A 72,089-nucleotide genomic window follows, 5' to 3' on the forward strand; every position below is an offset into this window, starting at 1 on the left:
TCTTAAAATGTGGACTTTGGTCAGTGTTCTGTCCTTGGCTTTTTTCTGTTCCGAGTCTACACACTTTCCCTGAACAGTCGCCTAATCCACAGTTTCAGATGCCATTAGACTGGTTTTGTATCTTTGTTTTATCTCCAGCCTAGACGCCTCTTCTGAATATTTTACCTCCATAAAGCCTGCTAGACTCTTCTGTTTGGATGGTCCATACACACCCAAAGTGCAGCACGTCCCAAGAAAAACTCATCATATTTTCTCCTTTAACCCAAATCTGTTGCTTATGTTTTGTTTCTCATCGCATTGAAAGGTGGTTCTTTAAATCAAGTTTCCCAGTCAGAAACCGGAGTATCTTCCCTGAATTGTCCTTCTCTTATATTCTATATATTCCACTAAACACTGAACTCTGCTCATTCTAACATCAAAGTTTTTTGCATATGGTCCCTGTTCTCCAATCTCTCTCCCATTACCCTGGGTAAGACCACCATAAATTCTAACCTGGATTTCTGCCATGCCTTCTGACTCATCACCCTTCCTCCAGTCCTGGTTTCTGGTAACTCATTTTTCCACACTGACAGCTGAGTAAACTTGACAAATACAAATCATCCCCCAGTCAAACACTTCAATCACACTAGTGATTTGTAGGACAAAGTCCAACTTCCTTAAGATAGTTTACAAGACTGTGTGCATAACCTGGTTGTTGCTGATTTCTCTGGCCTCATCTGTGGTCACATCCACTTCAAACTCAACATTCCAGCTCTCCTAACATCTCTGAGTTCCCTCAACAGGCTGTGCTCTCTCACCTTGGGCCCTACTCACCTGCTTCTCCCAATGTCTAGATCACCCTTATACCCACCTCTCAACCCCTTTGCAAGGCTGGCTCCTTCTCACGTACCAAGTCTCTCAGTAGCCCCTCCCTGCAGAAAATTTCCACTAACTTACTGCACCTGGGTCTGGTGTTTGTCAGGTATTTGTCCTAGTACCTCTAGTGGCATCTTACACTTTGTAGGTCATACATAATTGTTCTTGCCTGTTGACCTACCTGCATGCTCATGAATTGGGACTGTGTCTATTCTGTGCACAGCCATAACCTAATGGTGCATACCATGGCTATGCAACACTTGGTACCTAGCAGTGATCAATGTGTATTGAAGAGATCATAGGTGCTCGAAAATGTATATAGTATGTGATGGCTTTTAAAAAGCCATCAAAACTACCACAATGGGGAGAAAAGGGCTGCTGGTCTTGGTTAGATAGTTTTGTTTTGGTTTTTTGCCATGTGACTAACTGTAAGATAATGGTTTCATCTAAGCAAGTCAATTACATGGTCATACACATAAGCCATATCATGAAATAGGAGGGCAATTCTAACAAATTATATTTTCATATGTCCATAGATGGACACAGATTGCCACATCATAACACTTGGGTCACCCTGGGGTAATCAACACTGAACTCTAAGAAGATCCAAATAAATGAATTGGCTAAGAGAAATTCTATACATTCATGATTTTAAACCCAATCTGTGTATGAATTTACACATTATAATATTTAAATTGAAGAAGTAATTTATCATAGATTATACTAAACTGCCAGAGAAATCACTTTTCTTTATGCTGGAAAAGTCTAGTCATTTACAAATGGAAATGAATTCTTCAGCTCAGTTTATGAGATTCACATAAAAGGTAACATTTTTAACTGTCCAAAATGGCTAGCTGCATGGAAGAAATAAGTAAACAGCAGTGTGATTAAATCCTAGAAAGTGTTCAGTACCTAACTGGCAATAGCTAGACAAGCAAGGATCACCTTTTTCAATTCCCGCATCACACAGATGAGAAAAATGAGTCCCGAGAGGTCAGGTTTAATTGTGCAGGTCACCCCGCCATATCCAGGCAAAACCCCCGTCTTGTTAGTAGGATCACAGAAGAACCCATGTGTCACACCTTCCTGCCCAGTGCTCTTTCCATTGCACTTCACTGTCCCTGACCACCCTCACCTCCTTTCATTTGCAGCTTGTGTGAACACCCTCAGCATGGCTTAGAAGTTCTAAGTCTTCCTGCAATATTGAGAAAGCATTTCAATGGCATGTTTTCTAGCTACTGTTGTAAAAAAATTTTTTTTAGTGAACTCTTATCTGGAATCACAATATTAAAAAAACAGGTAAAAATCAATGAATGAGATTTTCAGGAAATTTAAATCTTCATTGTTTGTGGAACCCCTGAAGCCCTTACAAATGTTCAAAATATCCAGGGAACAGAGTTGGAAAACTACTCCAAGCTGAGGGAAGTGGATATTTGGCAGCCAGAGTTTTGGATTCTGCCATTCTCCTTGGACTTGAAGAGAGCCAGTTGACATGGCAAAGCGTTACTTTAGCATTCTTACATGTTTTAATCATGTTGATTTTTTTTTCTTTTTTTTTTTAGCCACAATCAAGCACTGAATAATTACTACAATAAGATAACAATGTAACTTGGAACTCAGCCAAAATGGTAGAAAACTGGGGGCAGGGGAGGGGTTCTTGTGCTTTTTTTTCCCTTCTTTGTCACTTTACATCCATTCATTCAACAATTTAAAATTTGTTTATGTGTTTGTTTTTATACTATTTTCCCCTGAGGGGCTTTGGTCACCAGCAAATTGGCTAGTGCTCCTGCAACTTAAGAGACCTGACCTAGGGAAGGCAACAACATTTTTTTATTAACATACTTTATGTTGTAGACACTGGCCAGTCATTCAAGCATCCATGTATTCCATCTGCCATGTTTTGCTTTCCTCCCATTCATGACTCCAAGTCTACTCCATACTTCGTCTCCTTGTAAGTCTTCAGTGCCTATTTCACTCTGGCTCTCTCATGAATGAAGCCATGTCTAACTCACCTGAAGATGACTAAGATTGCTTCCTTCTTCCTTCCTTTAAACCCTTATGGCATTTGCTCAGACTTCTTTTATAATACTAGGATTCATCAGTGTTAGAGTTTTCATGGTACTTGTCTCCTCTCTGCCTCATCATCCACTCCTCTCCACACTCCGCAGGGCACACTTCTGTTTTGGAGACACTCACTTTCTTACTTACATACCGATCCATTGGAGCATCTAGCTCAATGCATTGGAAAAAAGAATGGGATTTGGGAAAGATGAATTGAAGACAAATCCTTGCCTTACAATTTTTCTAAACTAATATGTTGGTTATGTAACTTTTCTGTACCTCAGTTTCCCCATCTGGAAAATGGGGAGAATGCCTGTTCATAATCTTTTAGTTAAGACTGCAAATAATGCATATAAGGTCCTCAGCCCTGGGCTAGTAAGAGAGGTCTATCATTACTAAGTACATGATTTAATTCATATAGCCTGGAGCTTTGGTCTGCAGATTACTGTGGCTACAGCAACAGTCTTTCCACCAGATGCAGACACCTGCATGCATAGGTACGTAGGCCGGAACCTGGCCTGTAAACTGTCTTGTAAAGGCTGATTTTCTTTCTCCCCAATCTATTTTGTAGTCCTGAGCACACATAAGTCAGTGAGACATGACAGAAAGAACCATTTGGAGTAAGAAAATCTGGTCTTCAACCTAAGCCTAAATGTTTGCCTGATAGTGAGGAAGCCAGACCTTTAGACCCTCAGGTTTCCATGCATAAAACCAGAAGAATCCTATCATATTTACCTCACAGATTTTAAGTGAGGAGCAGAGAGAATTACAGAAAGAAGAGCCATTTGGAAACTGTAAAGGGAAATACAAATATAAATTAAATATTTAGTTGGTTTTTTAAAATTTTTCAGTAGGTATAATACAAACTTTGTACACAATCAAAAAAATACAAATGGGTATCCAGCGAAAGGCCAGTCTTTCCTTCACTCCTGTCCCCCAGCCACTCAGCTCCCCTCACTAGGGGCAACAGATGTTTATCTTGTTTATCCTTCCAAATATGTTTATATATTTATATGCAATATATTAATAACTTTTTAAAAACTCACCAACAGCCCCCCCACAGCTTCCCCTAGCCTCCCCCAGCCTAAGGTTTCACTTGTCACTTTTAAAGCCAGAAACACCCAAGGGTGACACCTTGCATGGTTGCAGTTGGCCATCTTGCACTGTTGACCATACTGACCATTAAGGGGCACTCAGTCACTGAGAAAGAGTGTCATAATTCTGAAAAGCCATCATTCTCAGCACACAGTCCCCCAGGGAGCATAGGACCCAGTGAAGCCCAAAGTTGCTGCATCTTCTGCTCAGAACCACAATAACTAAATGGTCCCTATTCTCACACATTCCAACTGAAGCCACAATCCACTGAAAATCAATTGTTCTACTTTTTTTCCTCTGCATGCCCCTTGCTCAACTTGGATGCATATGAAATGCTTTATTCTGATTTTCCCTATCTTTGCTTGAAATTTTGGTTTGTATCCCTGAAACAATGTTAATCTTTGGCTGATGTTTGTGTGATATTTACATCCTACCATATTCCCAAGAATATTGTGCAAATTAATTAAAAGTGTCATTTTTACCAAGCTCTTCCAAATCTTTAGGTAAAAAGTCTTAAGTATGTGGCTTTAATATTAGAGTCTCTCTAATATTAAACTACTTCAGATGAATGCTGTAAACCCTGAAACTTCTTAAAGACTGTATTCTTAAAAGTCTTCTGGTACTTCCTGAATTTTGAAGATGACTCTTAATATGATCAAGGTTAACGTTTTAATTGATCATCTGTGTTACCTTTCAGTCACTTATTCAGTCAGGGTCCAATCAGAAGGCACAAACCCAGTCTGTTCTTTAAATAGTGAGAATTGACTATAAGTGGGTATCAGAGAACTGAAAAGGGCACCCTGGGGGCAAAAAGGGAACACGGAGGTCTCCCAGAGGTAGCAACTGAGAAAGCAGAGGGCTCCCCGGGACACAAAGAAAAGAGGTGGAATCGTTAAAACCCGTGAGCCTGGAGTTAGAAGCGTGGAGGAACTTGGTGGAGCTAAAACTCGGATCTCTAAGGATGAGACAGAAACTCACGCTGCTGTGTCTGAGCTGCGACCCATGTCCTGGACCTCTGAGCTCCGGACGCTGGTGTCCCAGACGGGGTGTGATGAGGCTGACTCCACAGGCTGGGAAAACCGTGAGCTGGCATCCACTGCTGCTCCTGCGGAGTACCACCACGGCCAAGCGGAGAAGCCCTGCCGGGTAGCCCTGCGGGGTGAGGCACCGGGCACAGGAAGCCAAGGCGGCAGCAGCGGGAATACAACAGGAAGTGCTCCTTCTCCCTCCGCCCGCCTTGCGTTCACCCCCATCATCCACTGGCAGAGCCAGGCCTGCAGCAGCGGGCCAAGCAGAATTGTTTAGCCAGCTCCCAGCCTGCACACCACAGAGCAGGGAGGAAGAGGGAGATGGGGCGCGAAACAGAGTGAAAAGAGTTTAGCACCGGGCACAAAATGCTGTATACGTAGCACGTGTATTTCTCTTCCAAAGGGGAACCTCATATATGTTCAGACTTTGAAAAAAGAATCATTCCCAAAGCCTAGTGATGAGGTAAGAACTGAAAAGTCCCTCATGGTTTTAGGAAGATCTGTGAACTTTCCCCTGCTTCTCAAATATTGTTCAATAGAATGCATAAATTATTCTCTTCTATACTTTTGGGGTAACAAAAATACACTGGAAGTGTTTGCTGAAATACCATAATATGACTCACAGTTAAGAATCAGGTGGATTAGACATGCTTTCTCCATCCCCACTCTGAAGCAGAACTAGTCCTCCAACCTGAGTGAATATCTGTCCCTTGAGATTAGGTGTTTCACCCTTGAATTAGGTGTTTCACCCGCTGAGGGATGTCATATAAAAACAAGACATGTTGTGTTTCCTTTGGGTTAGAAGCAATTAAGTTGATCTTTAGTTTTGTTCTTCCCATTCATATTATAAAAATGACTTTCTAGAACAAAGATAGTGCCAGGAACCTACAACAGACCTGGAGGTGTGTGTGTTTCTGTGAGTGTGTGTACTTGTGTCAAACACGATGTACGAGAATCGGTATCCCAAAAGAAAAGTGAGAGTAGAGCTGATGCCATATTCCTCTTATCCCTGACCTAATTCCGTAAAATTTAGCCCCAAACATAGCACATCTTGGAAAGAACACTAAAATGACATTCCAAATTAATACCACATCTTTTGAATTATGTTGATTATGCTGTTGAGTTTTTGAGCCTGTGAGTCCATGAGTTGAGGTAGATTAAAAATGGCCACAAATTCCTTACAGATCCTTCCATCAAGAAGTGGAGTCTACTTCCTCACCTCTTGAATCTGGGCTGGCTTTGAGAGTTGCGTTGATCAATAAAATGAGGCAGAAGTGACATTGTGTGGCCTCTGTGGCAGACCTCATCTCTGCCCCCTTTCTTACAGGCCTTGGGGTTCATTGCCCACCGCTCTCCTGCATTTCCTGTCTCTTTAGGGTCTTCTGGGTGCTTGCCATCACTGTGGATCAGACAAAATTCCCTCCTGCCTTCCTCTAGCCTAGCGCTATCTCACCTCCCATGCATGCAAAGCTGCAATGGCCTGAGATATTTAGGTGGTTCCATAGCAAATATTTAATTTATTTTAATGTATATGAGATAAAAAACATAACCAGCATGTGAAACAGATATTACTGTTTAGGTTGTTAATTTCCTTTTTAAGTAAGCTATTTAGTAAAAAAAAAAATGTAGGTCTACAGTTTAAACAAATCAAGTAAGTGATAGTAAAGTGCAAGTAAATATGGAAAACTTTTGGAAAATTCTCCTTTAAGGCATATTGGCTCAACTCCCACTTTGTACAAGTACACAATCCAATTTATCTTCTCTCCTTTTACTAAGAGGACCTTTCTAACTTCAAGATCCTCCCTGATTCAACTTTCTGTCATCTTTCCTTTCACTCAAATTGCCCATGAAAATCAAACAACTCTTTGAAGCTTTTCTAACTGCTAGTGAGATGGAAATTCTTGAAACAGGCTACTCATCCACCTCCATCCTGTCCCCCTCCCCTAGTAAATGTCGTTGTACCTTTCTGTTTTCTCATTACGTAAATACTGACCAACGTTATCTCCAGATTTGGTGTTAAGTCCTATATCATCCCTTTTTTCTTGGGCTTCTCAGCTCCTCTGGTGCACTGGCTCCTCTGTATTCTCCTGCATCCTTCACTTCTCAGGTCCTCTGCCCCCAAGCCCTTTACTGACTCTCCTTAACCCTCATCATTTTACCGCCTGTCTTTATTTTCTTATCACTCTCGATTTTAAGTTCTTAAATACTACCTCCCTTCTCTTCGTTCTTTTCTTCCTCTTTATCCCTGCCTCCCACTGCCTTTATTCTTCCTCATCTTGTGTTTTTCCCCCTACATGTGTCTTGTTGGACTTGCCTTGAAATACAGAGGGAGAGCAAGTAGGAGACTGGTTAATGTGTTTGCTCATGTAAAGATGAAGAGAGTCAGGCATTTTAGCACTTTTGAAGTTCTTTCTGCACTTGGATCCTGCTTGATTTGTATCACCTATTCCCTTAAGAACATTCTCACTCAAAATAAATTACAAACATTTTGGTCTGGAATTGATGGGGTATAAGATTATCTTTAGTTCTTGAAAGAGACTTTGTGTTGAACACAAATTACATATTCCTCATAGGTCAGTGTGCCATTTCCCACGTAGATAAGTCTTTGAAAAGTTCTTTCAAAATCAGAATGATTTTCCTCTGTTTTGACAGATATACAAATGAGTTCTTTGGAGTTTAGTGTTTCAAATGACCTCTGAGTTTCTAACCTCTTTGAATTTTCATAATGTTATTCTCTTCTAATTGCAGAAAAATGTCTAACCCCTAAATTTTCAGTTTCTTCACAGTAGGAGTTCCCCTGGATTTTGACCGAGTAGTTTAAGGTTTGGGGATTGGAAGTGATACAATATCACTAGGATTATCACATTAATAAAAATGTATAAACTTAGAAATATAGACAGCTACTGATAAAATGCTAGGAAGTCAAAGGAGAAAAACTCAAGGCTCTTATTGGTAATATTTTATGGAGAGAACATGTCATATAAGGAATAATCTGAAGAAATGAAGTGGATTTAGACTATACAGTCTAAGTTTACATTTGTGGAAATCAAATTTTTCTTTCATAACACCAAGAGTTTTCAGACTTCACATCAGACTCTATCCGAATGAAAGCTGTTTCCCCCAAATAATTTCATTGGTTAATTTACAATTTATTAGCCAGAAAAAAAGAGGCTTTACTGCTTTTAAATGACTTGAAATAATGCAATTTTTTTCTTCAATAGAGCATATGAGAGTTGAGAAGTTGTGCTCATAAAATGAAAACCACCTCTGTTTCTCATTACCTTCCACATACAGATTTTGAATTTATAGGGTAGTGATTCATATTTGATCTAGTTTCATAAAAGAATCTGATTTGGCACGATGAAGTAAATATTAATACCTTTGTTTCCTAGATGTGATATTTAAGTATAGAAATGTGAAAAAATCCAGTGTTAACTGGTCTAATCCAATAAGGAATTTAATATATTTGAGTCTGTTAACACACACTGAGAAACCTTAACAGAATTTTCACATCATGCTATTCTAGTCAAGAAAAGTTTTATTTTCTCAAAGGGAAAATTTTTATATACCAGACTATCAAGAAACAGTTAAACCTGGATGTTGATATGACTGAAATTGACTTATTCTTGAATTCTGTAGTTCACTCCCCACATATGTGAGGGACTACCTTGAATTCATTCCAAAAGAAGAGGAGAGAGTTTCAGAGCAAAAAGCACTGCCTGGGTTCAAATTTCTTCTTGGCAAAAAAATGTCAAGTTCTGACAGCCTCTAAGTAGGCTCATCTCTAAAATGGGGATCATAATGATACCTACCGATGATGGCTCTTGTGGGAACCAGTGAGCAGTAACAGTAGCAGGCGTGCAGAAACCACCCAATTAAAAACTGGAATTAGACAGTCAAAAGGTTAATAAGGAGATGCCCCCCCCCTTTTTTTTTAAGTAATTGAGCTCCAGGGTTAACAAGTTCCCTGTAATGGAAACATGGAAACTGGTAGAATCAAAGGTATATACAGTCATATGTCTGCTTTTCATGAGCTGCATATGTTAAGATTATAAAAAATTTTGTTAGTCCTTCTGTCCGCAATATTTTTCATAGACAAGCCAGTTTGTCAAGTGCCATTAGGGAAGGACTCACACTGTGTCAACAGCATGGAGTTTAAACGATTTTTGAGTGAAAGACTCAGGCAGCTACATCACGTTGGACTATTCCGCCTCCTTCTGGCTTAATCTTCCAGACTTGTGACCTGAGAAGTTTGTGGCTAGAACTGATGAATTAGCACACTTTGTGAAAACAATATGTGTGGTTAAATTTGCTCTTATAGAGTGCCAAGGAGCCACCAACCCAAATTCTGTGGTCAAATCTTTTTTTTTTTTTAATTGCTTATTAACATTAGAGAACCAGAAAAATAAATAAATACATGAAAATAGTTGATAGAGAGGCTCCAAATAATACATCTGGACAACCTGGGGAGCTGGTTAAGAGTAGAGGCTTTGGGGTCAGACAGAATGAGGTTCAGGTCACTTGTGTCCCTAAACCTCAATTTCCTCAACTGTGAAATGCGGAAAATTACGCTTTTCACTCTTTGTTTTAAGAAATAAACTAGATAAAATTTGTAAAAGGGAGGTTATTAGGTATACCACATTTTATAAACATGAAATTGTTCATTCTTTTTTCTTTTACCCTCTTAACAGAAGCACTGGGGATTGAACCCAGGACCTTATGCACACCAAGCACATGCTCTACCACTGAGCTATACCCACCAGCCCTGAAATTGCTCATTTTGGTCATCTTAAAGAGCAAGTTCTGAATGATTCCATTCATTTTATTTTTTTCACTTGCAAATGTTTTTCTGATTAAGCAGGGGCAAGTGCTTTGTGTATTTTAAGGCAAGTTGAATCCAAGGAATTAGACATGTGCCTACTTATGTCTCAGGCATGTTACATATCAAAAAAGTTTAATTCTGTCAATAAAATTTCTATCAGGGAAATTGTATTCCCATTTTACAGATGAGAAAACTGAGCTTCAGAGAGATTAAATAACTTTCCAAGTTCACACAGTCTCAAAGTTATGGAGTGGCACTGTAGTAAACTCTGCACAAGACCTTGGATTCAGAAGCCTGTGTTCCTTCCACTCCATCTGAGGCCCTTCAGCTTCATAACATTGAAAAAATAACCAGCCTTTGTGTCTGAGTGGCCTTCAGGCAGTATGATATCACTGGCATGCAACTATCAGGCACTCGGGCCAAACTGCCTGCATGAAAGAGTTTTCTTTATGTCTGTGTCTAAACAAGTCGTGGGAGGTAGAAAATAAAGCAATTTTTAAAAGACCCCAAATTATAGGAACATATTAATCATATCATCCTGGACTCCCTGTTATATCTAAGAATACCTTCCTACCCCTGTTTCTTTCAGCCTTTTTTCTCCTCTAGACTGGCCCAGTGTTTTTCACATCCCTTTTTTGGTGTGTGCACACAGCTACAATACCCTCACCACACTGCTGCTAGCTTCGCTTGCATGGTCTGCCACTGCTACATGATCAACACGGGGCAGGCTACTGAAAACAGCAGTCCATGCTGACTTGGTCAACCAGCCTGGACCAACAATGGTGGTGGAATACTGCAGGCTGAGACTCAATGTCAGCAGTGGATTCCTTCTTCCAGGATGTAAGATGTACTCCAGAAATGCTTTTCTGAATTAACATTAAAAAATAGTTTTTCTATCACATTACTGATAAAGTATGATAGATCAATTAGTAAAATCCTTCACAGGAAATGCAATGAATGAGCAGATATATACAACTGACCCTTGAACAGGACAAGTTTTGTGTGTGTGTGTGTGTGTTTTATTGAAGTACAGTCAGTTTACAATGTTGTGTCAGTTTCTGGTGTACAACGTGTTTCAGTCGTATATATACATACTTATATTCCTTTTCATATTGTTTTTCATTACAACAAGATATTGAATATAGTTCCCTGTGCTATACAGAAGAAATTTGTTGTTTATCTATTTTATATATAGTATCTGCAAATCTCGAACTCCCAGTTTATCCCGTCCCACTCCCTTTCCCCCCTAGTAACCATAAGTTTGTTTTCTACATCTGTGAGTCTGTTTCTCTTTTGTAAGTAAGTTCATTTCTTCCTTCCTTCCTTCCTTCCTCTCTTTCTTTCTTTCTTTTTATATCTTTCTTCCTTCCTTCCTTTCTTTCTTCCTTTCTTTTCTTCCTTTCTTCCTTTCTTTCTTTTTTTTAGATTCCACGTGTCAGTGACATCATATGGTATTTTTCTTTCTCTTTCTGGCTTACTTCACTTAAAATGACATTCTGCAGGGTCATCCATGTTGATTCAAATGGCGTTATTTTACTAAATTGTATGGCTGAGTAGTATTCCATTGTATAAATATACCACAATTTCTTTATCCAGTCATCTGTCAATGGGCATTTAGGTTGCTTCCATGTCTTGGCTATTGTAAATAGTGCTGCTATGAACATTGGGGTGTATGTATCTTTTCAAATTAAAGTTGAGGGATATATGTCCAGGAGTGGGATTGCTGGATCAAATGGTAACTCTATTTTTAGTTTTTTAAGGAATCTCTACACTGTTTTCCATAATGACTGCACAAAACCACTTTCCTACCAACAGTGTAGGAGGGTTCCCTTTTCTCCACACACTCTCCAGCATTTATCGTTTGTGAACATTTTTGTGATGGCCATCTCGACTAGTGTGAGGTGACATCTCATTGTAGTTTTGATTTGCATTTCTCTGATAATTAGCAATATTGAGCATTTTTTCATGTGCCTATTGGTCATTTGTATGTCTTCATTGGAGAATTGCTTGTTTAAGTCTTCTGCTCATTTTTGGATTGGGTTGTTTGTTTTTCATTATTAAGTTGTGTGAGCTGTTCATATACTCTGGAAATTAATTGGCCCTTGCCAATTGCATCATTTGCAAATATTTTCTTCCATTCCGTAGGTTGTCTTTTTGTTTTCCTTATGGTTTCCTTTGCTGTGCAAATGCTTATAAGTTTAATTAGGTCCCATTTGTTAATTTTTGCTTATATTTCTATTTCCTGGGTAGACTTCCGTAGGAGGACATTGCTAAGATTTGTCAGAAAATGTTTTGCCTATGTTTTCTTCTAGGAGGTTTATAGTGTCTTGTCTTATGTTTAAGTCTTTAAGCCATTTTGAGTTTATTTTTTAACAACACTAGTTTGAACTATGGAGGTCCATTTATACATGGATTGTGGAGTTTTTTTCCAATAAATACTATAGTATTACATGGTCTTAGGTTGGTTGAATCAATGGATAAGGAACCTTGGATATAAAAGGCCTGAGCATCTGAGGATTTTAGTATCCATAGTGGGTCCTGGAACCAATCCCCCAAGAATACCAAGGGGATACTGTACTTTGAAATGCAACAAATAGTGGATTTTACATAAGAGGAACCCATTTACTATAATCAAAAGAATGCCAGGAGTGTCCCCCTTAAGTGTGGCAAACAATGCTTGCTTTAATGTTTTATTTGTTTAGGTTTTACTTCTTGCCAAGAGAAATGAAACGCAAACCTCTTCTTACAACACGGTCACTCCACTCTGCCCAACCTACATATCGAATTTCTTCTTCTGTATTAATTCCATTACCAAATCCATCCCAGCTAAACTCTTCTGTTTTCTGCCTCTTAATGTATCGTGGTATTTCTTTCCTCCAAACCTTTCCCAATAACATTTCTGTGGCTTTGATGCTCTCAGTCTCCTCTGCATGAACTTTCCCAATGGTGAAAAAGTTATATGCTGCAATTTTTCCTACTCCCTTGGCAATTATCATTTGGTGTCTGATGTTGTGACCAATATTTGAGAGCCAACTACCTTGTCACTATTGTGCTATATGCTCTCTGAGGGCAGGGGCAACATCTGTCTTTTAATAACATCCTCAGGATCTATCAGGTAATAGACACTCAATAAATATTTATTGACTTTTCCTGGGCAAACACTATGTTTTAGATTTTGGTTGGGGGATAGGTATCTCTTTAGCATTGAATTCAGTGCCTTGAATAAAAAAAATTTTTTTGATGTACTAAATTAATCTTTGGAAAGCCATGCAAAATTGTTTAAGTTTTCTAATAAAATTTTTCATCTTTTTTAATTCAGTGATTCTTTTGTAAGATGATGATTCTGATTTAAATGAAATGTATATAAATGTACTATAATGATTTACAAATTTCCCACTGTACTTCTCAAACAAGCTAAAACTCAAGAAAAATGTGTTAATCTTATCTACACCTTTAAAATTAAATAGTGGGTTTTTTTGGCTTTTTTTTATTTTTTGGTGTGTGTTGATACTGTCAGATAACATTTTATCTATTTATTTATTTTTCATGAATATACATATATTCATTTTCACATTTTTTCACCATAAGTTACTACAAGATATTGAATATAGTTCCTTGTGCTATACAGCATAAATAAGTGAAGTAAGCCAGAAAAAGAAAGAAAAATACCATATGATATCACTTATATGTGGAATCTAAAAAAAAAAAAAAAAAAAAGACAAATGAACTTATTTACAAAACAGAAACAGACTCACAGACAAAGAAAACAAACTTATGGTTACCAGGAGGGTAGTGGGGGTTTTTTGTTTGCTTGTTTTTTAGTAACATTTTCTGAATATGTCAGAGTCTTTGCTATTCCTTCTTCCTTCAAACCCTCATTGACTCCACACCCCCATCCTATAACCCAAGAGTGCTGACCCATCTTCTGGGTCCCTGTTTAGATGTTACTTCCTCCAAGAATCTGTCCCTAATGTCCCACTCCCATCCTTCTCACAGACTTGCTCAGTACCTCATGGCTCCCTACTATATCACATGGTGATTACTTAATTCTCCACTAGATTAGACTCCTGAAAGCAAGCACCTTGCTTATTCTTTTTTCCCAGCAGCTAGCAGAGTGCCTGGCATGTAGCAAGTGCTCTGCAAGTATTTAGTAAGTGAATAAATGCCCTCAAGAAGGATGAAAGGGGATTCAGGCCTAATGTTTCCACTGAACATTGATTCCGTGTGTAAAAGTCATCAAATTAGAGGTCATCATTAATTTTTGAAGGGAACTTAGAGAACTTAGAGAATTGTGTAACAGCCTCTGCCGTGGAGAGGGTAGGGTGGAGAAGGGATTGAAACTGAGCCAACAGACAAAAGAATGTTTGGTACTGATTCAGGGAAAATGCCCAGGCACGCTGTGATAGTGTTTTATCCAAGCTTCAAGATTTGTATGTTGGTTTCCACCAGTTCTTTTGTCCCAGACTCCTGGAGTAGAGGTGTCAACTCCAACACTCTGTAGAGTTAAGCACATGTATAGAAGGGTCTGTTTACATTGTGTAAAATAAGAAATACATTGGACAAATACATGTGACTTGGTGGCCAATCTATAAGCAGAATTCTATGATCAGCCTGTGAAGACCTTTCAATCTCTTTTCATGATTAGGCCTATTCTGTATGGCACTTAGAATCATTGAGAAGCCCAAGTAGCTTTTCTCTATGTGGGTTATTTCTATCAGTTTCCAATATACTAAGACTTAAAACAGACATTTAAAAATATTTATTAATTTCTTTTAAAGCAACTATAGTATATCTACTACATGTTGACATAAAGATCATTCTTTTCTGAAAATAACTATACTTTCCAAGGAAATTAATTTAGTGAGAAAAGTGGCATTGTTTTACATTTTTGCAAGTCTCTTTAATGTCTGGCTTAGGAGAAGACAGCTGGATCTGCATAGCACTTCTGTATTCAATCTGTTTCGATATGTTGTTTTGTTTGAAGTCAATGAGGAGTATCTGGTTTCACAGAGATAAGTAGTTGGACAATGAAGTAACATTTCAAGAACCTACTCACATAATTCTGGATATTCTTCTTTGATGCTATGCCAAAACTCAACAAGTGGTAGTTTCTTAAACCTTATAATTGCAATATGGAATATGAAACCACATCAGTTAACTTTTCATTCTCTGTTATATTAAAATTCATTGGTCTGTCTTGTACTTTGAGTGGGTTTTTAATTTTAGAACATCATGCATTATTGGTCATTTGGAAAATGCTGGCTCACTGCATTATGCAGATCTTCCAAATGTCAATGTAGTTTATTGTACAATATCAAAAAAAACCTCCACATTAATTAAAAGGATCATAGTTCTATTAGAAAAGGGTTTATGTATTGGGAAGCTGGCAAGCTCATGGTGACAGATACAGGTTTTCTAAATTCTATATTTTTCCCTTGTAAGCTCAAATTTTTCATTGACAATAAATACTGCTGGTTATTTACCTTGAAATGACAGGCTCACTTAATTTGTTTTAAAAAAAAATGTCTGTCGAATATCCAAGTGTGAATAACCATAGTTTGTCTGTCATTTGTTTTCTTGAGTAAAAATATGTTTCATGAAAAAAAGCAGCTAGTTTAGCTCACAATTCAATTACACAAGTGTTTCAATTCAGGACTAACAGTGTACTTTGGTATGCAGCAGAAGTTTTATGTGTGCCTCCCATTTTGTGATAGAGAATATTAAAAAGACAGAATCAAGGATAAAAATTTAATAATATTAATAATTTTTACTGTTTCATCAAAGACATTCTGAAGTGAAACTGACATTTTTGGCAGTGGGGGTGACAATAACTACTAGTAGGGTTTGCTGCCACTGCCCTGATTTGGGCTACGGTGCTGGCAGCTTCACCCGCCATTATTTTTGTACCATTAGTGCAAATGTCAACACCAGAACAAAAGGCAAACTGCCATCTTAGAATTAATATGATAATAACTGTGGCTTTACAAACCTCCCTGAAAGGGTCTCATGAACCCCCTAGGGGTCTTGGACCACGCTTTGAGGACTGCTGCCTTAACATAAGGGCTAGGACTTCTCTTTAATAGACTTAAATTACACTCTTAAGTTTATAATAGTTGTGGAATTTTAATTGTTTCCCAATTGATTGAATATTTATGAATTTCATAGTTTAAAAGTAAGTTGAGATATAAGTAATCAAATATCTGCCAAACACTTGAGTACTGTATAGTGTCTTATGCTCACAAAACATCTGTAAACTCAGCTAATTTGTTCTGCTTTTAAACTTGGAAAAACAGACACTGAAGCTTAGTGAGATTAACCTATTTGTCCCACAGCAAATAATTTTCAGGGTTTAGAATTAAACCCTGTCTGACTGACTACATAATGCATGTTCTAAGAAAAACAGTGCATCACCCAAGTCTCAAAATACACTGAGGATACTTGCATACATAAAGACACACAATACCGTTGGCTTTACCAATGGCATATTTTTTGAGAAGACAGGGATATCAATCTATACAAATCCTGATGTTCAAAACAGGGATATTTGGGAGAACTTTCATAAAAATGTCTTTCACAGAGCCCTTATAGAACTTCCCCAAAGACTCCATCTGTCATTGATTGGCTGAATTAATGACAAGTCCCTTTAACATCTTTTGGACTCAGTTTCTTCCCAACGACAATTTTAAAGCACTATCTCAACCCCTGGTTTATGTAAACTCCCACCAACCCTGTAAGATTCAAGGGGTAGATACTGTTGCCACCAGTGTACTGGGCAAGAACTGACCCCAGGAGAACTTCACAGACTTCTCAACCTTTCCCTCTCCACCTGCTTTCCCCTTAGCATCACTCAGTTAAGACCAGGTGTCTCATAGAAGAAAAACAAACAAAAGTGCAACTACAAAAATACTTTTCTCATCAGTTCTCTGCATCCCTTCAGAACCAAACTACCAGGTAAATGAGCTCCGTTCTCCGTCCCTGTCACCCCACCATCTCTACCTGCTGTTATCTGGACCCTGACACACACACAACATGAACTGCAATTGTTTCGGTCAAGATCACTGAGACATTCCTGAAAAGAGTAGCGGTCACTCTTTAGCCTGACTGTCTTGATCCCTCTGCCACCTTCTACCTTGGTCACCAGCACCCCCCACCCTTGGCTTCATCAACTGCTCCCTCCATTTCCTCTTCCCTCTTGGTCTCCATCTGTCTCTTTGAAGGCTCCTCTTCCCCCATCCAGCCCTAGAACGCTGGTGTTCCACCACGTTCCTGAGTCTTGTCTCCCTGGCTGCCTTCCCCCTCTCCATAGCTTCAAGAAATATCTGAATGCTGATAATTCCTGAAGGATCCCTCCAGCATGGGTCTTCTCCCCCAGGAACTCTGTTTCTGGCTGCCTACATGGTGCAGATGTCCCACGTGCACCCCCAACTCAACAAGTTTAAGGCAGAATTCCTTCCTTTCCTCTTAAAACTGCTTCTCACTGTACATTGTTTCTCTTGGCAAATGGACCATCACCTGCCTTCTTGCTGCAGCCAAAAACCTAAAAGTCAGTCCAGACTACTCCTCCTCACCATTACCTTCCATGCCCCATCAGTCATTAGTCCTGCTATTCTATTTCCTAAATATCTCTAGAGCTGCCCCAGTCTCCCAACTGGTGCTTTCACTGCCTTAGTTAGGACCTAATTTTTCCTCCAGAAATAATCTCTTCACTGTTATCTATTTGTCCACCACAGTGCTTCCAGAGGTAACTTTCCAAAACTCACATTTGATGACATTTAAAAGCCTTCAAATCTGTCCCTGTTTAATACCCTTAGTAGTAGCACCTTCCAAAAGTTCTGGCTCTTTGGGCCTGTAGCGCCTGGTGTGGCCTGGCCTTGCTCAGTCCAGCAGCAATCCAGCCACAGCTAGCTTCTCCCAGTTCCCAGGACACACTGTACACTTTGAAATTTTTCCTACCTTTCCACTTGCTTCTCTTTGTGGAAGTGCTTTCCTCCCCCTTTCTTGTTTGCCTGGCATTCTCTTCCTCATTAGAACTCTGCACTGAAATTTCTACCAAGAGTACCTTCTAAAGGGACGTTAGCTGTTTCCTTTTCCATGCCTCTGTGGGAACAAGCACAAACATACATTATAGCACTAATCATGTTTTCACTGATGCCTCTGTCTCCTCATCAGGCTGTGAACGCCCTAAAGGCCAGCACTATGTCTTACCTTGAAATCTCAGCACCAAGCCATATATAGTACACAGTAGGCACCTAAGAAATGTTTGTTGATGAAGTCTCCAACGACTCATTTGAGGCCATATCTCATAAGTGCAGAAGTCACTACTCCAGATCTTCTGAGCAGAGATCCAAAGGTCCTTTTTCTCCCACCTCATTCTCTCATCTACTAAAAATGTTTGCACAGTGATCTCAATGTCCCTTTTAGCATTTAAAAATTCTAAGGCTTTTACAAAATGATTTTGTGGAGTATGATTGGTTTCATAAATCCACCTACTGCAGTGTTCTCATCTAGTAATCACAAAACTTCAGGAGCTGTGTTGGACTGCCCTCTATGACCAGGTATTCAACAAAACTACGACCTTGACAGGGTGGATTTTCATCTTATCTTCATTTCTTTGTGGCTATGAGAAGCAGGCAAGTATTTTCTCATTTTCTCATGGACGCTGTATCTTAATAAATCAAAAAATAAATTCAAGAGCCTAAACAACAGGAAACTATGTTTGCTGGAAACTAGGTTCACAGTAGTGAGAATGTGAGATCACTAAATCACTCAGGTTTTTTTCTTCTTTCTCCTAGGTTTTCCTGTGCCCAGGCCAGGTTGCTAATCAGGTAACTTCTTATCATAATTACCTAGTCAGTCTTAATGGCTTCACACACTCTGCTCTGTCTCTCTCTGGTCCAGTAGGGCCGTTCTTCAATTGTTAAAACAGCTGCTGAGTTTCAAACCAGAGAAGAAGGCTCGGAGTGCGCCGTGGGGGAGCGCTCCCCGAGTGACGGCTGTGATAGGCAGGCGGCCGGGTGAAAAGTGGGACAAGAATGCACAGTTTGCACACTCTGCTTTCAGCCTCCAACCTTCTCAGTTTAGCTCGTCTCCCCACCTCACTCCCTAATCAACCTGCGTTCCCCCGTTATTGTGCAGCCGGGTCTCCCTGACAGCGCGATGGTCCCGAGTACGCCTCTCCCTGGGTTTTGTAGCTTGAGGGGGTCTCGGCGGGCCTCCCTCGCCTTCCCTGCGCCTGGCTGGGAGGTAAGGATGGGAGTATGCCCTCCGCGATGCCGCCCGCGAGGGTCCCTGTTTGAAGAGCGCTGGGTCGCAGTGTGTGTGTGTGTGTGTGTGTGTGTGTGTGTGTGTGTGTGTGTGTGTGTGTGTGTGTGTGTGTGTGTGTGTGTGTGTGTGTGTGTGTGTGTGTGTGTGTGTGTGTGTGTGTGTGTGTGTTCGCGCGCGCGCGCGCGGTGGCGCGCAGCGGGAGGGAAGGAGGAACTGAGCGGGAGGCAGTGGGCAGAGAAGGGAGGGGGAGGGCGGGCAGCGGTGGGGCGGGAGGGGGAGCGGCTCTGGGCTTCAGCTGTGACACTCGGGAGCGATCACACACTCCCCGCTCGGAGCCGAGAGAGAGCGGAGCGAACCAAGCCGCGCACACGCCGCTGCCGCCCAGTGCGCCCGGCTCTCCCTGAGCGGCGCTCCAGCCTGGAGCGGGTGCCCCGAGCGGCCACCCGCCCAGCCCGGGCCAGCTCAGCTCCGCGCTGCAGCATCCTCCAGCCGCCAGGTCCCCGCACGCTCCCCGCCTTTTAAAAGGACCTCCCGCCGCTTCCTGGCTCTGCCCCGGGATCCCCCAGTCCCGCGCTCCTCCTTGCTCCACTTCGCAGCAACTTCGGCGGCCGCGCGCCACCAGCTCTTGCCCGCCTTTGAAGTTTGCGACGTCGGCCGCAAAGTTGGGACACTTAGGCCGGTTTAATTTTTCTCTTTTAACTGCGTCCTCTACCCTACCACCCCCCACCCCAAGTCCCTTTGGTTCCTGAGTACTGGTGCTTAGCATCTTGGCCGGAGCCGGGGACTTGGACTGTTTCGCACGCCACACCTCGGGGAGGGATATTTCCTCTTCCCTCCCAGGAAAAACAAACATTTTTTTAAGGTAAGTAGCGAGAGGAAAGCAAACCCCGACGTCCCGACGCCTTAGCCCGCCACCCGAGACCTGACACAAGGAGCGTTCACACTCGAGGGCTCATCTGGGATGTGGGGGGTGGAGGCGCAGGTCCCCTAACTCGGCGGGGCCCCGCTAGGTTCTCGGTCACCGCTGGGCGAGACCGTTGGATCCCGAGGAGCCGAAAGCGTGCGGGTATTGGAACTGATCTCCCTCGGTTCTCCAGACTGGTTTGGTGGCTGAGCGGTCCCAGCGGTTTTAGGAGGAGGTGGAGAGACAGTGCACGGGCCGGGGCCACAGGGTCCGGTACCCAGGGTGCGGTGGAGTCCGGGGAGCCGCAGAGCCCTTATCCTCTACTTGGCCTGGACATTTTCTTTGCCCGTCTGCTAGAGGGCTGCTGCCTCCCTCTCCGGGTTCATGCCCTCTGCCCGCCGCTGGAGAAAGTCTGTGAGACTGGGGTCTTGCAGGGCGCGACTGCGTGTGAGGCGAAAAGCCGGGGGTCTGTACAGCGCGCGGGGTTCGCCCACGGGCAGGGAGCGCGAGGGTTCCTGGCGGGCGGTCCCAAGCCGCGCACTCCTGGGCGCTAGGCTCTCTCTCTGCGCTGCCAGGCCGACCCCCTACCGCTCTGGGTCCTCATTTGTCCCCTGTGTGGTGGGCGAGCATCTTTAAAGAAACTTCCTCGAGCTGAGCAGGGTGGCCTGGGACCGGATCCTACTTTTGCCGGGAAAGCAGAGCAGCTGCCGAGCGGACACTCCTTCCCGCCCCAAACGGAGCAACAGGGCGTCACGCCCTAACCTGGTCTGCGCGGGAGTTGGGGTTCTTTCTAGTGCGTGCTCCCTTTAGGACTGAAGTCAGGGCGGACCCGACATTCAGGATCCGAACCAGTAGTTCCAAGTCCCAGCTGTTCTCTTGGGGCACTTCACAAACCTCTGATTTTGGGGTGCGGTTTCGGTTCATTGCGCTCCCTGTTGCCCCCTCCCCACTGTGCATTCCCGCATCCCGCCCCCGGAGGTCTAGGCGGGAGAATTCCCGCAGCCCCCTGCACCCGCTGCGTGCGGGTCACCGAAATCCTTGGAGTTTTCTGCCGGCACCTTCGCGCTGCCGCTGAGCTGTCCTTCCGGCCCGGTCGAGGTTCCCCTCGCGGTCCCCTTCGGGGCGCTGTCCATCTGCTCTGGGTACAAGTAGCTCCCTGAAACCAAGACCTTGAGCGGGAAATGAACCTGAGAAAATGTTTCTGGGTTGGTTTGTGTATTTTTTAACAGAGTTCTTTTTTTATCAACTTAGTTGGGTTGCAAATTTGTTTACTTCTCATCTCGGTCCCGCTAAATCACACACACTATATGTATTTTTTTCATTTCTTTGCTGATCTCTCCGAACACACTACCCTCTCTTCCCCCCTCCACCCCTCCTCCTCCTGCCTCGCTTCCTGAACCCTTTTTCTTCTCTGAAGGAGGGAATCTCCGCACCTCCTCCTCTCCTCCTCCCACCCGGTCCCTGAGCGGCTGTGAGAAACAGGGGAGTCGTCAATGGAAATAAATAGGACCCCGCTCCATTCTCCGCCCCCTTCAAACAAGTAAAATCCTCCTGGGCTCGCAGAAGTAGAGATAAAACATCCCTCCCGAGGGAGCGGTTGTGAGGATTTGATGGGGTTGAATTGTTTTATTATCCTGAAAGACGTGATGGATGGATGCGAGAGCAAATATGCCTACAGAGCAGAGTGTATTGAGGGCGATCGGTATTTATTATTACTCATTATTGTTTATTAAGAGCGATAATAAGGCCGTAACCTTAGCTGAACACTGTGTTTATATTTGGTTTTGATTTTATGTCGGTCTCTTATTACAGTGGTTTCAGAAAGTGAAAACACCAAAAGGGTATTAATTCCTCACACTCACTCTGCATATGGAATTAATCAAATGTCAAAAAGATACTGTCATTTTACCAAGTTTTAACCCATGAACTTTTATAAGGTTGCAGTCTTTTAAATGTCCTCATTTGCCTCAGTCTGTCTCCTTAAAGTTCAAAAAACTTGGCAACATAATTAATTATGGTCCCAATTCCCATTTTCAATCTAAACCTATATTCAGGATTATATTAAAATATCCCATCACTTATCCTTTAAAAGTGATGGAACTCTGATGAGTTTAAATTCTTGGGAGGGGGGCTGGGAATGAGGGGCCCAGAAGTTAGATTTCTCTCAAAAATCCTTCCCTTCTTCCTTTAAAGAAAGAAATTACAAATGTTTTCTTTGCACAGTTCTCAACTTTAGTGAATGTACTTAATCTTTACCACACACTCGAAACATAACAGCTAGCAGCTTTGTCTGTATTGTTTTCATTTTTATGTCAGGATGTTTTATTCATTAAACCTGCATGTTGAAGTCGCAGGCTCAGCGTGTCAATTAACACTCTATTTTAATTAGTAACTATCATAAAAAAAGAAGCTAGAACTCTGTAATGGGCCTAAATTGCTATGAATTATGTGTGGTTTAAATTATGCATTTATTTCAGCAGAAATGAAACCATGAATAGAAAATATCTTTTAATCACTTGCAGATACGGCTTTTATCTCTTAAGATGTAACAAAATATATAATTGAGAAATATTCTTCTAAGAATGAGGGAAGCCCCCACCCTCCGTTTATTTGTCCTGGGTCTATTGAACATTCATGTGGTTAAGTATGAATGTTAAAGAGTAAAGAATAATAGCGAGCTGAGGGAATGCTGCATTACAAGTAGCCACCGTGGGTCAGTCTTCAGATAACTTAATGTAGCAACTTTCTCAAGTGGCTTCACGAACCTGAGGATTCAGACTGTAGTTATCTCACTTGGATTTATTGACCAGACTCTGCGTGGTATCTGGGGAAATGTGTGGGAAATCTCCAACAAAAGATTTGAAATGAAGAGGGGAAAGGTAGGAATAAAATGTATCTGTCTGTTGTTATCTTCCTATGTTCATTTCTATAGTAGTTCTAGGCAGTCTATCTAGAGGTCAGGATTTTTTATTTTAAAACCCAGTGTATTTTTGTTGTCACTGTTGTTAGGACAGAACGTATTTTTCATCGTGCTGAGATGGATGAGTAGATATTGCACATGGAACAGTTATGCCTGAATTAACAGATAGCAGAGGGGTAGTGTGAATTCCACATAATTTGCATTGATTGAAATTATTTTGATCTCTCTTCCTTGGTTTTCACAATGATTAGGTGGTTGATTCTAGTAACCAAGCAGGACTCTCTGACACTGTTTTTCCTCGCTGTCTTCTTATCAGGTGTTGCTTGGGGGTCAGTGCGTCCATAGTAGCAACCTGGTAATGAATGAAACTTACCAGGGTCAGTTGCCATCAGCCAGTCACCAGGAAGAAAGCATATTCTATAGTCATCTGTATTGGGTGAAAAAGGCAAGCATAACTTGCAAGAATCATTCCAATTATTCATTTGACCTTGAACCGATAACCAGTACCTCTAAATATTTATTTTGGGACGATTATTCTGAAGAATGTAATTTATTCTTTCCCATTGGTTTACAATCATTTAGTAGAAGCAACAGCTTAAAAAGTTATAGTTGAGTAGTCAATTACACCATGACTTTGCTTTGAAAACTGACTTTCAAATTAAAGTCCTCCAATACTTAAATATCCCATTTTAAAAATGCTTCGCAATTTAAATCCTGAAGTGACGCTAAATTCTGCTTTATTTTTCCAGGATATTACCATACAAATTGATACTTAGGATACTCGATGCTTCCACATGTTAATTTCCACCTTGGAAGGAAAATAAATACTATTATTGTAGTTATTGTGGTTTAAAAAAAAATCACATAGTATGACATGAAAAAACAGAACTGCTAATATTTTATTGACTCACATAGTGGTATGTTGACCATAAATTCAGTTACATTGCGGAGAAAACCAGCACCATTTTAGTGTGGGTCTTTGTTTGTTTGGATGTGTACAAATTCGTGTACTTCTTGCTACTTCTTAGATGACACTTGGCATTTGCTGTACCACCAGTCCCCAAACCAGTATCAGAAGCAGGGTGTTCTTGGCTGCTTACTTCCTGAACACACTTCTTAAACCCAAAGATGTTATATCCACATCTTCCCCCTTCCTTTTGGTATTTACCAAAAACTGCAGACCAATAAATCCACACATTTTAGTCTTTTGAAATATTTGGAACATATGAAATATACACTTTTAATTCACCTGAAGCTTTTAAAATAAGATATTTCTTGCTTTGCATCTTAAAAAGTAAGAGTAAGCTATTTGATCAGTATAGAATAAAAGCAAATTAGTAATATGTTTCTGCAGACCTTTCCCTTCGGGATAAAGAAACAAATTTGACCACAGAACAGCTGGATACTGGGTCCTGTTACAATACCAATTTTTTAAAGGACTCACTGAGCTAGATTTGATTTAAACTTCACTTTAATGTCCGCAGACCTCAAGTTTATAAGTATAGAAACTTCCAAGATTACATGTTATTATTCCTTCAATAAGTTCCGGATCCTTTGGAAACTGATTTATTTTAGTAAGTCGGTGAATAGTTTTTGGTTTTCATTCGTCAATTTTTTCTTGTAGCAAATTTGGACATGACATATATTTAATGTTTCATATATTTCTCAAGTATTTATTTTTAGTTTCACTTGTGAAAACACTGAAATGAATCTTCACTTTGAAAAAGAAAAATATGGCAGCATATGTATAGTTAACTTATCAAATGTCTCTTTTAATTATCCTTTTGAAAGATTTTTCTGCCTTTTATATAGTCTTAAGAAAAGAAAAAAACATTTTTAGAAATAATGGGGTTACATAAAGTTTGGAAAAAACTCAACAAAAACATGATTGCACATGATTGGAAATCAACTCATTTGAGTGGAACTCTTAGACACTTCCTCTGCAGTGTGGAAAATTTAAATTTAATGATCAAATGACAAAAATCAAGTTAGCAACGTGCGCTCCTGTCTGTTTTCTAGTTGAAACGCTCAGCCAATATCATGAATAGTGGAGACGGATAGAAGTAAGTTTCTATTAGTGTTTCTTCTCCCGAACATGAAATTGAGATAAACGCCCTCTTCTTCCAGCTGTGTGCTCAGAGAGCATATATTCCACAATCTAAAGACATAGCCAAAAAATATGGGCTATATTCAAATGGGTGTTTCATCAACAACAAAAAGGTATCATGATTATATCTTGTTGTTTGAGGCAACATCCCTATATACACACATCTAGATAAAATATGAGACTGAAATTCATCATTTTCTAAAATAAGTAGTAATGGCATAATTAGAAAGATTTATGAGGTATGATACTTTCTTTGGAAATCACCATGACTATTTTTAAAGTTACGGAAACTATGAAAAATTGTTTATATGCAAAGATAGACAATACCATCTCTAGCCAGTTGACAAACAAAATGAGGGGCAACATTGTGGTACTTACTTGGAGATATTATGTTTGAAAGGGAAAAATCTAATGTAAAAGGGCTTGACTTATTTAGGATTAATTTTTCCAATGTAGGTGCCTCTTGGTGTATAGATGGTTACAGTTTATAGCGCATCATTGTGAGAAGTAAACCCTAGCTATGCATTTGAACCTAGGCGGTGGCTTTGCCTACTCTCTTCTGTTCAGGTTATATGTGCTCTAAGCCCATAGGCATTGCCAGGTGTAACATTATGTATTTTGTTGCAGCAATAAAATGTGTTTCTGATTAAATTATCAGAGGCATACCAAAATACACACACACAAACATAATGTACTTGATCATTTTTAGTTATCTTGTTTAAAATACACTTAAAGGTAAATAATAAACACTAGTATATATATCACAATTTAAATCTAAATAATGTTCATATGTTGATAGCACTCAATGAATGTTGTAATATCGTATTAAATTACAGCCATCACTAAAATTCACTGATCTTATCAAAAGCTTCAAATCGGGATTGATTCAGAAGTAACTAGATCCTGTAATTGAAGAGAGATTTCTTGCCAGCAGTGGTGACAGAGATCAGAAACAGCAGTGCTGGCTAAAACACCTAGCAAACTGAGGGAAAAAAGCCCTCACTTTTCTTTTGGCCTCTCCTAAATCTCAGATATCTGAGTTCTAGGGCTGATCCTTCAAAGTTTGCTACAATTGCCATGAAAATATATTACCTTTGAAGGAAAATAGAACTGCCTCTTAAAAATAGGAGATACAAATTTAACCCTCTAGCAATCGCAGTACCAGGATTAACGCTACTAGCAGATGAGCTAACAAGACAGGTCCCATGAGAGATGGCCCGAGAGTTACAGGGACCCTGCCCCAAATATCACCACGGTCTTTCATGGTACTAAAATGCCACCTGAAAAAAGATGATTTTTAAAAAAAATTTTTTAAAGTGATTTAGTTTTTCAATGTCCCCTGTATATATGAAGTTACCCCGGGATGAGAAACATGGTAAGCTGCAGTTGGCTAATATCTTCCAAAGATGTTAATAGCTAGTTAAAGCCAAAAACTAGTTGAAGACAGAATTTTAGGGCAGGGTGATATGTATCTTGGGCTCTCTTAGCCTCTCCTTCTTTAGAGTGTCTACCTTTAGTATATACCTGGTCTCTGTTCTCTTCCTCTGGTAGTTGATTCTCGGTTTCTTATATTCTAGTACAAGTTATACCCAGGGCCAGCTTCATGGGATGCACTTAGGAGAGGCCTCTGTGCTCCGTTGAATACTCTGCTATTGCCATCTTGAAATTCTTAAATTTTGAACAAGAGATCTTGCACTGGGTCCCACAAATTATGTGACTCACCGCCATTCTACTTTGGTATGAGTTTAAGAGAGAATTTTGATGTCCGGGAATTGGAAAGGACATTTGAGATTATCTTTGCAAGGTTAGGTCCAGTGAGTATTTGATTTAAAAATACGTCTTTTAACTAAAATGAAAGATACAGGATACTCTTTTAAACAACTGAGGTAGAGGTTTCCCATTGCCTCTAAAATTATACTTAATAGTTATCCAGCTTCTAATAGTGTCAGTCTTGTAAAGCAGAAGTCCCTAAGATAGAGTGTCCTCTTTGCCTCATTACAATGCACACGATGTCTCATTATGATGAAAGAAGAAAATATCATAGAAAATGTTCTATTTATATTTACTTTTATGTATAAATAAGGGAAATAAGTTTTGTTAATATTATTTACTAAATCTGTTGACAAAGGTACTCTTACTCAGCATAGCAGATGGTCACTGAACAATAAAAAAAATGGCAGAGGTGATGGCTTCTATGAAGTACAAATATTACAAGTGAAAATGATGACATTCTCATCAGCTCTTATAGGAATCAGCCCTGCCCACAAATGAACCAGAAAAAGATTCAAAGTATACAGATTTCATCTGTTATAATTAACTATGATATTCATCTCAGTATAGAATGCCTTAAATTGTTTAATATAAATGAAATATATATGTATTTTATATATATATATATATATATATATATATATTTTTTTTTTTTTTTTTTAAGCACAATTCTAAGAGATTTGGAGACAACACATTACAGAGCCAGGGGTCTTAAAAGGAGGTAAACAGGAAGCTGACAGAGCCCTCAATTAAATTTGCTACCGCTATCTTCAAGAGTATTCTTAGTTATTTGTATAAACATTTCATAATCCCTCTGTTGTCAATAATTAGATATTGTATGCCATTATGTTCAGAAAATTCCATTATTCTAACAGTTAAAAAAAACTTACCATCCAATAACTTAACCTTCTTAACAGTCTCATACAAATGTATATTGTGCATTTTGTGTTACATTTTGAAATTTTTATTTGAAATTTTGTTGGTTTTCAGTGAAGTTGTCAGTTATTAATTTGTGTTACAGTTGTTTCTGTGCTTTGGATTTCACAATGTGAATGGAAAAGTTTCTATTTATTAGTATTATTACAACCCTGGATTATTTACAAGGTATTTCCACATCCATCATTTTCCTTAATCTTTACAGGAATCCAGTGAGGAAGTTATTATATCCTGCTACTCCTGAGAAATCTGAGACTCAGTTTTGCATAAAAGACTTACCTAAACTCACAGACTTTTAAAATCAAGTGCTAACTCTTTGGTTTCAGAAGCAAAATTGATGGAAATGTCTAAAATTTTTAAATTGAGATTAATTGCCAAATTAATTTGCAAGGACACAACTTGCTTAGAATTTTTTTTTTACAATTTAATGATTCAAAAATATCATTAATTTAGTCTAAATCCACAAGATCTTAATCATAGGATGCTACGTGTTACCTGTTTTTTGTTTTGATAATAATTAACTTATTAGGGAATTTTTTATGGGAAATAATTACATTTTCCACTTTAAATCACTATTTAAGGTCATGATTAAACAACTTGTCTTGTCTTAAACATTCTAGTTTAAAATAACACGAAGGTGGAGCAAGGATAAATAGATAAATAACGCCCCACACCTGTCCTTCTAGGAAGTTAAAGGCTTTTATCTTAATAGGAATTTTTGGAAGTGAGATGGGATATCAATTTCTGACTATCTTTAATTGCTGGTGTAAGTCTCCCTTGCTGCCTCACATCCCCAACCACTGTTTGCACAGATCCTACCCCAGTCACAAAAGGCAAAGTAGTCCGTCACTGTGCTTTAGTAAGTCTACATACAGCTGTGGAATCGATTCTTGAAGGCAAACCTCTTTTCCCTTCTTCAGCTCTCGTCTTAATTAGTCCCCTTGACCAGCCATTCAAACCTGGGTGTTAAAATGCCCTAAAGTACACTATGTGCTGAGTCTGATGTGTATGTGCATGAGCCTGTGTGTGTGTGTGTGTGTGTGTGTGTGTGTGTGTGTGTGTAACATACAAAAGCTTTAACATACTTTAGAGACAAGTTGTCTGGAAAAGGAAATAATAAAACATATTCTTCTCCAAAAGTAGAATCAAATAAAAAAATCTGGGATTAGAAAATGAGTTAAAAGTTTATTAGAGAAACCTATTCCAATTATATGTGGTAGGTACAATATTAAAAAATCAGTAGGCTTTGGAACCCCTTTTTAAATTAGTAGTAACTAATAGTAATTCAGGTCTGCAGTTATTTTATTATTCCATTAACAATATGACATTTTTGAGAGGTAAGATTGGAAGTTAGATCAGTTCTAAGATCTTTTAAATACATTATTTTTTAAAAAGTTGGATGAGAGTATATATTTCAATGGAATAATGAGAGCTGTTATAGACACCTATAATAGGATATTCCAAAAATTCTAAAAGTTTATAGTCCTTTAAAATACAATGAGGAATAAGCAAGTTCACACAATGAAAGGATTTATACAGAGACACGCATATTAACACTTCAGCCACCAAATTCAGTCTATAATTGAAAACTCTACATTTAAAATGTATTCACACCTTCCAGAGCAGCAACCACAAAGAGGCAGTTTGGAAGCATCTTTTCCTCTTGGCAGGTTCTGTCTTGTAATGAGCGTTGAACATCGTTGACCCCCCAACACTCACCAGCTGCAGCCTTTCCTTAATGCTTCCCTTAAAAAGTTTTTAAAAGGAATAAAAACCACACCTAACTATATATCTTACTTTTGGAGGGGAATGGAATGAAATAATTGTGGATCTGAATTCCCATACTGGGTCAGTTATTTTGTGGTTTGCCATGTCTCTAATTGTTGTCGGCTTATGTTTGTATTATTTCATCATAATTTGCTATAATCTCTTCATGAAAAGTGACTCTGGGGTCTGTCCGCATTGTCTGCCTTTTGAGTGTCCTGTTCTTTAATCATCTCTTAATCCAGAAATAATAATGCAGAACATCCCAGGAACTGAGCCTAATCCTCCACTCTCTAATCTCAACACGTGCATCTTAAATCCTTCGCTAGATCTAGTGCCTAAGAAGCCTGAGCACACTCACCTTTGTATCAGTTTTAATCCAGCTTTGTTCATCAGGCAATATTGATGTCCTCAGATAAGGCGTATCAAGGCTAAAATAGAGAATATTAGAGTTTCCTACTGTTTACATGATTGTTTTAAAAAACCCAACCTCTTGGCCTTTCCTCTGTGTTTCTAGTCAGTCTTTAATTAAAGAGGAACTTAACCTTTTACCTGATAGATTTGGTGAATAAAGTGAGAATAATCTGATGCTGAAACTCCTTCTCATATCTCTGTTTTAAGAGCAAGTCAAAACGTATCTCTTTTGCTGTTGAATAAAATTTTGCAACTAGCTTGAGAAGCTGGTTTATAGTTTTGTAAAGAAATAGAAACTTTTTTTACTTTTAAAAGAGTATTCACATCTACAATTTTTAATCTCAAAACAACTCTGGGAATAATTGGCTCCATTTTGTAGATGAGGAAACTGAGACTCAAAGAGATTAAGAGACTTGCTCAAAGTATAAAAGCCAAAATTGTTCAGTCAGAACTTCTTCAGTTCAGATCTCCTTACTCTATGGCCAGTGATTGTTTCCTATTTTAGATAGAAATTTTGGCAGCCTCCCCAAACTTGACTGAATAAATGAATACATACATAAAAATTAAACGACAGGGGAGAATGGAAAAGAGTAAAGAACGAACCAAAAAATTAAATTCCAGATTGGTAAGAAAATCAATCCTGAATTGACAGGAACCCAAGATGTGGGGAGAGCTCATCTGAACAATGAGACAGGAGACAGAAGAGTGAGACAAAGAAAGACAGGAGATGTTCTCTAAACTACAAGATTGTCAGGAACCAGTGTCCTTCGAGGATATTATCTCATCTCTCCAAAGACACAGCTCGAAGTGTACAGTTTGTTTTTGGCCTTGGATTTTAAGACCAAACAGTTAGAAAACTTTAACTTAGTTCTTTTTACAAGAACAACATACGCATGTGCCCCTCTTTTTTCTTTTTTTCTGGATATAAGAATAATTTAGGGTTTAACCATTTTAGCTCTTTAAGGTCCCTGGTCCACCCATCTCCCTCATCTATCTTTGGACTATATTATCGTGAGTCTATTTATTTGTAAATTCCTCTTCTGATTTTTGTCCTGGGCTTTGTCTCTGGAGGCCACCTCAAATCCTCTTTGATAGCAGACAGGCTTGAATGCTGTCCTGTGAAAACAACTGCTGGGGAAGAAGGAGTAAAGCTTCCAGACCATCAGATATTTGGGAAAATATGGGATTGGATTCGTGGAATCAAATGCCACTTCCTCGTCTAGGGTATTTACTTTTCTATGGTCATATAGTAGATAATTTCTTCTTGATAGTATCTGATTTACTAGTCCTGTATTTGCCAACTCCAGTAAGTATATGAATAAATTAGAAAATTTGGTATAACTTTGAAAAAAACTCACAATTTCCCAAATGGTAAGTGGTCCACTAGTCCATTATTGGGCTTTAAGATAAACCTAGACATATTCCCCAGAGGGAATAATCCTGCCTGTCATTTTTTTTTAATGCAAAGAAGGTAGAGAGAAAAGAAAGCTGTGAAATCGTGAGGATATGATACTAATTCTCAAAGTAAAAGGATGAAAGGATGTAGACAATCTCTATTTCACCAAAGCTTCTCCCTAAATAGATGTTTAAATATTAAACTTTGGAAATGAATGAAAATTAGAAATCAGAGAATTCAAACAGTGAAAATCCTGGAGATGAAAATCGTAGTGCTGCTCGTACCAGATAACAGGATTGGGAGACACAGAGCTACCCCAAGTGCAGTCCTTGAATTACCAGCATCCCCATCTCCGGGGAGCTTGTTAGAAAGGATGAGACTCAGCGCCCACCCCAGATCTTTTGAATCAGAATCTGCATTTTACCAGAGAGTCTGGGTGATCGGTGTGCATGTTAAGGTTTGAGAAGCACTGGTCTATATCATTCCTATTCTCTGATCAGAACGTATCCCATCCAAACATATTTTTATGTGTTTACAGAGGAAAGAGGCCCTCCTGAGTAATGAACCATGTTATTCTACCAGAACATTCTTGTGTTCTGAAGGACAGAAGAAATGCATCCTTATGCTCAGCCCCTGCACCGCCCGGCACACACCATCTGTCTATGGCAGCTGTGCCCACAGGTGTCCATGATGTCCACCTCAAAAGCTTAAAGATACTCTTCCCAACATTTTAGGTGTCACACAATAACCTGTTATAAGTTTAGTGCTCATAAAATGGTCAAAAGCTTACAACATATTTCCTATTTAGCTTATATTATCTCTTGTGAAACAAATTCCATAAATCAGCAACACCAGCCAGTGTTGTTTTCATTTCCATTTGTTCATTACATACCCGGGAAGTGTTACGAGCACATGCTTGGTGTTGGGTTCTGTGATCAGCATCATCTCTGTTGTAGAGAGAGCACACATCCTTTCCACCCTGGGAGTGTCAAGGATACATACAAACAGAATTCAAAATGGTTTGCAAGAGAAATAGGAGCATAGAAAGTGCACAACTAAATTTCTCTGTGGTTGTAGATGGTGGAATCTTGAAGGAGTGGGAGTTTGCCCCCAGAGACACCCCCATGGTGTCCCTGCAAAGGAGGCAGAAGCAGGTGCTGGGAATGTGAGCAGAGCGTGGGGGAGTTGTAGGAAGAGAGTTTGTAGAGCGAGTAGTGACGTCAAGGACCCCGCATGCGTGGTTTTCATTCTCTACTTCATGGGAAGCATCTAAGCGTTTGTGTTTTTTTTAAAAGAGTGAAACAGGTTTTGTTTATAAAGGGAACAATGCAGTATGTGTAGAACGATTGAGGAGAGATGTGGGAAGTGGGTATGAGAGCACTTAGGGGAGATGCAGCAAATGGACAATTGGAGGCGTTAGCTGTTTGGACAGAGAAGAGGGAACAACTTTGAGAGAGTCTGCAGCAGGTACATTGGCAATTTATGATGGATATCAGGACATGGGGCTGGGAAAATCACAGGATATTGAGGTTCCTCGTTTAGCAGCTGACAGGATTGCGCTGCTGAGGTGATCCTACCGTGCACTGACTTCAAGGTAGCCCTTCAGTTGGGGGAGGGTGTAGCTCAATGGTAGAGTGCATACCTGGCATGCACAAGGTCCTGGGTTCAATCTCCAGCACCACTATTAAAAATAAATACATTAATAAGCCTAATTACAAACCCCCTACCAAAAACAAACAAACAAAATGTAGTAAAGATAGCCCTTCATCAACCTAACCAGGAGCTACTGTTCCACTTCAGGTAACAAACATGGAAACCAAGACTTGGAGTGATTCCGCTAACTTAGTCACAATGATACTGAGGTTTTCTGACAGAGGAAGGAACAGGGCCCAGGTTCAGATTCCAGCCTGGCTCCTGAGTCTGGCTTGGTGAGGCTGCTCCACACCACTGAGGGTTAGATGTCTGGGAAAGGAAGGAAAATGGGTTTGCAGCTAGCAGTCAGCCTGGGGGCTTTAGCCAACAGCCACCTCCAACTTCCTTGCGTAGTCCAGAATGTTGAGGGATTTTTTTTCTGAAGGGCAACATTTCAGATTACTTTACTCTCTGCCATAAGCTTCTTTTTTGTTTGTTTGTTTTTTGTTTATATATATATATATTTACTACAGTATAGTCAGTTTACAATGTTGTGTTAATTTCTGGTGGACAGCATAGTGATTCAGTTTTATATATATATATATATATATATATATATATATATATATATATATATATATATATATATAAATAAACTTTTTTATATATATATATATAAACTTTTTGTATATATGTAAAATATATATATATTCCTTTTCATATTCTTTTCCATTATAGGCTATTGCAAGGTATTGAATATAGTTCCCTGTGCTATATGGTAGGACTCTGCTGTTCATCTATTTTATATATAGCAGTTAGTATCTGCAAATCTCAAATTCCCAATTTATCCCTCCACCCTACCTTTCCCTTCTGTAACCATTTGTTTTCTATGTCTGTGAGTCTGTTTCTGCGTTGTAAATAAGTTCACTTTTCTCATTTTTTTTAGATTCCACATATAAATGGTTTAATTTCTCCCTCTGGCTTACTTCACTTAGTATGACAATCTCCAGGTCCATCCATGTTGCTGCAATTGGCATTATTTTATTCGTTTTTATGGCTGAGTAGTATCCCATTGTATAAATATACCACAGCTTCTTTATCCAGTCATCTGTCAGTAGACAGTTAAGCTGTTTCCATGTCTTGGCTATTGTAAATAGTGCTGCTGTGAACATTGGGGTGCATGCCTCTTTTCAGATTAGAGTTCCCTCTGGATATATGCCCAGGAGTGGGATTGCTGGATCATATGGTAAGTCTATTTTTAGTTTTTAAAGGAATTTCCACACTGTTTTCCATAATGGCTGCACCAAACTACATTCCACCAACAGTAATGGTATAATTAAGCAAATTTTTATTTAGTGCCTACTTTGTACAAGGACTTTAAAAAGTCTATGGAGAGGGTGAGTAAAAAGTAATTTTTGTCTAAGGGGCACTTATTTGAGTAAACTCATGTTATGCAAGCCTCTTGAAGAGCTTTTTTGGGGACAAGAAAAAATATAAAAATAGCTATAATTCAAGTGAGATAAGAGTGTACAGAAGAATCAGTCTCTGGTTTCACCAGAGGACGATGATTCTGCCTCATTCGCCTCTGAGGTCCCCAGGGAACTTGCAATAGGCACTTAATAAACACTAGCTCCCTTCCTGACAGTGCACAGAGAGCTCAGATAACAGACCGTCTAAGTAAACACCACACTGCTGCAATCCTATTAAGACTCTCCCTGGGGAAAGTCAGGCAGCATCCTTACTCTGTCAGAACACCTCCTGCTTTTTAAACTGCTCTGTTCAGTTTAAGGGCTTATCAGATAAGTCTAATTTTACTGAGTCCCAGGATCTTTTTCTCCGTAATGCTGTGCCAGCCCCTGGGACTAGCTGGGCTAGCCAGAGCACTTCTAATCCCTCTTTCATCTGATAATGGACCTTAAAACATCTGCTGTTACCACCCTTTCTAGCTTCCCCTGGGTTTAACATTGGCCAGTCCTTCCTCACCTGATGAGACTGTCACTGGCTTTAGTGAGTCAGTGTTTTCTGGCCCCCAAGGCTTTCCAGAGTGTTCGTCTTGGTGGCTGAGGGCTGCAGCTAATGCACCGGTGAGGCAGGTTCCCAGATGTGAAGCCCAGGAGGTGAACTAGGTCCTCCCTGTCTGTCTCCCTCAGTCTCCTCATCTGTCAAAGGCCTCCTCTAGTTCTGTGACTCCCCCCCCCCCACCATGGCTTACCTTCTGCTCTTAAGTCCCTGCTAAAACGTCACTTCCTCAGAGAGGTCCTCCCTGACCACTCAGCATAGAAGGGCTCCGTCCCCCTAGATACCTCCTCTCTGGGGCTCCCCTCCAGATGCTTTGCCTGTTTCATTTTCATCATAGTGCTGCTGCTCTCTGCAGTCCTTACACCTACTCCTTGACTTGTTCGTCTCTTGTACCCGCTGAAGAGTAGGCTCTGCAAGCGTGAGAACTTCCCGCGCACATCTTGTTCACGACCGTATTTCCAGACCTCATGCAGTGCCCAGCACAGAGTAAGGCCCAATAAATGAATCAGCAATCAACTCTGCAATTCCATCCTGCTTGCTCTCTTAAAGTAAGTTTCTGTTGTCGCTGCCTTGTGGGTGAGTATTGCTTTTTATGACATCACTAGAAGCACAGTTAAAATCTCGGTTAGTATCTCTAGAATCTTTTAGGATTTCTTTGATCAAAACTTATGGAAGACACAGCCCCTGTGTTCAGCAGACATAGCAGGCAGAATCGTCCAAAGCAAGTTTTAAAACCAGGTTTGTCATGAGAACAGGAATATCTTTTGAACTTGAATAATTGGAGTACCTGGCTTTCCTAGTGTGATGAGTAGAACCCAAAAAGCCTCTCAGATGTTAAAGTTCCTTTGAGAAGGTAGCATGTCTGCCCTGAGATAGAGGGTAAGTACATAAAAAGTCAGAGTTGCTGCTGATGGATGAGTGAACAGACTGATCATCTTTTAGAGCCTTTTGTTCCTGCTACAGTATTTTGCTTTCATCTTTTCCTTGCATCCTTGCTATCATGAATGTACCAAACCAGTAATGAGCCGACATGTGTTCTACAAAATATCTGAAAAGATAGCTAATTTTTCTCCTTTACACTATTATACCTCAGAGCTTGGTCTCTGTCCTAATGACCCTGCCGGGGTCACATCTTTGTTGATTGCGTTTTCCTGCCTGTCAGGGAGCTCAGTGCCTGCCTCTCCCTTGCCCACGTCTGTGTAGTCCACCTCGTTCTCAGATTATCCCACTGTTTTAGGATTCCTCTGTTGGGGGTGCTGCTGGCCAGAAAAGGGCCTGGTAGCATCCGTTACATGACATCTGGCAGATGTGGGTTCATCAGAAGGTTCGTAAGTTTTATTTAAAGCCTGTCCATTTGGACACAGCTTATGAAGAAGTCTGGTCACAGATGCCAGTTGGCAATGTTTTCTTGTCAAATTTTCTTCATAACTTCTGTATCTATCGCTCTTAGTTTCTTGCTGATGTACCATACACAACCCCTTACAGAACTTTTGACAAATGAGGTGGCCTCAAATATTTTGCATCCTCTCTTTTGAAACAGAAGTTCAAAGAAGCAACTACTGTGTGTGTGTGTGTGAGTGTATGTACGCTACCCTTCCCCAGTATGACACCTCGCCCGCATTCCCTCCGTCCAGCAGAGCCCATCTCCCACCGTGGCAACTGAAGTCAGTATTTTTGTATTTTCACCCCACACATCTTGCTGCGTCCCACTTTGGCCTGTGCTCCTTTCTTTGTCTCCTAACATGAAGAGAGCACCTTCCTCTTTTCTCCTCTTCTCGACTACTTTATCCAGTATCAGAATTCACTTTTAAAAACTGCACCTCAGATGACTAGCAATTCAAAACTTATTTGATGTCACCTGGGAATTCTGCTGGACTAATCTCCTTTCTCTCTGATTTCTTCCATCTCTTCATTCCTTATGTTTTGTCATTTTATTGTACCTGTGTTCCTAGAATCAAGGAGTTATCTTTGATTCCTCTCTTTCCCTCACTTTCTACTTACAACTCACCTGCGTTTTCTGGTGACCCCACCTGTAAAACGTACCCCGAATCCCTCCATTACTGTCCACCTCCTCCACGAAGTTGAACCATCAGCACGTCTACCATGGACAACTGCAACAGCCTTGCCTTCGTCTCATCTTTTTACTTTTATAGAGATGAGATTGGTTTGTGCTTTTACAATGATCTTTGCCCTAAAATCCATTTGCTACACAATAGGCAGAGTTTATTCCTAAAAAAAAAAACATGGACGGGATCCCGCTCCTGGCCTGCTTAAAGGGCCTGCCACCACACTCAGGACAGAATCCTACCTCCTTAGGACGGTTTGCAGAGCTGTATGTGATCTGCCCTTTGCCTTCCACCCTCCCCCTCACCCACTCTGTTCCGCACTGATTTCTTTTCCGCTCGGCAGTGCCCCAGGCCTAGTGTCACCTTAGGGCCTTTGCACCTGCTGTCTCTGTGCCCGAAATGCTCTTTTCCCTGACATTTGTTTCACTGGCTTCCTTTCCTTCATATCTCAGAGTCAATGTCATTTCCTCCAAGTTTCCTTCTCTAAACATGCCCTCTAAAGTGGCCGTCACCACATCGTCTTTCACACAGGTACACAGGTCTATTTTAATTCTCTGCATAGCAATGAATACCAGCCAACAGAGCGTTCTTATTTATGTATCTGTGAATGCACTGTCACCCCAACTAAAACATAGATTCAAGAGATCTTCCCTGTCCCCGGCAGAGTGCCTGGCACGTAGCAAGGACTCATTACACAAATGTTAAGTAAAAAAGTGAAAGAGTGACACAGACATTATAGGACTCTGGGGTCTGGGTGTGTCACTTTTGTCTTTCTAAGTAGATTATAAATTCCTAGGATGTTTCTTTTGAGCCCTCATATCACCCAGTTCAGTGTGGAATATGGAGTCAGTGCTTGGAAAATTCTTACTCTCTGAATTTCTAGCTCTTTTGACCATATTTAGTTTTTGGTATCCTAAGAAATCCATGGAGCAGCTTATAGAAAAGTTTCCCCCCTGGCTAACACAACTGTAAAAATATCAAATCTATATTGATATACTATAGTCCCGGCCTCCAGCAAGTCTACAACCACTCACCTCTAGTGCTTCCAAGGGAAGTAGAACTGGGTTCACATTAATATTCTTCTGTGCTGTTTCCAAGATTGTGGAAGCCCCCTGTGAAGGCTAACCCACAACAGTAGCCATTCAACATATAGAATGGATGGACATGTTTTCATAAAGGCAGATGGGTTTTTCTCCACTTCTGTCCTTAGCCTGTTCTTTCTTGTCTTAGAATTAGACACGGAGGAGCCCAAGTTGCATGTGTTCTTAGGGAACTTAGTTTCTGCCTTATGCTGTAAGAGATAGGATGAATGAAACGTAGACTCACGTTCACAACTCCCAGGTACCTTAGAGAACACCTGGGCCAACAAGCCACCAACATGGGTAGTTCTTCTGCCAATAGCAGAAGTGTCTTGACTCTCAGCCTGTGATTTTTTCCACGGAGCCATGCTTCCTGACCTTGGGGATAACGGGAGGGAAATTTTATGTGGAAAAGAGAATAGTGATCTTTGAGAAAGTAGCCTGTCTTGAAGAAATACTTGTCCTTGCCTCTGCAGTCTTTCCCTGTGAACCTGGGCAAGTGATGTGCAATTTTAAGAACCATCTTCAGAACCCTTCCCAGGAATTTCAGTAGAGACACAGATTGTAAACCATTAGACAATTATTTTTTTGCTAAGTTTTCCTGTCTTTTATAAAGGTAGATTTTGCATTTTTGGAACCTTCACAGTTAGTTCTCTGCTGCTCTCTCTTTGCCTCTGTACAAGAACATCTTCCTCCTCACTTCTTACTAGACCACTAATTCCTCCAGAAGAGAGGATGTGATGTATTACTGGCCCATCCTTCAGTGTCCAGCACATAGACGGTGCTCAACTGACATTTGTTTAACTCTTACTGAGGCAGCTCTACTTGAGTGCCTCCCCTCCATCTCCCTTCCCCAAATCTAGTTCTTTCTTGTCCCCTCAACCTACTTCCTCTCTGAATCCACCAGCTCTTGGTGATTCTTCACCCCGATGCTGTTAAGCATTTGCTATCTGACCCACCCTTTTCCTCTTAGTATGTAGTATCTTACATTGGAAGATACTTTTATGCATGATTAACGTCGGCTTAACTCGATGGTGACCGGCAGGACAGTATGGTTGCGTGTTCAGTTCAGTATCGTACTTTCAGTCTATTTGTAGCACGTTGTGCACAGCAGGGACTCAGTGTTTGCTGACCTAGGCAGTTCACGCCTCACGTTTGAGGCTGATGTGCGGCGCTGCTAGACGCTGCTGCCCTGCTCCATCTTAGCATGTTAACTGCGTTGGGGAACGTTGCACAGGAAGTCATCTCCATTTTGTTCCAGATCAACAGGAAATAAGGCTTAGTCTCCAAACTAAAGTAAGAAAAGCAACCAAGCATATTATTCCTCCCTTGGGGGCTTTCGTTATTCCAGGAAACATTAGCTTCTCCTAGGATAGTGGAAATTATTAAATTATTATAAGCTATCTCTGTTCCACCTACGGAGAAAATTCTGATGGGAGGAAGATATTCAGTATTTCATTCCAGGTTTACTTTGCGTTATCTTCTAGATTGCTTTTGAGTTTATCATATCTGAAAATCACTTATCATATGCATTTTAGGGGACCTACTCCTTCCTGTAGTAAAATGAGTCTGGCTTCCTGAATCAAAGACTACTCCTATCCATAGGACATTTAGTTTGGCCATTTCTGTTGTTCATGATTCTTTTTATTGACACTAATGATGGTAGGAATACAGGGTTACTTACTTTAAAACCTGATCCTCTTGCAAGCTGTTGGTATTATGTAGGCTTGGCCAACTTTTAAAATTAGAGTGCCCTGGCCTTGGCCTTGCTATGAACTGTACTCCATGAGGCTCAGAGGGGAGAGGATGACAGAATGGAAACTTCATTCAGATCTTTGGCATGTTTTAATTTTGCATTGCTTCTTCATACTAATTTAATTTCCTTCCAGAATGAGAGTTGGCAATCACTGAGAGAAGTAGCAGAGGAGGTTGGAGTCATTGCAGTTAAAATGCCTATGAAGCTCCCTAATCCATAGATTATTGACATAATGAACTCTAAAACCTTTAATAATCTTTCCACTCTGCAATGCCAGCCTGCATGGAGAGGGCATTAGCCTGTGGATTCTGTGCCCAATGCTGGCTCTGCTCTGCCGTGCTGTAGGAGTTGGAAATACTGCAGCCTCATTCTACGTTCTCAGGGAACAGAGCTCACCTAGCGTGGTCGGAAGACATCTCCTCAGCGCAGACCAAGAGCCCTCGACTTCCACCTGCTTCATTTCACCCTTTTCAAATAGGGAAACATACCAAACCACAATACGCTCTATTTCCCTCAAATTTCCAACCAGAGCAGAGGCTATTTCTGTTATTTATAAGAACGACCGACTAATTTCAGTTAACATTTTCATTGTTTGCAAAAGACAGCAGAACAAAATAGCTTCTGGGAATTCAGCTTTTTTCGTATTTTTCAGCCCTAAGGGAATCTGGAAGTCCAGGCTGGGTGTTCTACTGTCAAAGTGCACAGATGGACCCCTCCACCACCACCCCCGCTTCCTTGCTCGGAGAGCAGGTCCTGGCAGACAAGCAGGCCATTCCCCCCACCAAGGCTACATTTTTTTTTTCCTTACCACTAGATCAGATGCTTCAGATTTATTATCAGATGTGGCATGGATGATTCAAACCAAAACAAATACCCTTGTGTTTAAAAATAGAAGTTAAAAGACTAAATATTTGCACTTTAAAAGGAAGAGAAAATAACAGAAATCTCTGCGGCAGGCCATTCCTTGAAATTACCCTCACTAAATTATAATCAGGCACTTTCCACCCTCTGTAATTAAACGTTAGATTTTATTTATTCCAGATGCATTTGCCACAAGTAAATTCAGAAGGCCAATTGTGTTTTGTTTTGTTTTGGGTTTTTTTTTTGGTCATTGTAAATTTATTTCATGTTTATGGCCTCCTCAAGATTGGGCCCCTTGGATAGTTTTTACATGAATCTTAATGACACTATGAGTTTGCTTTCTAATTGCATTTATATGGATGAATTTGATCTTATTATGTTTTTTATACCATGTAATGTCTATAAGAGCTTAATGACATTTTTTACAAACGTGCTCGCATGTTTGCAAGGGAAGTGCAGGACCTTGGTGGTTGATGGTTAAAGGATGGAGGAATTTGCTTTGATCGGATTACTCACAGGTAGGAAGAGCAGCTGGCTGCTGTTTTGAGGAATCTACAGCACTGAGAAAGGTCACATGCTTTATATTATATGACATCTTCTATTGAGAGAGCCTTGGACAGTTTCGTGAACCCTGAAGGAACTTTTTATTTAGCAGCTTTGCAAATTTCTTAAATGAGCGAGATGATATAACTGAACAGCAGGCTCTAAATATTAAAGGCAAGCTTTTTCGTGATTTGAAATATTTCCCTACTCTTATAAGGCAAGTTTCTCAATTCAGATTTGTGGTTAAATTCATTAACACATATTTCAAAGAAGTAGGAAAAGTCACCATATTTATTGGCTTATTATCACTGATGACATAATTTCAAATTATAAATTTTTGTTTTCACTAAGTGAACAAACAGTGGATAAACCCAGATGGTAAGTTGACTATGTAACTGAAGATAAATTTTGCAAAAATGACAGCAGTGGAGCTACTGCTGACTCTCTGGGGAAAGTTTTATCTGCTTTTAGGCCTATTGCGTATTTGGGTGATGGAGGTCATCGTGGGTATTTAGTTGATACACTGGTAAATTACTCAAGCTCCTTTTAATTTTTTTCCGTGCTTACCATTTGACTATTTTACAATTCTTAAGCATTTCCATGGGTTTGTGGGAAAAGGATATGCCAGGTCAGTTTCACTATTTATTTTGATTATACTAAATAAAGGACCCAGAGAGTAAGAAGTTCAAGTTTATGCTGAAAATAAAGTCTTAGAATTACTTGTATATTTTCAGTTATCCATCACTTGCTCTACTCCCTCCCCCTTGTGCTACAATACAAAGGCTTCTTATCTCTTTGGCGGCATTTTCTTTAAAACTGGCCCCCAGTTCATCCCCTGCCATCCACACGCCTCCACTTTCCCTGTGTTGGGTAGGGCAGCAGATAGCCCAGCAGGGAAGGTGAAGGAGGCCAGGGGGAGAGGCAGCCCCCGTCATCACAGGCCTGAAAGATTCAAAACCTAGAGCAATAATGTTCACCCACTCGTCAGAGAGGGGGCAGCAAATAGAAAAATAAAATTGTTTATGTAAAAGGTTCTTCTCTTAAAACCACTGCTCATTTACCTTTACTCTAACACCAATTAATTGGAGTCATATAATGTTTCTAAATAGTTTGACCTTAAATCTGTGTGTATGTATCATATAAACTAATAATATTTAAAGTCATTGACTTTTCAGTGCCCAAACCTCTTTCTACCTTTCTAAGTATAGAATCTATCACTAATCTCTTTGGGCAATTATATTGCAAAGACAGTTTCTCTTTTTAATCTAGGACAGGTTGGCATTCCAAAGGAAAAAAACTATGGCACATCTCCAATAATCGAGATGACTAATAATCTAGATTAAAGAATGAGGCATATCAAATCAGTAGGTCATTTTCCTTTTCTCATTTCAGTCTTCATAGGATATGGAAAATGCCAATAGGAAGAAGGCCCCTGACAATATGAACAATCTCAGAGTTTTAGATTAGCTTCTATGTATACGGTTCATGGGAACTTTTCCATTGAAACAGTCGAAGTCAATTTCCTCAGTAATAGGATAAGATTGCCTAGTTTTTCTGGGCTGTGAATCATTATGCAACTAAGTTGATTGATCTGCCTAGCAAAATAAAAATATTTGGAATCATCCTAGCAACTTGCTAGTCCTGTTGGAACTAGACCCTCAACTGTAGAAAGATAGCAAGATTTCTTTCTGTGCAGGCTCATTTCCTAGACTATCCACGAGGCGCCCACAACAGAAGTAATAATGCTGAAAGAAAAATTCTGAGAAATGTTATTTAATTTAAACTTTAAATCTAGATAAGCTCTAAATACCTAGAAGTAACAGAAAGAAATGAGAGGAAAAGTTAAGCCATTAGAGGGCACTTTTGTAATCTTAGAAGAAAAATCTGTTCTTACATACTGGCTTACCTAAGGATTATTCTTAAGAAGAATATATTTCCAGTTGTTTATTTAAAGTGAGTAATTCATAAGTTGAATGTCTGAAAGAGAACATTTTTTGGTAGGGAAAAAAATCTATTGAAGTTCATCCTTTAAATAATATCTAAGTAAAGCTGTAAATTTGAATCAGTGACTAGAAATAGTAAAATTATGCACAATGTATCTGCATAATAGTTTTTTGATTAGCTATATTCAGTGCTTCTTTTAAATACATTTTGTTAAAAACAATTCTGCCTGTAACCTGATCAGATTGAACAAATTATTAACTTTCCTTAACAACTGAGCATATTTTTCCCCAGTGATAGATGAATGTTATTAGATAACATTTTGAGGACTATAATCCTACAGAATACAAAGTCCTGTGTCTGGGGATCATATTAGTTTTTTTCCAGTTTTATTGAAAAATAATTGACCTATGTCTCTGTATAAGTGTAAGGTATACAGCATTATGGTTTAATTTACATATAGTGTGAAATGATTACCACAGTAGGTTCAGTTAACATCCACCTTCTCATACAGAAGCAAGAAACAGAAAAGAAGAAAAGAAAAAAGGGATCATACTAATTTTAAACACTTCTGTGAAAAGTATCTGTTTTGCTCGTAACTGATGTGGCATTTCAAATGGTTAAAAATTTTCAGAAACAGAAAGTATGACTGATGGAATTTTGGTTGTGGAAATATGATTTTTTTTTTTTTAATAAAGAAAGAAAAGATAAAATTGAGTCTGCCCCCTCCTGGTGATAACCTAAACAAATGTGTCAACCTGTGCCAGTAAAGTAGATAAGCCAGGAAAATGACTTAAGAAGTAAAAGCTTAGTGTCACGGACTGTGAAGAGCTGGAGATTCTCCGCTCCCTGCAAGTGAGCAAGTTAGCAATTTAGCCTGCCACAGTTTCACGGTGCTGGATGGCCGGAGACTCCTAGGTCAGCAACAGAGGACTGTATGACTCAGAGCAATAGCAGAGGCCACAGATCCACAGCAGCAGCATTTTCTCCCACCGGCTGCCTGACCCCCAGTTCTCACAGGATGATGCAAAGAGGGCCCGATGGCACCAACCTTTATAGTGGGGTTTAGTACAAGACAGCAGCCCTGCGCTTGGGGAACCCAGATTTTGTAATGAGTAATAATCACGCCTGCTCTTTGCTCCAGAAGCTGTATCTTTCAAGGCTGCTCACTACACCAACATCCTTGAAAAGATAATTTGGAACAAAGGGAATCAGTTCTTCTGCCACCCAAATATGCGAAAGCAAGCAGAGACCCATGGAAAATTGTCTTTTCACACTTATTCTGCATAATCTTATCACCTGAGGTTGTTGGCTTTACTAAATATTACATTGCTAAGTAGCTGACATGGGGGAATATATAATAATTGTATGTACGATATTTTTAAAGTCACTCCTGACAGTTGATGTTTCTCACATCATATTACATTCGCTATGTGATATTACCTGTGCAAGCCTCAGTTTGATCATTTTTGAGACGACATAAATAACAGTGTTGCTTTAATGAAAAAGAATATGAAAATGAATATATGCATATATATATACATATATGCATGACTGGGACATTATGCTGTACACCAGAAATTGACACATTGTAATTGACTATACTTCGATAAAAAACAAAAAATAACAGTGCCCACATCATAGGGTTGTTGCTAGCATTACATGAGATAACATATATGAAGCACTTAGAAGGGTGCCTGGCATGCAGCCCGTAGACAAAAAAAAATTTATTAATATTGTTGTTGTTAACTCCAAATTCATCTCTTATAATGAGCTGATTTAATAAAGAGAAAGTTCCTCCCACAGGCAGCTGAGGATGTTGGGAAAATTCCCACCAATCATAACTAGTGAGCTCTCTAGCTCTGGGGCTGACCTAAATATCCCAGACATCCTGGGGCATCGGGCAGCTTGTCCTGCTCAGTTGCACAGTGGTACTGTGCAATCGACAGCTTTCAGGGCAAACAGGGGCCCTAATGAGGGAAGACTGCCCTGGAGTGATTCTAGGGCAACTACGCCCAGTATCTCACTCAAGTGCGGCCGTGGCATGTTTGCTCTGAGTTCCTAATAAATGTGGAAAGCCAAATTCTAACCATTTCTTAAGAGACATATTTTACTGTCTGGCCTCCTCTGCTCTCAGAAGGCAGCTTCAGAGATGCTACTACACAATACATGGAACGTTTTATAATGCTGAAATAATGACTATTTCTTTAACAGGAACAGCATATCAAATTCTGTTCAGAGTTTCTATTTCTGTTATCTACAGGACGAAGGGCATCAGAGGCGAGGGATTAAGGGTCGTGAGTGGAGGTCCCATTTAGTCTGCTCCACCATCTCTCTCTTTGTTTCAGAAAGGTTCATTGGATTTTGAGACATCCAGCCATCTTTTGTAGATATAACCTTTTTCGGCTGTTGGAAACTCTCATTTACATCCCCAACTTCCCTCGGATTTCACCTTGACAATCGTCTGGATATCTGAGGGACAGAGCATTTAATGAAACTTAAAGAGGCCTGGTCTTATTCCTAAACTGCTAGGTATTTGGGAAAAGGAGTTCAGCATTCAGTCTCAGAATCATCACTGGATTTCAGAGTTTAGAGATCAACCATTCAAGCCTTTCTAAAAATTGAGGTGCAGCATCAGCTGCTAAGATGACACTTCTAGTTGGACCCTGAAACCAAAAAGTCAAACTTCTTAGCTTTCAAACAAGTTTTTATTGAATTGCAGTACAACTGGGAAATAAGGATGGGAAATAAGAGACTCTTGTAAGAAACATTATGGCTTTTTTGAAAGATATTTTAGAGGATAAATTTGTGGGCTCCACGGTCAGATTCACCTGGGTTTATATCTTTTCTCTGCTTATGTTAAAGGAGGTTCATTCTCGTATAAGAATAGTACCTACTTTACAAGGTTTTTGTGAAGACTAAATGCAATAATGCAGTTAGCAAACTTAGCACTGTGTTTTGCACATAGTAACTCTTAATTACTGCAGATATTTTTCATGAAAAACTGCAGAATGCATGGCAGGAAAAGAAAATTGTTTTGAGAAAGTAAATTAAACAAACTTTCTAAACAAGCTCACTGTGAAAAATTATGTCTCAAATCCTCATACAAAAGAAAAGCTTATTCCCCTCAAGAAATATTTTCATTTGTATGAATCTATCTTGGGTAGTACTCAAAGATAAAATTAAAGTCCAGTAATGGTTTAAGTGGAGGTGACCTCATAGCTATAGCAATGACTATTTAGAAATAAAACTGGCATTCACTTCATTTCAAACGATTGCAAATATTTGCACTTGACTATTTAAAGTACTTCAGTGTAAGAACACTGTATTTCCTCCTAATGCTTGAATTCTCTGATGTATGTTGTCAAAGAGATAAAGGAAAACAATGCCTTCCACAGGTGCTTCTGTGAGGAAAACAAGTACCAGTTTCTCCAAGGAAGCAAAGTCTTTCACTAGTATTTGATGTGAAAAGAACTCGCCTACCTGAGGCTTCCCCTTGGGGTAGGGAGGCAGGTGGGAGATGGCGTTGGCGACAACATCACTACACAGTGTGCTGTAGAGAATGATAGACTGGTCCATCATGACTTACAGAGTTTTTGATGAAAGTCAGTTACAAATGCCAAAATGTAACTCAAGGAAGACACTCTGCTGGACTGGTGAATATAGAACTCCTGGAGGTTAGACAAATGACCTAATGCCAGAACTTCCCAATGGTCTTCTTTGATTTGAAGTGGGGGTCCAAGCCCGCTTTTTAATATAGGAAAGATTTACATAAAATGTTGTGTTGAAGAGTCTGGTTAATCTGTAACACTGGCAAATAACTCACCTTATGATTTTGGACAAATCCTATGAGAAAGTTAAACTTTACAGTCTCTTAAAATCTCTGATTTATGAAAATCTGATTTGGGGAATAAGGATGATTCTATACATATACGATCTTTGGTCAAATTTAAAGGAAGAATAAAAATAACTGTTCAGTGGTCATATTCTGGCCTTCAGTGGGTCTCTGTGACTTAGGTGATGGGCCAGGCTTTGACACATTTGTCTATAGATATCTACAATGACCATACCAGTTTCTGCCATAATGAAGTGGGGATTTTCCCTCCGAATACCCAGGGAAGTTAATGCACCAAGAGTCCTTTCGTTTCAGAATGTTTTTAATGTCTGAAACTCTGGTGAATTCATTATCAACTTGATGAAATACTTAAAACACACACACACACACACACACACACACACACACACACACACACACACAGGAAGTTTACCCTCCAGATCATGAGGGTGTTGTATCTAAAATATGTAATACAGCTTTTCTGAAACCAAAATAGTGTTAATCTTTAAGGAAGTTTGCAACTTGCCCAAGTGTTTTGCCTGTAAAATTAATGTAGGCAATTCTTTTGTTGCCCCAGGATGGTGCCTCTCCACTGGTGTCTGCTGTGGCTGCTGTTACCACTCGGCTCAAGGACCCAGAAGTTACCCACTCGAGATGAGGAACTTTTTCAGATGCAAATCCGGGACAAGGCATTTTTTCATGATTCATCAGTAATTCCAGATGGAGCTGAGATTAGCAGTTATCTCTTTAGAGACACACCTAAAAGGTACTCTCCCTGCAACACTTTCTTCCATAAGCTCATAAAGGATGTCTCTAAAAATGAAAGTAACCTTTTAGACTTAGCTTAGATAATTTGCAATCAACCTCTGAATAGCATTGCCTATTTTTCTCTAAGTAAGAAAAAAAATGGCAGTGTGACTTTGGTCATTAAATAGAGGCTCTTTGATTCCTGCCAATTGTGATCTCCTTTTGGGGTGGACAGAGCAATCTTTGCATGGCTTACATTTTGGAATGATTATTTTATTTTCTTTAGGACAATAGGAAATTTCTCAGGACGACTCTGGAACATTAATGAAATTAATTGAATACATATGATTCTTCAAGTATTTGCATTGTCTTGTAAGGATAATATTTCTTTGACCAAAATAATCAGATTCTGAAAGAATCAAACCAAACAGTGATAAAAACTGACTGCTCATTTACCTTCATCCCAACATCAAGACATTGAGCTGACATAATGCTTCTAAATATTTTGACCTTTTAAAATTACATATGTATCACACAAGTAAATAAATGTGTATATATGTGTATCACATAAGCTAATTATATTTAAAGTTACTTAAGTTGCAGCGCCCAAACCCCTCTCTATCATATTTCAAAAATGGTATCTCCTTTTAACCCAGGACACCATGGCATTCCAAAGGAAAAACTATGTCACATCATCAATAATCCATTTTCCAAAGGTTGAGGTATATAAAATCACTAGGGCATCTTTCTCGTCACTTCAGTTTTGATTGACAGTAATAACGGAAAATGGTACTCCCCTTCCACTGAGTGGCACAATCCTTTTACCATCTGCTCAGTCTGAATGATAGTAAATAATCAGTTTTCATATTATGACTGATGTGACCAGTCATGTAGTAGTTTGAATATCATTTCAGCCCCACCTGAATGAAATTATTTGTCCAAGTGAGTGTAATAGATTAGGAACTGACTTGTCAGTAATATATAAAATACTAATAAATCCCTCAATGACAGTCGTAAGAGTGAAGGCACAAAACACAAGGATGATTACACTGAAGGAACTTGAGGTGCTGGTATTTATCAAGACTCAGTCTGTGAAAACACGGAAGGACAGAGGAGGCAGTCCTAATAATTCAGATTAGCCTTAAATATCAGCTGAATTCATGCCAAACACATTTTGCTTTACATATTATTTTGTCTTGAAGTTTTTGAGTGAATTGAAACATTTTTGTCTTTAAAAGTTACTTTATGGGGTGGGTATAGCTCAGTGGCAGAGTGCATGCCTAACATGCATAAGGTCCTGGGTTCAATCCCCCATACCTAATTACATCTTCTCCCCTACAAAACAAAACAAAATAAAACAATTACTTTGATTTCCTCAAGGTACTTGTGCACTGTTGTGCAGTGTTCTTTAAATGTAGCATTCCAAATTGTGTAATCCTATCACTTAATCAAATAAATAGTTTATTCTTGATCTCCCAGTCTCTTAAAAATTAAGTAAGTTTTGATCCTAAGAGTTGCCTTAACTTACATGACATTTTTTTAAAGCAGTATGTTTTTATTACAAGACATTGCAAAACAACACATGCTCCTTTCCTCCCTCCATTTTAATTTCTCCCATTTGTTCATCTGTATGGTCTTTTTTCCCCCCAAATAATTGTTAGGGACTTTGATATCTATATTTGGATGCAACGTTAGCTTACACTAGCTAAATAAAGAGTTGCTGCCAGTCATTTCTAGGGGTAAAATATGCCGTGGGAGACACACAGACATTGTTGATATTACAACCAAAGATGAAATTCCAGATAAAGTTTGGCAGCAGAGAATAGCAAAAGACAACATATTCATTAATTATTATTATGTTTATACACAAATTCCAAAGTCTAAATGGTTCATCGAGTGTTTATCCCTCAGCTCTGGCTTTGTGACTCGGAGCATATTTGTCACATTTCTTTCTGTCTCCCTCACTAGCCAGTAAATATCTGGAGCTTCCAGATCGTGCCCTGTCATCTCTGATTGCAGCCCCTTTCCAGGAGTGCACTGTGCACGGTAGACAGTAAATGTTTGTCAAATTGTTAAAGTTTATTCAGATTATCTTTGGTCCCTAATCATAAGTGCTTCCATGTGAAAATGTTGACTGAGAGGGACTCCCTGATGTTTTATAGGTATAATGATTAGCTTGTGGAATGTAAGCATTGTTGTCTTGTTATTGGTTGCTTATGGTGTGTATTAAAGTTACCAAGACACTAAGTTACTTACTTGGGAAATAAACTACTTTCTTGATTGAAATGATAACAGAAGATAATGCATGAATGTGCACATTGATTTCTGCTTCAGTGTTGGTTAGTTCTGTCATCCACATAAAAACCAAAAACAAACAAAACCAAAAAGTTTTGAATAGTTTTAAAATTCCATGATGATAAGTGAATTATTTTGTCTTACCTAATTCTTTCTAAGGCAGATAGGTTCAGTTATGTTTATAGTGGGTAATATTGCCTATGCCACTTAGCCAAAGGAGCAAAGTCCTGCTCTCCAAAAAGTTGTCTGAATTTAAAGTTAAACCATCTGACACTTAACCTTAGGGCTGCTTAAGGTATAAAATTTCCCTACAGTAAACAATTCAATTATCTAGTTATTTTGTCTGGATGATTGTTTAACTTTATTATATTATGAACAAGTTGTTTTTGCTTTTATAGTGTCTTCACTTTATTTGCCCTTCCACAGCCTTATCTGCACTATCCAGCTCCTAACTCATATTTGAATAGTGAAGGGAGGAAAAAGCACACATATTTCCATTCAAATTCTATATCTTCAGATAGAAACAAACTCTAAGTGTAGGTATCCTCAAGCTAGAATAAGGTGGGTGCTATGATTCTTGAGTTCTATTTACCTAGTTAGTAATTCACTCACTAAAAATGTTCATCAAGGACCTTCTACGTGCAGAAATCTGTGCTCAGTGCTGGAGATAAATTGACATGGAAAATGAACCCTAATTGGGCCCTTGTGGGGAAAATGACATTAATCAAATGATGATATAAATATATAGTCACAAATTGCAGTAGGTGCCAAAAAGTAAAAAGTATAGGACACTCAGAGTGTGTGAGAGACCCTGACCGAGAATGAGTAAGAAAAGGCATCTCTGAAGAACCGACATTTAAGTGTTAGTAAAGATATGGACATCAATATAGTTTTATTTGTTTGTTTGTTTGTTTGTTTGTTTGTTTGTGTGTGTGTTTATTTATTTGCAAGTATTATTAAAGGCTAAAGGGTGTATTTCAGGTAGAGAAAACAACATCCCAAAGGCTCTAAGATGGAGTGGAGTCTGGGAAACTAGAGAAACTCTACGTCTTTGGAGCACAAAAAGCAAAAAAGGATGATGACCCAACAATGAGGTTGGCAGAGGTCCCTGCACTAAGGAAGCTTTAGACTCTGTAAACAATTAAGGACTTCTCTCCCAAAGTGAACAGCTAAGCCCATTCATTAATTAATTCAACAAATATTTATTCAGAATTATTTTAGCTTCAAAGCCTTCACCCATGAACCTAATGCCCTGCCCTCTTGTAGTTTCATGCTAGTTGGGGAAGGTGGGAAAGATTTAAAAATAAAATGAACAAAGGCATACATAATACATCAGATGATGATGAGAGCTTTGAAGAAAAATGAAGACACGTGAAAGAGCTTCGTGGGTAGGAAGCGGATATCTTACCTAAGGGGTCAGCGTAGGCCCACGGCAAGATGGTGCTGGAGTAGACAGCGGATGCAGTGACTGAGCAAGTAAGGTCAATAGCTGGAGGATGAGCATCTCAGGTGGAGGAACAGTATATCAGGCGGAGGAATAAGAAGTGCAGATGCCCTGAGGCAAGGGCCTGTCGTGAATGTTCCAAAGACAGCAAGGAGCTTAGTAAAGGGGGGAGAGAGTAGGAAGAGGTGGGTTTGGAGATTTGGTTGGGGAACCAAACTGTTGTGAGTTCTGTGGTTTTTGCTCTGAAGGAAATAAGCTCTTGGAGGGCTTGCAGCAAGTGTGTTCAGTCTTAGGTACACAAGGATATCTCCTCCTAGAAGGAGGTCAATAAACTAAGGGGGTCAAAGTGGAAACAAGACCAGTCAGAAGGCTATTGAAAGGCTCAGGCAAGAAAAAATGCTGGCCTGGATCTGGTGGTAACAGAGAAAGTGGAACAGGCTAACAATTTAAATTTGAGAGTTCAGGATTTGCAGATACTAACTACTATGCATAAAGTAGATAATAAGGCCCTACTGTAGCATACAGGGAACTATATTTAATACCTTGTAATAGCCTATAATGAAAAAGAATATGAAAAGGAATATATCTCACTATGCTGTGCACCAGAAATTAACACCACATCGCAAACTGACTATACTTCAAAAAAAAAAAAAAAATAAAATATATTTGGGAGTCATTAACACATAAGAGGCTAAAGCCATGGCCCTGGATGAGATCACACAGGGGATGAGCGTGGGTAGGAAAGAGTGTCCTGGTTCACCCTGTGCGTTAGAGGTTGGTGGGGTGAGAAGGAACCACAGAAGAGACTGATGGAGCAGAAGGCCATGGCGGTCAGTTTGGAGAGCACGTTGGGGGGGATGTGGAGAGAATGGAGAGGCAAGAGATACCCAGCAGGTGCCATCTCTAGAAGGTGAAACTTATTATCCTTTGCCATGAAACTAGTGAGCAGCTCTGGGCTTGCTGCAATGGAAACCACCGTTTCCTCCTTTGCCAGATTATGGGCTTGGAAAGATAAATGAGATCACCTAAATTATTCAGAGTAAGAATATATGGCATTGTTATAGATGGGCAATATTTGTATCCTCCTTAAAAGTTCATTTGAGGTGTCATTTAAAAAATATGAGGAGAAAGCATAGAGCAGAATGTTTTGATCTTTTAAAACTTTGTTTTTAAAATCACTAGGTTATTTAATTCTACAGAAAGTCTTAGTGGTAGAGAAATGGGTCTTTCCACTGACTGACACCGTGATCTTAGCCTTTCAAAAATATTTCTCAAATGGTGATTAGATACCCCTCTGCAAAAAGGATTGTAATAGTAAAGCTGAGAACAGTCACTAGTGTAAAAACATGAATACAGTGTTATTGGCCAAAGACCAACATGCATGTTAGAACTACACTGCTGTGAAAATGACCTCCTGGAATTGTTGGTGGCTACTTTAGAGTGCCCTCAGGGTAACTTACAAATATATCCTCCAATTTATAGAAAACACAGTATCTGTAGGGTGACATACTGGAAATCTTTCTTGGTTGTGACTTACTTTGCACTGGCAGAGCCTATGTTAAATAACACCCCCAAACTGGTTAAGTGTTGGTTCTCAACTCAAGTAACTCAAGCAATTCATTTCAGCTCAACATCTTTTAATGATTTCATGTTGTGTTGATAGTAAACCTGGTTGGGGAAACTTGGGCTGTTGGACTTCCACAGTTAATGCTGAAGGTTTCATGAGTTGTGTCCAATCGCCAGTTTTATTTTCTATTCAACGAATACAAATCAAACCAAGTGATTTTTTCCAGTAATCTTGGTGGTAAGCATTACAATGAATGATCTTGGTCTGAAGTGGTCCACTTTTGCACAGGTATTTCTTTGTGGTTGAAGAAGACAATACTCCACTGTCAGTCACAGTGACTCCCTGCGATGCGCCATTGGAATGGAAGCTGAGTCTCCAGGAGCTGCCCGAGGAGGCGAGTGGGGAAGGCTCAGGTAAGCAGCCTGACAGATGTGGTCCCAGACCTCTGGATGGATGACTCAAAGGCTTAGGAAACCTAAAGCCTTCTCTTAGTAAGTAAAAACAGCATGGTTGCAGTGAATCTGGAGATTTTGAAATGGAGATAAGGGAAATGGGGGATGGTATCCGATGATGGTGATCTTGGTAAAATAAAAGGTTAAGAGAGATAGGTTATGAGGAGTAAGGAGTGAGGAAAGGCAAGGGGTGGAGATTAGCTTCCCTGGCTGTGGTTTGCAGTCTTACCTGAACACTGGAATCACCACTTGGGATTTTTTATGCTACTGATGTCTGAGTCCTGCCTTCAGAGGCTGTGATTTCATGGCGCTGGGGTGTGGTCTAGACATTGGGGCCAGGTGATTCTAATGTGCAGCCTCTGATCTCTGAGGAATAAAGGGTAGAAACAAAGAGAACAAAAGGACACTTGTCACCACTGAAAGTCCAGGATGAGAAGAAAGTCAGGAGGAGGGGGAGGTTAGGCATTTAAAGAAGATGCAGATGATGGAAAGCAAATAACAAGATACAAAGAAATGAGTACAGTCTATGAGGCCCTGGAGAGATGCTGTTCCCTTTAAGGGGCAAAGCCTAAAGTGAAGGTTTGAGGCTGGTGCCACGACAGGATCTGGCAAGCTAGATACTTACAGTGATGAGGGAACGCTGTGATTAGGAAAATAATATAAGTGCATATGGGGAGTGATGAGACTCAGATAAAGAACATGAATAACGTTTAAAAAAAAGACTGATAGAAATACACCAAGATGTTAATAAAAGACTGTCTCTGGATCACGCATTAATGGATGCTACTTTATCTTGTTCTCTATCTCCAAATTTTCTACTGGGAACATGTATTCTTTTTATAATTTTAAAATGAAATTAAAGTGTCCTAAAAACACAATTTAAGGTTGATGAGCCACAGCACATGCCCTGACATGTAGACTGTGCTTCCCTCGTGTCTTGTAGGTGAGCCTGAACTTCTGGATCAGCAGAAGCAGCAGATCATTAACGAGGAAGGCACAGAGTTATTCTCCTACAAAGGCAATGACGTGGAATACTTCATATCTTCCAGTTCTCCATCTGGCTTATATCAGTTGGAGCTTCTTTCAACAGAGAAAGACACACACTTCAAAGTATACGCCACCACGACTCCCGAGTCTGATCAGCCCTACCCGGAATTACCTTATGATCCAAGAGTCGATGTCACCTCCCTGGGATGCACCACGGTCACTTTGGCCTGGAAGCCCAGCCCCACGGCCTCTCTGCTGAAACAGCCCATTCAGTACTGTGTGGTCATCAACAAAGAGCACAATTTCAAAAGTCTCTGCGCAGTAGAAGCCAAACTGAGTGCAGACGACGCTTTCATGATGGCTCCCAAGCCCGGTCTGGACTTCAGCCCTTTCGACTTCGCCCACTTCGGATTTCCATCAGATAACTCAGGAAAAGAACGCAGCTACCTGACAAAATCTTCTCCAAAGCTGGGGCGGCATGCCTACGTCAGGCCCAAGGTGGACATCCAGAAAATCTGCATAGGAAACAAGAACATCTTCACCGTGTCGGATCTGAAACCCGACACGCAGTACTACTTTGACGTCTTCGTGGCCAACAGCAACAGCAACATGAGCACCGCTTACGTGGGCACCTTCGCCAGGACCAAGGAGGAAGCCAAACAGAAGACAGTGGAGCTGAAAGATGGGAAGGTTACAGATGTGTTTGTTAAAAGGAAGGGAGCAAAGTTCCTACGTTTTGCTCCCGTCTCTTCTCACCAAAAGGTCACCTTCTTTATTCACTCTTGTCTGGACGCTGTCCAAATCCAAGTGAGAAGAGACGGGAAACTCATTCTGTCTCAGAATGTGGAAGGCATTCGGCAGTTTCAGCTGAGAGGAAAACCTAAAGCCAAATATCTCATTCGACTGAAAGGGAACAAGAAAGGAGCATCTATGTTAAAAATACTTGCTACCACGAGGCCGAGCAAGCAGTCATTTCCCTCCCTTCCCGAAGACACACGAATCAAAGCCTTCGACAAGCTCCGTACCTGCTCCTCAGCCACTGTGGCGTGGCTGGGCACCCAGGAAAGGAACAAGTTTTGCATCTACAAAAAGGAAGTGGATGATAACTACAATGAAGACCAGAAGAAAAGAGAGCAAAACCAATGCCTTGGACCAGATACCAGGAAGAAGTCAGAGAAGGTCCTCTGTAAATATTTCCACAGTCAGAACCTGCAAAAAGCAGTGACCACAGAAACAATTAAAGGTCTTCAGCCTGGGAAATCTTACCTGCTGGATGTTTATGTCATAGGACATGGCGGGCACTCTGTGAAGTATCAGAGTAAAGTCGTGAAAACCAGGAAGTTCTGTTAGTTACCGTGTAGAGAGATATATATTATGTAGAACTCCAGGAGAGACATCAAATCACTTTAAGTATACACTGACTACTCCCACAGCTGAGAAAAGTTGTGACCTGTACTTGTGCTATGGAAAGAAGGATATCCGCCTGTGTCTGTGGCTGTTTATATAAGTAATTGCTGGAAGAGACTTGGTCTAGTGTGCCCCCGTGGTACCTAAGGTGTGTCTGATGTCCGCTGATGTCAAAGATAGAGGACATCTTGAAGGAACTGCCATCCTTTGCTTTGACCACTGCATGGACAGCTTCTAAATTATTTTATTACCTAAAAATTTAAATACGCTATTCATTGCACACATCCACAAATGCAAATCATTCCTCTCAATAGATGCTAGGATATATATATAAATTATTTTATAAAGTCTTGTTTTAAATGTCAGTGTTTCTATGATTGTAAACTATTCCAGTCTTTCCATGTTAAAGTACAGAGCTAATCTAAATATATTAAGTGGACAGCCCTTTAGTCAGTCATATTGCTATTGTAAATTCTTATCTGTTGAGTAAAATGTTTAAATACTGTGTGTATCTCATGTACAAAGTTGACATACATTATATTCATGTATATAAAATTAAAGATATTAGATTATATACTGTTCATTTTCCCAAGCAGCTCCCTTGGTGTATTCAATTTCTGTTCTGTCTCCAAAACTGCGCCATTATGGAATTTGGCACCAGAACTGACTCTTTTAATAGTTAAAAGGCATGCTGCATCTCCAAAGTTACTGTGGCATTAAAGACAGTTATTACAATTTGTATTTTGACATTGAATAGGAGCTAGCTGTCGTGAGACTTGAGAGAGAGCCAGTGGACTTGTCTGAAAAGAATAGGACAGGCCAAACACTGTAGCTTGCTAAGTATTCAACAAATTGTCCCTGACAACCTAAAATATATTGCCTCTGTTTTAAAAATCAGCATCTATTTTAAGCACAAAATTGAGATATTACAAGTATTGTCCATCTGCTTGGATATTAGCAAAATAATTATTTTCATTTCTCGTGGAAGCAACTTAGCAACCACCCATTAGGACTGTACTTAGCAGTGACAAAACTATGAAAGCAGCTGTTTTGTAACATAAACAGTCTGATACTTTTAACTTTGATTTTTCATGAACTTTTAAAAAGTAATTGATGTGTAAGATAAAATCTAGGCAAATAATAATAGAAACTGTTTATCAAAAACTCTATACAAAGGGCAGTTTTAGAGAGTTTCCTTCTCCATGGGTTCTATACATGAGGTTTCCTGAGAACACTGGACCAGGATTCAGAAGAGTCTGGGATTTACAACCAACTAAGCCATGTGGCTTTAGGGAAATCTGTTACCGCCCATTGTCCTTCTTTCCCGTTTATAAAATTAGGTGGTGATAGATTTGAAGAAGATTACATTATAGGATACCTCCTGTCATAAGACATTGTCTTTTGTAGAGGTCTCTGATTCTAAATTAGTACAAGTGGGGACAGGTAGAATTCCTTCACCACGACATTTTCCGTAGCTGCTGGCACTACCCTTCATACGGTGAGCGTGCATGAGCAGCATTCCTGTGGGGCACAGGACCACTATGGCTTGGGGAGCGTACGTGGTGGCCCTTACGAAAGGTGCTCTGCTCACCACAGGAGAAAATGACCCCCTTTAAAATGTATCATCCACTTCATCTGTCTTAAGGTAGCAAAACATAATTTACCATATCTGTACGAATCAGTATGACATCTGAAATACTTTTTTTAAAAAAAAGGAAAAATGAACATGTACCCAATGGCCGTGTAACCAAGCAGCTCGGAAGGAGAGCTTTAAAACTGACAGAATCCCAGAGATGGTCTGTGCTTTTGGAAGGACATTCAACTTTATCAAACATATTATTGCACAGCAGTGTGTTAAATGGGACTACAGTGAATCAAAAAGTTATTGCAACTTCTGAAGGTGATGGTCTTGACTCTCACATATTGCTTAATGCCTGGGAAACCCTGAGAACCAGGCCAAGTCAATTCAACCAAGCTTTTACTTTTCAGCCAGCTAAGATGATGGTTTCTATATAGTCTGTATATATCAGAGAATTCTTTCATGGCCCCGGTGAAATTTGCCTTTTAAAAATTATGCGAAAATTAAATATACATTGTGAAACTTCTATCACTCATAAAGAAAAAGAGAAACCTATTAAAAAATAAAGCTCTTATTTACTAATGTGTTTAGATTTTAGAAGTATTCAGGTGAACTGAGGACAAGAAAGAAAAATTGTTCTTAATTAACAAAAGACCTCGAACGTAGCTAATATGAAAGTACCACTTTGTCTCGCCTAAGTTCCAGGATCGCTGTGTTGAGAACAGGACATTTAGAATCCCAAGGACAGCCACAGTGTCACTGAGGGGGGAGGAATCTTTGAGGACACTTCATTCAAGTTCACTATCTTTATTTTTCAGGTGCAAAAAGAAATTGAAGAACCAGGGAAATAAAAAGAAAGTTCTCATGGTTGAAAAAAATGAGTGGAATTGCTTAGACTAGATTCCAAAATCCTTACTAGAATATAAATCACCAATTGTTGGGGGCAGAAAACAGTCACTTGTGGATTATTTTCCAAAAGGAAACAAACTTTTTGTCTTATTTATGATTTCAAAGCAACTCATTCTTAAAGACCATTTCAGATTTCCTTAAGAATGTGTGTGTAACCTATAATTGACAACTTCAAACTTGTAAGAAAAAAAATTACTATTATTTTTAGAGACCGAAAGTATTCTAATCTGGGTTTGCACGCACACACAAATGGAGGCAGTAATAGTGTTAGTCAATTGCTTTAATAGTAAGTCCTGCATTTTTTAAAATCTAAAATCATGTAGAATGTATAAAAATTATAGAAGATAATTTTCTTGGTTAAATTACTTTATAATTAATGTCTAGATTAATTTTTTAAAGCATGCCTTAAAGGATTAGTGCTGGAAAGGACATACACATTGCTTTTTCTAGTTACTCAGAATACATTCATAAAACTTACATGATTTTTGTATCCTGAAAAGCCAAATGAAGTGACTTCAAATAAAAAATCACTTAGATGAAATTTAGAGTTTGAAAATAGTTTAGTGGTTCTTAATAGTTTGGGAGGTGTAGACATCTTCAGTGAAAACACACACACAAACACACACACACACACACACGCTTAGTTTTGCACACAATTCAAGGAATTTGTTGAGCCTGAAACAATCGGTATCTCTTCCAACACTTTACTAACCCCTCTGAGGGATCATCTAGTTCTACTACCTCATTTACAGTTGAGGAAATCGAAGCCTAGCTGAGGCAAGAACCCCGATACCCGTACTCCCAGTTTCATGTTCCCTCTGGGGCTCCATTTGAAGCACTTCTTCACTCCAGAAAACACACAGCAGGGCACCCAGAGTATGTGTCTCAGTCTCTCTTCCCTGCCTGGCTTCAGAGCAAAACAAGACAAAAACTAGCATCTAACCTGAAGAACAAGGTCATCTGAAGCACCTCCAGCCACTTCCTTCCCCACTTCAATGCGGTGCAAGAAAGATAACGTCTGCTGGGAACTTGCCTTTGGGTCCTCCCCCCAGGCGCAAGTGAAGTGACTGCTGCCAGACTTCAGCTGTCCCCTGTTTGTAGTTGTCCATGGGACCTGGGAGGCATCAGAGCACACTCATCATTCTGTTTTCCCCAGAGAGTTGTAGCCAGAAAAATACGCAGCGGCTTGGGATTTGGGGCTTTGTTGTTGTTCTGAAGGTGTGAAGTGGGAGAGACGAGAGTAGAGGGAGGAAGTGGAGCATGGAGGAAAGTGGAGTTTCATCTGATTTCTTTCTTTAAGTGGCCTGAGAGATCAAGGGAAGTGAGAGATCTGATACAGCTTAATTATATTAAGGTTTTGGATTCCGTCCTACATGCAACCTGACACTGGAAAACTTGACTGACATCACCATCCACCCTATTAAAACTGCATCCCACTCTTTGCTAGGAATGGTTGATCTTGCATCAGGGTAAAGTTTCCTTCCTTTCTGTTTATTTGCCTTCCTCTTCCTCAGCCTTTGAGAAATAAGCTTCATAATCAAAACTGAGAGATGCAGTTACTTAGAATGGCTTTTCGTATCCACCCTTATACTTCTTAAAAAGGTACTTTAAAATATTCTTTCAAAGTATAAAAGAAGTTTAATAATTCCAGGATTGAAGAGTGTGAGACCTTAGGCGTGATTGCATTCTTGTGTTGTCATTATTCAGATAATAATGAAGCTTGTGTGGCATCAATTAGAGGGGAGAAGACTAATGTAGGGAGAGACATGGAGACCTAGTAAAGGACCCCTCAAAAAACAGAAATAAGAATGAATGAAACTCATCATCCCATTGTGCTGCAGAGGAGAATTTTCAGAAAAGTGTAAAGTTTTCCGGAAACCTGTTAGAAGTGTAGAGTCTAGAAACTTCGAAGCCAGGACACATCAAGCAGCCTCCCAGGACGTGGACGTGTCCCAGGATTTAGAATGTGAAACAATTTCATGAATTGAGACTAAGGTGCAAAACAGAGAAGTCAGAGCAGATTGGTTCTTGTTATGGGTGATGAGATCCAGACAGAACAAAAGGAAAAATAACCGTCTTACAACTAAGAGAAGCAATGAATGCATTGCTTTATTTGTGAGCCTGCTATTATTGTCAGAAACTGTTGAGTTTATAAACGGCAATTTCAAAATGTTTCCAGTCTTTCTCTTGTGTAAATAGTGCCAAGATTAATGTCCAGTCAAATTGTCATAATTTGGAAAGGAACAAATACCTATTTCTTGTCTATAGTTATCTCTTGTTATAATCCTTCTCCCTTGTGTAAATAGGGTGGTGCAGAAGAGTATAAACAGTTGTTTTAAGATACACTTGACGAGACCTCCAAACATCCATAATTAATTATAACTCTGACAGAGTTTATCTTCTGAGAACAATTATTTATAATAAACAGAACCAAGTACACTAATACAGAGCAGGGTTAGAGGTTTGACTGTTCAGTCTCAACCTTTCCTATAAAATGAACTCACATCTATTAAATAAAATTAACATAATGCTACTTTTACCATGCAGGCTGGAAAATGTCCCCAGTGCCAGATCAATGAGCATTTTTTTTTTGGAAACAGTATGTTACCCTCAAAAGCCACAGAGATGTCTCATAGGCCTCTATGTTTGTCTGACCAGTTTTGAGCTGTGGATCCGTCTGGCTAAAATAACTGGATTGTGGCTGGACCATTTAAGAGTTATAACAACAGATAGTTTGCTGTGTGAGCAATTTGCTAGGAGCAACTGGCGTAGTCACAAAAATGGCCCGTTTCCAATGACTGAGTTTCCACGTATCATAGCAGCCACAAGTAGCCTTAGTGACATTGAACATTTCCTGCTTTTTCTGGATGTACTAAGAACTTTACTTGAGACCAGTAAAGAGGCAAATGAAACAAGTAAGAGAGACAAATATGCATATATTTTTTAAATAACCAAATAAAATTCAACCCATTTTATTATAGTAAAATGTCATTTTAAAAATATGATTTTAAAGAAATAACAGACTCTTTGAGCTATTTTTAAATGGTGGTATTGAATATCTCCTTCCTGCTGAATAAAGCTTGCTACTCTTTCTCGAATAAAAGGGCCAAGTTCTAAATTACAGGCTGCCGAACTTTGCCTTTTTCCATCACGCACACAGTCCCAGGTTCTCTTGGCTTATCCATGGGTGCTCTCCAGGTATGGGAACAGATGACAAAGAGGCGAAAGCAGGGTAAGATCCCAGCACTCACATTTAAACTACTTGCTTTTTGTCATGTTCTGTTGACTAATGGAAGAGAGCTGGGCTTCAAATACAGCTGTGTGCTTCACACACTCGACTGCTCTTAATACTGAACTCCACTCGCTTTGCCAATTCCACGGGCAAGCCTTCGGGAGGCCTGGGTTGAAACGTGCAGATAAACACTCGGTGCTGGAGTTGTTGGTGCCAAAGCATACAGAACACTTATGCTCTGCTCTGGAAATCTTGGAAGAACGGAACTTCTGTTTCTAATATCTCTGAGGATCTAAAACAGTTCTTAGACGACTTACTACCTTTCATAAAACTCACTCCTACTTTAAAAGTCTCTTGGTGGCTTACCTATTTTAAAAAGAAGAAAGGAATATTTTTTGATTCCACAGAGTTTTCTCTATTGAAATCAAAAGACAAGCTAGTAAGAGAAAGGACAGCAGTGAAAAGAGTGTGGAAACAGGACTTAGGACGTGTTGTTTTTTTTAACTTCCGTCGTCTTGAGGTTTCTCTTTTGTCAAATGAGGGAGATGCTCTCTAAAATTCTTTTTGGAAAAACAGGGAAACCAAACACCTTTGGGCACATACTGAGTGCCAGGCATGGGAAATACAATTATTTAACCCCCATAACAACCCTGAGATGAAGACATGAGTGTATTCTCATTGAGCAGACAGAGAACCCAAAGAACAGAGACATGACATAATGTGCTCAAGGTCACAACATGCATAAAAGATGAATACATCTGGTCCAAACGTGTGTATCTTTCTAGTTCCATTTGTGCAGTGTGAGCTCTAGTGCTTATTGGTGAACTTGCAGAATAGAATACATGAGGAATAAACTGATAAAAGTGGGGAAAGTTCAAACATATTCAAACCTTGGACTAGACATTTCTCAACAAATCCTCTTTGACATGGATAAACATGAAGAGCTAGAGACAAAAGAGGAGTAATTCACTAAGTATCACAAGGTTCCTCTCACTGTGTAGATTAGTTCCATTTAATGGTGTCTTATGCTGTATCACAAAGACCTTTCTTGGTATTTGCTTATGTATCTTATTATATAGTATTTGTTGTAATTGTTTACATATGATAAAATGCATCCGTAATATGATGCCAATAAACCTTTATTTAATGCTTTTGTGTTTTAGCATATAGAGTTGTCTGTGGTTGTTTGGGGTTTTGTTTTGCACAGATTTATCTTGAATTTGATATTTTGGCCCACATTCTGTGTCACTTTGATCTCATTCTTCTTTAAACATGGGTTCTTCCCAGACCTTCTCCTCAGATGTGTAAAATGTGTATCAGCGTAAACACACGGTGATGGTCTACATCAGTTACATATTAAACCATCCGCAAGTTCCGGATAATCACCCACCTCTCCCATGTTCATTATTGTGTACTCACTTCCTCTCCCGGCAAGTGACAGACTCTCCCCTTCACCTCTAGACAGGCTCGTCTGAGCTGCGTAGACCTGAACCTTCAGCGTCCATCTTGGGAGGGCTGGCATAGCCCAGGTTTCGCAAGAATCCTGCTAAGTCAGTTTAGTGGGAATCCGTCACCCTGGACTCTGATAACGCTGGATGTCTGAGCAAACTTCTCCTCCCTCACCACCCCTCAGATAGTATCTTAGCACCTGGCCTGCCTTCAGCAAGAATCCTGTTAGGTCAGTTTAGCCAGAATTACCATACTCCCAGAGCAATTTTTCACCCACTGACCCCTCCTCCAACCCTGCTCTTAGGGTAGGAATCCCTAGTTTTCTGTGTTGTATCTGGAGTTGAGCCCAGTCTTTCCCACTGCAAAACCCCATCACAGATGTCCCTGCACCTATGGTGACAGTCCTGAATAAAGTCTACCTTACTATTTTAACAAGTGTCAGAATAAATTTTTTTTTTAACGCAAGTGAAATACTCGCAGCCCTCGTCTTCATCCTGCGCCTCAGCAGTACCTTTGCGGGAGTGCTCACCTGCAATTCGGAGCACTGCCTAGGGGTCAATGCGCACAGGACACCAACAGTCAAACAGGTTATTCAAATGTAAGTTCAAAAGGAGATGTTTCTAAAGCCCAGTTTAGGTGATTTTTTCATTAACATTTACATGAAACACTGTTTCGGAGGCTCTGTGTTTCTGCTCTACATGAATCAAGTTGACACTGGCAAGTAAAGCTGAGACTCTACGTAGAAATTGTCCCTGAGTCCACGTGACACGGAGGTTGGGTTAAAAGCAGGTCATCCCTTGGCTTCTCTTTTACTGTCCCCCTTGTAAACTCCTACCCTCCCCCCCCCCACTTAATACAGTGAGAGCGAGGAACCAAGTTCTTTCAAAACAGTTCTTCAGTCTACATGTTCCTTGAATCCTAACCAGTTTCCTGTTAGGGGTGGAATAGTGAGGAAGGCGTCTCTTACCTGTTCACCCAGCACTCCAAACATCTTCAAGCCACCTTGAGGCTTTCTCCCTTACAGGCTGCTTTGGAGTGTTGAGGGAGGGGACTGAGTGGCAGGCACCTTAAGAGGGCAGAGACTGGTTCTGGATCTTGGTCCTCTCGGGGTTAAACGGCACGATACTCTTCTCTGACAAGAGCTTGAGCAAGTTCCTTTAGAATTCCCATTTCATGCAACTCCAAGTTCTGGTTCAACGCCGTAACCATTGAAAGTAAAATGAAACTACTCTCAAGGGATCTATAGAGGACAGAACTAAGAATTGCAAAGTATTTTTAAAGGGTAGATAATAAAAATGATTATTGCATCTGCATTTTGGGTAAGATAAAATGTACAGTGAATGCCAACATCTGGTTTCTTGTGCAAGTCCTGATTTTATACGTATTTACAAGAAAATTATGTGTATTTTATATAAATACACAGAGGATATAAAGTTATTTACAAAACCATACATAGAGTATAACCATAAAATATTTGTCTTGGATTTATATTTTCATGTCCCAGAATGAGAATGTCTTCTAATTTTTCTTTCTCAGACTGCCTTTGTCTGGTTTTCTTGTAAAGGTTTTCTTCGCTTCACAAAATTAATTTGAGTGTTTTCCTTCTCTCTGTCTTCAGAAACAATTTGTATCCTATTAGGAGTTATTGACTTCTTGAATATTTGATAAAACACACCTGTGAACCATCTGGTTCTATTATCCTTTGGAGCTTTGTGACTTTTTATTATATTTATTTACTGATAGTATTCTACTCAGATTTTTCTATTTTTTCCTGAATCAAAATTTTAATTCATACTTTCTTTAAAATGTGTCATTTCACTTAAATTTTCAAATGCACTGCTCCAAATTTGTTCATAGTATTATATTATGTTCCTTAAATATTTTACATATTTATAATTTTCTTTCCTTTATTATTTAAAATTATTTGTGGCTAATCATTTTTTAAAAAATCTTCCCAAGAGCTTGTCTATTGTTTTATTTTTCTTAAAGAAAGCAGCTTCTGGTTTTGTTAGGTAGTTAGATGAGTTGGGTCACCAGACAGTTAAGGTGGAGGAGAGGGAGGATGGTCTGGAAGATGGCACTATGCCCACCTGCAGCAAAAAGGGGCTTTACTTCATTTAAATGAGTGCCAGCAAGAAACCAAGTAGAATCTGATGATTGCAGTTGTGCAGTAGCTACAAGGACCTAACCGGACATGACCTAGTGTTCATTGTAACATAATTAGCATTGCGGTTTAAATCCCCCACCATGGGTTTTCCTGTGTGCTTCATGGGTAAGGACTTGCACAGATGGGGATGAGCATGACTAAGCATTCTAGAGGTTTGTTAAGCAATCAAAAGACCACCTCTAAGCGAGGGTATAAGAAAAAGGGAAAAGCAAAGACTGCCATTTTCCCCCCTCGGATCAGCCTGCCTCCCATTCTTAGGGGTGTACTTTCCCTTTGCTAATAAATCTTTTAAAATCTTTCACTACACAGCACTCCATCTCCTACCTTAATTTTTTCTTTTGGGTATGACAAGGCGTAGGGTCTTTTCCCTTCCCCTTTTGGGGTGACAGTTTTATTCCTCTTCTAAATAGTTTCTTTGTTTTATGTTTTGTTAACTTCTAATGTGGTTCTATTGCTTCCTTCCCTCTATTCTCCTTGCATTTAGCTTATTTATTTTTACTTTTTTTTATTTTCTAACAGAACAGTTTAATGTATGCAAATTTTAAGAAATCACTTAGAAGGTCAAGGGATCCGAGAAAAGAATACCAGTGTTGGCCAGAGGATCTAACTATTATAAATGCATGAAACAACCCCACTGAGAGGGATGCATGGGAAAGGCTGCTGACCTGAGTACCTTTGGAAATGAATGGAATTTGTAAGACTAAGCAAAAGAAACTTACACGAGCCTTACAGTCCAGTGGATGAAGTCGTTTCCCATGAGGGTAAGTATTAACAATTCTGAACCGTGATACATATATACTGGAATTGGACAACTGGGTAAATGTATGGCAGCTGGGGAGGAAGATTTCTCATTGTTGAAATGGGAGTTTACTGATGAACAAGGAGAGGAGGCTAGAATAATCCATGTGGTGATGAAATTGAGTTGGAGATGCCAGTATAAACATGTGTTTAGAATAGTACAGATATGGATGGTAACAGATAGAAACTGTTACCCGTATGTGTATGTGCGTGGATTAGTGTACACACATATCTCTGTGCTCCGTCAGTGAGAGGGCATCGAAGCAACGACGCCCCAGTAGCAATAAGCACAGCTGCCACCCAGTTCTTGGTTTCTGTCAGTCTATCTGCACTGCTGTAACAAAATGCCATACTGTGGAGCTTATAAATGCAGAAATGTACTTCCTGCACTTCTGGAAGCTCTTAAGTTCTGGAGCCCTCTTAAGGGTTGTAGAAGTCAGCTTCTTGCTGTGTCCTCACTCAGCAGAAGGGATGAGCTGGCTCTCTGAGGCCGCTTTTGTAAGGGCACTAGTCCCATTCACGTGGGCTCGTGACCTAATCTTGACCTAGTGACCTACTCATACTCCAAAGGCCCCACTCTGGGTATTAGGTTTTCGACGTGAGAATTCTGGAGTGGGCACAAACACTCAGGCCACAGCAGTCTCTACTACCATTCTCCATAAAGGAATCAGGGCTTCTTGGAGAAATGGCTGGTTCTATGATTGGGTATATCAGAGGGAAAAACCGGACATAGTCACTCCCCTTCCAGAAACCCTAATAGTCTACTGAACACTAAACTATTCTTTCTGACAATCAAGTTGAGGCAAGTGCCTACTGAGGTTAACTTCTAGCTCCAGCAGGAGCAATATACAGCCAGCAGAGAGGTGCCCAAATATTTTCTCAGTCCCAGATATTTCAGCTTGGTCAGGAAAGGAAGAAGAAGGTATCTGATTCTTTAGAAGCAGTTTCAATCATTATGATATAAATTTATGTAAAATAAGAAAAGGACCATGACTTTGATTCTGACTTTTGCACACATGTTAAAAGGTAGACGTCCTTCCCCTCAGCATGTCCCTCTCGGGCTCGGGGTACAGCAGAACCTGGGTCTTGGGAGCAGATGGGAGCTGCAGCTCAAGCACGGCCACAGGACATTCAGCCAGAGCCCAGCGTTATGGCACCTCAGGGCCATCTTGTTATGAAGTGAGCAGCAGCTAGAATTTTGCAAAGCATTCGGGAAGGAAATTTTTAATGAAATCTGTGTATGTTTAAGCCCATCTATACTGACTACATGTGAGACACACATCTTCGCCAAGCAAATAAAACTTAAATTAGCACAAGCTTAAAGTCAGACAGCTTTAAGTTTCAGTGCCAACTCCTCCACCTATGAAGTTCACCAGGGACAAGGTGCTTAGTTAAGCAAACCCAGGCTCAGAAAGGTTAAGCAAACCGCAAAACTCATACAGCTGAGCCTTGAACTCAAGTCTGATTCCAACACAAAGGACTTTTTTTTCACTTCCCAAAGCTGCTTCCTCAGCAGAGAGAGCCCTGAGGGACAGGGCAGAGTCACCGCACATGGACAGTTGTCCATCCCCAAGACAGGAGGGCCCAGAGTGCAGAGGGCTACACCTTGCCATGCTCCTTACTGGTGAACTAAAGTGCTAGTCTCTTCCCTCAGCGTGATTGATTCTCTTTCATTTTGCAACGTGTAACAGCACATTCAAGAAGTGGATCAAGGGCAAAATAATAATCACACAAAAAATAAGGTCAGGTTTTCTGTTCCATCACAAAAGCTGAAAAAAAGCTTCTTCTTTCCTTTGGATTTTGCATTATTTTATGATGTTGAGCCCATTTGAGAAAACCCATGATACTCTCGGTTGACACAACAGTGTTTTAGATGCTCATCAGCAAATCTGGCCTTCTCATTAGGGGGCTGATTAATAAGGGCAGGCTTTAGGTTCTTTATGCAAGTTCAACTATAACCCTCATACAAGAAGGATCAGGAAGAGAAAAGGATATAAGCCCTCTTAAAGTGAGAATAACAGTTTTATTTAAAATGTTCTGCATAAGCTGAGACATACAAAAAGCAGTGACAACAAAGACTAATACCATACTCCTATGGTGAGTCAGAGAGTCAAGAGAACATGCACGCCACCAGTGGGGAGAGTACAGAGGGCTTTTGAGATCCCAGGCAGGACGCCATCTTGCTTTCCCAGATTTGTGACGGAGGTTTATGTGAAAGGTTATTTTCCCATCTCATCAGGGATCACAGGAATCTGCACATTCATGGGAGTCAGATGCTCCAGAGAAGTCTGGGATCAGCACACTTGACCAAATTAAAGGCTCGATGTTTCCCCTCATGTGTTGTTCTTGATCGCTTGGAAAGCCAATATTTCCAGTCCATTTACTTTAAATTCATTCCACTCCAAGGTGTTATTTTGCATGGCCAGCACTCCTGTGTTACCCCTGGCACAGCTGTTGATTTCCCTGTAATTAAAATCCTTGTGGGGAGAGCAGAAAGCTGGCCTTTTACATCATTTTCTCATTAGTTTGGTCTTTCATTCCTATTGGATCATTGTTTAGGCTTGTCACAGGGAAATTTTCATTAGGGTCTTTTGGCTGCAATGTTGTTTTAGCAGAGCAAATAGGATTGAGAAACACAAACAAATATCTTTTTATCATTTTCAACTGATAAAAGAAAGAAGCTACCAAACAAGAAAACCTTTAAGGGTGTTATTTCAGCTGTATTTAATATTTGATCTTCAAGTTTAGGTAAAGACTCTCTTGTTTAAGAAAATTTTACAAGTATTAAGTCAAAATTTTAAGAGAGTCAGTTGAGTTTTCTTAAAATCTAAGTGCCAGAAACTCAAGAATGTGGAAACTGCCTCTAGGTCATTGACTTTCTTTCCTTGATTATGGAGTTAGCCTTGATTGCAGATCCAATGATATGACTGAAAATTGCTGTCTGGGGCCATTGCAATCCTTTTGATTTTTACTATTTTTGACCTTAATCACCTCTTCCACAAATTCAACTTACCATATTTAAATACCTATTTAGGTATATATGTCAATAAAATATATGCCTATATATCGACCTCTAAATTTTCATCTCCTGTAGAAGCCCACTTCTAAATATGGCTAGATATGTTACTGCTAGGTCAAACAGAGCAGAGTAAAGATAGCTATTTCCCCCCTATAATTCTGCTCTGGACTGACCTTTATCACCAAGGCATTCAGGGAAGCCTGGTACCAGGCATTCACACATAGTTAGATTATACTAAGGAGCCATAAATAAACTCAAGGTTGCTGACACCACTGCAGACATCAGGATCAAAAGAGGAAACTGCACTGAAACTTAACCTGATTTCAGATAAGAAACTCTTAGCCTTCAATTTTTTTTTTTCTTTATGTTGACATTAGTTTTAGTAAAGTTTCCCCTTACATTGCCTTCGCCTGCTTACAAATCAGAATGGAGTCCCTGGAAAACATAGCTATAACATGGTCTTGGAAAGCATATGCATTTTGAAACTGTAAAAATTCAATGACTTCCTATTGCCCATATCACAAAATAACCATGGAAAATTTATCACTGCAATAAAAAAAGAAAAAGTATGCATTAGTAATAACCTAGGCATTGGGAGCTGGCAAACCTTACCATTTAAATGTATTATCCAAACATTATACTCTACCAAGGGCCAACTAAAAATGACTGTTTGCAAATAAAGGGTAAATGCCCCTCTTTGGGGTCTGCTTAATGTCATGACTTGAGCTTCTGTGATTAGTTTCTTTAACACATGCCTGTTCTGAGAAGCTTATGTAATGGTCCTGCTGTTTCAGTCCTCACTTAATAAAAACATTCTGTGATCCTCCACATTTACAATATAGATAATGTGGGTGCCTTGAAACAAGAGTTGTAAATCTGCAGTGTTATGAAGCAGATGGATTCAAATGATGAGAAATGAACAATATACTTTGTCAGCAATTCAGAAACAGAATGGAAACAATCTCACCCCTCCACACCAAGTAACTTCTAGCAAGTCATAAAACCACAGAGAGAGAGAGAGAGAGAGAGAGACCACTGTAGATAATTAATCCTAGAAGAGCTCTCTCAGCTAATCCAAACATCCTAAATTTCAAGCTAAAGAGACAGTCTCAGAGTGATGAAGCCAGCTGCTCAGGACTGCACAGCAAGTTACAGAGGCTGTTCCTTGATTACTATTCAAAGGCTTTTTTTTTTTAAATTCACGTTTTTAATTCAGCAAATAGTTAATTAAGGCATTCTAAGTGCATAATACAATACTATGGAATGAAGAGGATACAAAGATGTATAAAACAAGATGCCTTCCCTCCCAGAGTTTATAATGTAGTTGCAAAAATAACATGTGTGCCCAGTTAACTAGACTGCAAGATAGTATAAGACCCAAGGAAATTTTTTCAACTGGATTCAACCAATTTCACTGAGCACTTAAATCTATGTTTTACTAGGTGCCGAGGATACAAATACGAACAAAACACTTGTAATCTAGAAAAGGTCTTGGATTAAAGTTGGTCTCTATGAGGAATGACTATGTAGTATGCAGAGTTTGAGGAAGAAGTTAAGTTTCGTACTACCAGAGGTATGATTCATAGGGTGGTGGTGACATTTTGGGAGTACAGAGAAAAGGACTTAAAACATAAGTTGATTGCTAAGTAAGGCTTTTCTCTATAATATTTCCTTTATTTGGCTACTCCATTCACTGGCACAATTGCAAAATTAGCTAGCTGATAGTCGTAATTACTTCTTAAAAAAATTTTCAATGATAAAAACTCCATGCAAATAAAAATGTCAGATCTCATTGGTTAGAGTGTACTTACCATAGACTTCTACTCCCCAACACATTTCCAACTTGCAATAACATTGATCATTAAAAATATGTGGAGCATGACTTTAGAAATAGCATTTACCAATTTATAATAATAACATTAAAATGAGAGATTAGCCTATAAATCAGTTCTCCTTTCAGCCGCACTTTAAGACATTCCATGTCTAATCAAAGTCTGTTTTCTTTTGGTAAACAAATTCCGACCCACTCTTACTTACTGAGGGTCCGAGGAGCAATCATCATTAATAACAACTGTGTGAAACTTACAAGGCCCCCGTAGTTTGCAAGCCTCTGAGTGAAACTAAAAACATCACTTGCCAAAGCTAAAGGCAATGAGGACTGATAAATGCCAGAGCTGGTGCAGAAACAGAGGCTCTACACTCCCCTCATGCTTCAAAGTGAGAACAAGCCACAGCAACACAAAAGGAGAAGGGTGGCCTTGTCAGAGAGGATGCTGCTGATGGGCTTGCTCACACGTGGAGTAATGCAGAGGAGTCCAGGGAAGCCAGCCCTTGCTGAGCAAGAGCAGGATGACACCAGCACGGGGCTCTCCGGGGAATGTCTGAGCCTCCTGTGCTGCAGTGATACTAGTGGGAGCCATGAAACAGGCCAGTGCTCGTTTCTTGCACCATTGCAAACAGTCAGCGGTGAAACTGGAAGGTTTTGCATTTTGCTTTGTTTGTTCGGTTTTTTTTCTGTCTCTAAGATACAGGCTTGGGGGATTTCAAATAATAGTGGCTCAAACCAGAATTTTAGCAGTAAGTTAATGGCATGGGCTGCTTTAAAAGTAAATATAAAAGTTTACAGACCAAAAGCTATCCTTTTATTTCCTTCCAAATGAAGATATAAATCTAACCCAAAAGAAGAAGTTGAGGGTGAGATGTTTTATTGCTCCGTTCTTGAATGCCAGAGCTGGGTTCTTAGAAGAAAGGCACTGGGGTGACAATAAATGCAAGTTGGACCACAAGAAAAAGTTCCACTAAGAAAATTTTTTTTTAATTTACTTGTAGAAATATTAACAATTCTATGGGGGGAAAAAACCACTGATGTTATCTAATATTGTAACTGTTATGTTTTCATTTCCTATGTCACTAGGTGCTCTATCCCAGAGATCCATGTAAACTGTTAAGAGGGTAGACACTGTCAAGAC

General features: G+C 39.8%; 1 protein-coding gene and 1 non-coding gene across 3 annotated transcripts; one reads left to right on the top strand and one right to left on the bottom strand.

Moving 5' to 3' along the window:
- Positions 1 to 9,727: 9,727 nt before the first annotated feature.
- TRNAT-GGU (transfer RNA threonine (anticodon GGU)) lies at positions 9,728 to 9,800 on the bottom strand. The gene has a single exon. It is a non-coding gene; the product is annotated as a tRNA-Thr (tRNA).
- Positions 9,801 to 18,960: 9,160 nt separating this feature from the next.
- Positions 18,961 to 56,562, top strand: NDNF (neuron derived neurotrophic factor). 2 transcript variants are annotated; one of them, XM_074341497.1, is made up of 4 exons: positions 18,961 to 19,104; positions 47,646 to 47,834; positions 53,410 to 53,534; positions 54,517 to 56,562. In XM_074341497.1, the coding sequence occupies exons 2-4, from the start codon at positions 47,647 to 47,649 to the stop codon at positions 55,908 to 55,910; spliced, it is 1,707 nt and encodes a 568-aa protein (XP_074197598.1). In that variant the 5' UTR covers positions 18,961 to 19,104; position 47,646; the 3' UTR covers positions 55,911 to 56,562. The 2 variants fall into 2 exon arrangements, with proteins under 2 accessions (XP_074197598.1, XP_010950895.1); XM_010952593.3 differs by lacking the exon at positions 18,961 to 19,104 and adding an exon at positions 19,422 to 19,987.
- Positions 56,563 to 72,089: the final 15,527 nt, after the last annotated feature.

This window comes from Camelus bactrianus, chromosome 2 (assembly GCF_048773025.1).
Source record: "Camelus bactrianus isolate YW-2024 breed Bactrian camel chromosome 2, ASM4877302v1, whole genome shotgun sequence".
NCBI classification, from domain to species: Eukaryota; Metazoa; Chordata; class Mammalia; order Artiodactyla; family Camelidae; genus Camelus; species Camelus bactrianus.

Coding starts and splice junctions, on each gene's coding strand:
- NDNF (XM_074341497.1), top strand. CDS start 47,647: ATGGTGCCTCTCCACTGGTGTCTGCTGTGGCTGCTGTTACCACTCGGC. Junction 47,835..53,409: donor TTTAGAGACACACCTAAAAG/GTACTCTCCCTG, acceptor ACTTTTGCACAG/GTATTTCTTTGTGGTTGAAG. Junction 53,535..54,516: donor GGCGAGTGGGGAAGGCTCAG/GTAAGCAGCCTG, acceptor CGTGTCTTGTAG/GTGAGCCTGAACTTCTGGAT.